This window comes from Chenopodium album, chromosome 3, assembly GCF_948465745.1.
Source record: "Chenopodium album chromosome 3, dcCheAlbu1.1, whole genome shotgun sequence".
In the NCBI taxonomy this organism is placed as follows: Eukaryota; Viridiplantae; Streptophyta; class Magnoliopsida; order Caryophyllales; family Amaranthaceae; genus Chenopodium; species Chenopodium album.
Window position 1 is genome coordinate 79,127,470 of NC_137836.1, and position 60,948 is coordinate 79,188,417.

Genomic DNA, 60,948 nt, shown 5'->3' on the forward strand with positions numbered 1-60,948 from the left:
CTGCTTAATATACTTCCTTCACCGAGTTCATTCCCCTTCATCGTTCCATACCTTTTGTTCGAGAACACAATGTCAGTAACCAAGTTCAATGCTATGATTTCCGGGCTATTCCAATTGGGTAGTTCATATGAATGGATCGTCACCAAGAAAGCAGGCCGGTCCTCAGAGCCAGACTTAGTAGCCATGGAAGAACGGGAAACAAAGGCAATGAACCAACCCCAACTGTTCCGAGGTGCTTCAGACAGTGGCCTGTCTGAACTGACCAAACTGAAAGAACATCAGGATGCTACCCCTAATCCTGCTAAGAAGAAAACGAACAAAATCTACAAGAAAGAGCTTACATTGGCCTTCTTACTACTTACTGCTGCTCTTAGGAGTCTGTTATCTGCACAAGGGGTGCATTTCTACTTCCTGTTATTCCAAGGCGTTACTTTCCTACTCGTGGGCTTAGATTTGATCGGCGAGCAAATGAGCTGAAACACATAACATACGCGTTCATCTAATTTTCGCGATCAAATGCATCTGCATAGATGCAAAAGCTACTGCTAACGAGTACAGCCATGATTCAGACGAATAAAATTCCTCTGAGAATCATATCTCCTATAGAAATTTTTTCGGTTTATTCGACATAGAATTTACTCTTTTGTTAATTTAATTTATCACTTATAGTGCTGTGAATTTGTTTTCTTGGAGGGGTTAAAAATTGGTGAGATAGATTTATGGGGGCATCAAAAACCCATATAAATTACCAAAATCATTATTCTTTTGCTTTTGGATCATAAAAAAGATACTCAAGTTTGTAATTTTATTTGTTCTTGGTTAGTTTGGTACCAAAATATTCTACATAAAAAAAAAATTGTATTTAAGAAATACTGTAGAATTTGATTATTTTTAAGTGATGCATAAATTATTCATATCATATCATGTTATAAAAATAAACTTGTATATTTTGCATTAAATCAAAGTGCCTAAATTTATGGATCCTTGGTTTTCTCTCTCTTCTAATCATGTGTTATGTGTTGTTACTAATTATTAGTGTTCTAATTATTGACTAATTAATCCATAGTTTATTATATGATGCGAAATGATTAGTCTACTGTGTCGGCAGGCTAGTGAGAATATGTTAGTGTTGTTACTTTTATGTCCGCATATTATATCATGATCTTGTTGCCTTAGGACCGCTTTCTGAATGAAAATGTCTTTTGAGTTGTGACATTAAACTCCTTTTAAAGTTTTAGTAAAGTACTCTTGCGAAATTAAGTATCTTGTATCATTTAAGGAAAAAATTGACAGAAATAATCTCGACTATTGCCTCTGTTGTATGTCATAATATCGTGCTTGACTATGATAGACTTCGATTATGAGATTTTCACTTGACCATCTATAACTAACAATATTCATTTTCTTTTGAGACCCTCTTTTTAAAGTGAGAATTCTCAAATCTCAATGTATACCCAACAATAAATAAGGGGTAAGGTGGTGGGAGGTCTATTTTTTAATTACCTAAATTTATCATGATTCATAATATACGTAGTATAAAAGTATTTTATTTTAGGACGGAAAAAAAAGCATTGTTTTACTAGAATTGCTATAAAAAAAATAATAAATAAATAAATAAATAAATAAATTAAAATATATATATATATATATATATATATATATATATATATATATATATATATATATATATATATAATCTCTTGTTATTTGAGATTATACCTCTAGTTGACGCATAATTAAGAATATTGTAAAAAGGTTGACCAAAAAATTGAATCAATTTTCCAGCTAATTTTGGAGAGCGACAATTAAACTTCTAATCCTTACCATTAGTAGTACTAAATCAAATTCTTTTTCAACTTTTGAAGTTCAGACTTTCAACAATTCAAAAAGTTGTAAAACCTAAAAAATGAGGAATACCATAATCTTTTATGACTCTAAAGTTGTCTTTATATTAAGAAAAAAACAAGGAAAAACTAACATATATAAGCTCTTATATTAGTTGTATACTGTATGTATTTAGTAGTTTGATTTGATTATAAAAGTCGTCTTTTTCTTCTTTGATAATTTGGTACATGAATGAAGTAGATCTTGTTACAATAATGTGTTATACTGTATTTATATATATGTACGTACATATCAATTTATCATATAGAAACAAGGTGACATAATTGACTATGGAACAAATATTTTGTTTTGGTGCAAATTATAAGAAATCAAATAATTTTTGGTATTTGCTTTTGAATAGTCTTTGAGATCATATCTAACTAACTAGTTTTATTTATTTTAATTATTGAATCAAATTACTCCATAAATCAAGCTGATTGACAACTACTACAACACTGCTTCTACAACTAAGCAATATTAATTCTTAATTTTTTTTTATTGTATTTATTTATTTATTTATTTTCAAAAAGAAGAAGTGATAGTAGTGAAGTCATTCTTTTTAAGTTGAAAATTAAATTGGAATATTAAATTTAAGGCATGGGGTGGGACATTGATGCCTTGATGGCAATACCCCAACTAGCGGCAATTCTTATGGTAATTGTTATCCATTGGATCTTTGGTTCATTTCCATAGCATATTCTTCTTCATACTCTACCAAATTTGTACAAGTGATGCCTACATATTGAGCAAGGTATCTTCAAATTATAATTTTGTGTCTTGTAAAATGCTTTTCCTCTCTTTGAAGTCTTTTACAACACTAAAACATCGGAAGCTGTGGGTGGGATAGAAAAGGCGATAGATATACCTGATTATGGGTCAGATCGCTACTAAATACTTTAGTCAATTTTAGTTAGTGCGACTGAGTTATGCGACATTTTTGGGCTAGCGCTACAAGCTTTTATTTTGAATAGAAAATCTAACCTAAGCCACTATAGACTAAATGAACCTTATTACGTAGTATATAAAAAAAAGGTTTATTAATGCAATTTTGCACACAGGCCCCTCTTAGAAGGCTTAATCAAATAGCAACATGAAAGAGGATCAGATATAGAAATTAAAGATGTTATATCTCATTTACACTATCATAGTATTAGTATCCAATATATCTATTCAAATTTAATATGTATGTAGTATATGTTAATCTTCTCTTATATATATTATGGATGTCATATGATTCCTAGTTAATAAATTAACTTTCAAATTTCCAAATAGTTAAATGCTAATGGAGGCTTCAATTACATGCATTGCCAAGTCATTTATGCATAATGCGGCAGTATCAGCAAAGTTGACTTATTTAATGCTAAGAGTCATTTTTAGCTTTGTGTGACTTGTAAAGTATGTACACCTAGTAATATATACGGAGTAATTAGGAGATAATTGTAATATACGTTACTATTTTATGATATTCTTATTTGGGAATCAGCATATTGGGTTTTAAATGAACCAATATTCTTGAATCTTTAAAAGATGCTCGATTGATCAAAACTTTTTTGTGAAGTTATTCAACTAACGAGTATGGAGAAAAAAAATACCTAGTTCATAATGTTAGCAAGCTTATAATTACGCTCAATTTTGACTTTTGAAATCCATGCAAGTTCAAATAGAGTGAAGTTCAACAACATTAATGTTAACACTACACAATAAAAGTTGTACTAGTATAACACTTTTTACTATGGTGTTGTTTGACTATTAGATAATGAGATGATGAGGTATAAAAAGAGCCTATATATGCTTGAAAAAAAAATCTTAAAAGATAGTTAATCAATCAAAACTCTTCGTCAACAACCGGATTTGAAATAATTTTATGAGAAAGTATTGTGTGAATTAGGTTCCACCGTGAGACAATATAACGTTTTATATGAATTTCTCATTATCTTGAATTCTAAAATTTAGATGTTAGTTTTTTGACATTTCATGTAGTTTTAGTTTTTTTTTTTTTTTTTTTTTTTTTTTTTTTTTTTTTTTTTTGTGAACGGGACATTTTACTGTAGTTTATTGATAGTTTTATGTAAATTATTACGGAGTAGAATATTTGTTTTTGAAATTCCATGCATAGAGCTAGAGGGTGGACTCATGGGGAAACAAATCCAATTAATACTCTAAACTCTATGAACAAGTATATACTCCTTTTTAGTTTTCAAGTACTCCCTAAGTAAAGTTTTAGTTTTCAAAAAAAAAAAAAAAAAAAAAGTAACGTTTTAAATGGCTTTAAAATATTTAATTTATTTAATCTAAATGTTGCTGTGTTACAATTTTTTTTTTATAGAAGGTACTTAGTATTTAATTTTCATGTGCCTGTCAAAAAAAAAAAAAAAAAAAAAAACCCAAAAAACCCACATGTGAAAATTAATTGTTCTCAGCATGTTGTGTAAAACTCTAATAAAGGAAAAGATTATGCAATGCAATGCAAAGCTACACTTAATGATCAAATTTGAACAAAAATGACATAATTCTTGACATATAATTATTCCAATATTCCACCAATATAACAACTAGCAATCAACTTGTTAAAAATTGACATGAATGAATAATTTCCATTATATTGCATGTACTTTGACGTGACTATCACATGTAGTTGCAGTTTCAAGATTCTACAGGTACACTATCTTGTCACATTCATATAAACTGATTTTAAGTTTTTAACTATTTGTATTTGTATATGATAATATTATCGTATCCAAAAATATATATGAATCACAAGAATAAATCTTGCTTCTACTCATTTCCAAGAATTAATGGGGGAAGTTATGAATCATGTGAAATTTAGATATACATAATAAATCAACTTACATTTCATTTGTACGTACAACAAATTGGAAAGCCTCGACATCTCACCTATTCAATCCACAGTTTAAATTAGTCCATTGGAGAAAAGAAAGGGTACATATATATATATACTATTTAATACCATGAAGAATAAATTGATTAATGTTTTAATTTGTTCTATCTCTTTACGTTATTCTTATTACTTGTAGTAAGGAGTACATACTATTTAATTTTGTTAAAATCAGAACAGATTAGAATAATTCAAACAAGATCTTATGAAATAGAGTATCATATTTTTGAGTTTACTATACATTCCATATTTGGAACTTGTAAAAATTATAATTAATTAGATGATTAAAAAGCACACAAGATCAATGAATTATTAATATTACTTTTTTTTTTTTTTTTGGGGGGGGGGGGGCAGGGTTAGTAATGAAAGCGCCCTATCGAATCGAAACTTCTCCTAAGGGCCTGTTCCGATTGACTGAACTCAGCTGAACTGAACTGAAATGAACTGAATTGAGCTGAACTGAACTGAATTTCAACGGAAGAGAACAGGCCCTAAGTCAACCCAACCCGGGCACGCAGGAAAAGGTCCCTTGAAAGTGGGGCCGAGAGAAGGGTAACAAAATTTCTATTCACAAAGATGTCTCTAGTGGAGATTGATCCCAGTCACCCCAGTCCCACACCAGGCCATCATCCCAATCCTACACCAGGCCATCATAATTGTGAGATAACAATCTTTCTACTAGACCATCGTAATTATGAGATACATAAGCAATTTTTCCACTAAGGGCCTGTTCTGATTGACTGAACTGAAGTGAACTGAACTGAATATTTTATGAGAGAAGAAAATTAAGAACTGAATTGAACTGAAATGAGCCGAGATAAAAATAATCTGAAGAGAACAGACCCTAAATATAAAAAAAATTAGTCGGTATTTTAATTAACACAATATTGTGTGTAGAAATACATAAAAATACAAATGGAGTATACTATATACACTACATATGTGATATGTACAACTACAACGTTGATTTTTCGATATTCGGAGATTTCATCAACACTTCTATCAAGCACTAAAGCCTTTGCTTGTGAAGCCTTTGCTTGTGAAGCCTTTTTACGCCAAAGAGTTTGTTTGTACTCACCTGCGTGCTGCTGACTTTTACGGAGTGTACGTTTGCATTTCTATTAGGAAATTTTGTGAAAAACTACCTATTATAATCTAGAATTTGCGAGAAACTACCTATTAAAAAAAATGTTGTAATTGACTACCTAAATTTTTTAAAATGTTGTAATTTACTACCTTTACGCCGGATTATGAAGGAGTTTGACCAAAGTTCTCCGGTGTTGACTTGGTCACGTGACCATCACGTGACACTTACCAAGGGTCACGCGACCAAGTCAACACCGGAGAACTTTGGTCAAACTCCTTCATAATCCGGCGTAAGGTAGTAAATTACAACATTTTTCGAAAATTAGGTAGTCAATTATAACATTTTTTTTAATAGGTAGTTTCTCGCAAATTCTGGAGTATAATAGGTAGTTTTTCACAAAATTTCCTTTCTATTACTAGTACTCGTATTAAGAACATGCAACAATTCCCTAAATTTCATTACTATCATAACTTTGATTAGTCAATTATGAACAACTTTTACCTTTTGTATCAATTAATTTATTACATACTAATAAAAGCGAAATAAAGAGAACACTTATCAATAGTGTATCAAAAATTTCCCCTCCAAAAAGACCTTAAAAAAATTCATTGTTACTTAACAAAAAAAAAAATATTTGTAAATAAATTATGACATTTGTTTTATATAAAATATAAGTCTCTAAAATATTAATGTGTCTATATGCTTTTATTTTTAATATACTCTATGTATAATTTTCAATACTCGAGTCATTATATTTATAAATTATTTTAATAATATTATTGTTGAAAATAATTAACAATCGTGCATTGCACAAAATTTAACCGAATTTGCATAAGATAAAATAAATTACCCAAAGTAAAAAAAAAAAAAAAATAGTTTTTACATAGTAAAGAGAACCGAGATATTGCAAATTGACTTTACCAAAAACCTTTATAAACATATAATAGTATCAATTTGTTCTAACAAACAGGCATTTGAAAATAAATCACATACAAAGATCGACAATTACCTACGAACAATCGATTAAGACTTTTGTTGTTAATGATAATATAATATCACACCGTCACGCGGCTCATACCATTAATAAAACCCCAAACGATGACCAAATTAAATTTTATAATTATGAAATAAGACGAGGTGCATAATTTAGCAATAATAATCTTCAAAAAATCAAAAAATAGTGGAAAAAGCTAGGAACAAGTAAGCACGTACACATGTGTTATGTGTTATATAAGATTCTTTTTACCGACACTACTTATAAATTGAAATTGAAATAGAAATTGAAAATGAAATATTATATGTCAATGAACAAAGTTGGAGGCTTAGGTTTTGTGGATTCTTTTCTCGTCTAACACTCATTGAGTATCCTTCCAAAATTCTCTTTCCCACATGGAAAGACAACCGCATTATTTGTCATCAAATACTTATTAAAAAAATTGCCAAGAAATGAGCACTTACTAACCACTATGTTGTATTTTAAATTGCGAGGTGTGTTTGGCATGCATTGTTATAACATATTATTAATTAAACTCCCTTTTACACCTTCCTTAATTATATGTTTTTATAAAGTAAGAAAAACAAAGTGACTTACTGAACTGAGCTGAACTGAATATTTTATGAGAAAAGAAAATTAGAAACTGAACTGAACTAAACTGAAATTAAGCTGAAGTGACGGACCCTTATATATTGGTATGAAATCTTAATTAGGTCAGGTCGAGTTATCTGATAAGATGTTCTAAAGAGGGAGGAGCGATAAAGGTACATTGTTCCTTAATTATATGTGTTAATTTGCTAAAGAGGAAGAAAAAGGTTTGAGGACTAGCTAGGGATAAAAGTTGCGTGATATAATTTTTTTGGATGTTATGTCGTATTAATTTTTGTCCATTTACGTACACTTAACATCAATCTCATATTAACGTACTGTATTTGTTTAGAATACGTTAGATCGAGTTACACTATATATTAATGTGACAATTAATTTGAGATGCACAACATACGTATGAACGATGTATATATCTACGATAATCTACCTAGTAGTTATAAATAATCAATAATTTGCGTGCCCTTTAACTTGATCAAGTATGTACATGTCTATTACCTTGTTACAAGTACACATTAAGAAGAAAAAAAAAAAAAAGGTTTTAACATAACAATAATTTGAGGAGAAATTTTAAAGTCTTAAAAGACCATCTTTTGCCGTAGTCTCAGACAATGATCACGTAGTTGCATGACTTGCATCATGCATGTACATAAGAGCATAGGAGATCTTTCATTCAGATCTCACCCACCAGCAATAATCAATCTCTCTTATGTATTGTATGTGCTATACACTTAATTAAAACCCTCATTATTCAAAATATAACTAACATGATGTTTCATAAATTCTTCCAAAATCTCATTATTATGTCTAACATAATATATAAATTAATTATAAATAATATCTATCCCTTGCAAACTTGCAATATATATGGCATAGAGAGTATCATTTCTATTAATTATTAATTAATTATATGCTTGTTTGGTTCACGTATAAATTGAATTCTAATCTTTTTAAATGTGCATCCTTAGCTTTTTCAATCACAATATAATATTTGATGAAATTGACTGTCATCCTATCTTCATTCATTATTCTATGGATGAATTCTAACGATTCTAATTAATTCCAACCTTGGATTAAAAAAAATAAAATAGGGTTAATTAAATGTCCAAGTCAAAGGGTATAAATCACCGGCATAGACGAGCACATGCATGATCATGGTCTTAAAAATGTCTTCTTTCTGTCATTAGAACTTATATTATAATTAATTAATAGGCATTGTCAAACATTAACTTAACAAACTTTATAGTCTAACTATGGATGGCCCTAACTAATAGCTTGTCTTTCAATTGTAGCCCGACCCATAATATATAATTAATAAGGTGATGAGGAAATTTGTTAATTATTATTATTCCTTATCCATCCAAATTAGAACTGTTACAATGGAATAGAAAAAAAAAAAATTAATAATAAAAAAAAATAATAAAAAAATAAAAGTAGAAAATTTTCTATGTTTTTAATTTACTTTTAGTCTTTTAATGTGTTATATACAACTTTAGATACATGCAAAATTTTGAGTTTTTTTGTTTTATATTATATCCTTGGTCATACTAGTAAGATAAACTTCTCATGTTGTTTATTATTCTGTATTTTAAATTGAGTTGATTGTCTCATGATAAACACAAAGTTAATACTACTAAAATTATACAATCAAGTAGTATATTCTTGCAAACATGAATCAAAATTATATGTTAAGTCAAGACTAATTTGAGTTTTGAGTTATAATTATTTAGGGTCATACACTCATACTACTCTATACTATAATTTTTAAACCAAGTAAATTATTCCATTTTTTTTAAAGGCCGATTTTTAATCGAAATGAAAAAAAATATTTTGAGAAAAAAAAAAAATAATCTCAAAAGAAAATGATGTATGAGTAATTAATATTTTGTTATCTCCAATCTCATGAAAACCCAACATGTCTAAAATGTACTTTTTATATAGCGACATAATTGTACAATTATGTGTTCCTATAGTAAGCCCATGCAATTTGTGTAAACATCCAATTGATTAAACACTCCATCTACTTTTCTTCTCAAATGTCGTTTTGTGACTGCTTATACTGTTACAATTGACTACCCTTCTGTTTTCTTTCACCTCTTCCTACTAACATTGCGTGATTACCGTTACTATACTAATTTAGGAACTTTATTGGTTGATTATGGTTGTGTTTATTAGTTGTATACTCATTTACTATATAGTAGAAGTATTCAATATAACTTTTTTAAGGTTGCTAGCCGTAAGATGATCCGGTTATATGCTTCTACAAGAGTGAATGGTCATCAATTAGTCATAGGCAGAGGTGAAAATAGTTCGAAAGATGGCATTAGGCCGGACTGACTCAAGGTGTGGTATGATATCGGCATGATGTAGACAGACTAGACACTAGACACCACATGAAAATTTATTGTGCGTGTTAGGCCTTGACCCACTATGTTTAGAAGAAGTACGATAAGACAAGACAAAACATGCTAAATGAGTGAAACTTGACTTAGGCACGCAAGCACGACATGGCTTGATTGGCATGGTGGTGCATGATTTTTTTTTTTGAAAATTTTAACATGGCATGACACGTAATTCATTGGCTAATCCTAAACCACGTGGACTCGGGCCCTTTAGCACGAGACCAAGCACATACATCCTATATCTTTAATTACTCATACTGTAGGTACTATTCAATAGATCGAATTATTCAAAAAACAAAGTACTATTTCAATACAAACATATGAAAGGGCAATTAAAACCAATACATTATATGTTTACATTTATACCATATTCATCTTTGTTTTGGCTTCTTGTAAACTAAGCATATCTCATCACAATCATTTTCAACAATATAATGTCAAAATCAGAAATTAAATTGTGATATAGCACAGTAATGAACTTGTAAGGAAGTGGCAAGATCAACGGTTCAGATGATTACAATTTGAATGAATTAAACAATCATGGATCATGGTTTAATTTAATTTAAACTATTATACCATGCATGTTCCTTAATATAAATATCACAATAATGTAATAGCCCCGAGACTTTTACCTTCTTAACAGTAGCTAAACTAACTAATTAGTTGCTTTGAGCCTTTGACTGCTTTTATGTAGCTTCTACAATCACGATTGTTGATAGAGTATACAACGTATTTCAAGATCTCAGCCATTAGAGCGTAATAGAGTATTAAACAAATTTCTACACGATTTCAACCATTAGCTTAAACTTTTCGTTAAGATGGTCCTTTAACATGCATGCAATTGTTTTATTAGCTACATACAACGTAACGAAGAATGTCCTTTCAGGAACATCTCTTTCAAAATCAAGTTTAGAAATGGCTTGGTAGTATATATGTGTCTTTTCTTTTAGATATCAATCTGTTTATAATCTATAAAATCCAAACCCAATCTATAATTTTGTTCACATCTTCTTTTAAGGACAATAAATTAAAGTCCATTTATCAAAATATGTTTCCACTACCAAATTCTTTCACTATTTCCATCTTTCTTCTTATACATTTATATAATTTATTCAAATACAAAGGTTTTTCTCAATGATTATGTTTGTCATCCACGTTCTTTCCTCAACAACATAAAGTGCCTTGCTATTCAACACAATTGTGAATGTCCTACCAAAATGTATTGCAATTTAGTTGTATTTTTATCTCTTTAATCTAACCTATGTACTAATCTTAGAATATTTCTTTATTTTTTACTTTTTTTTTATGACTTTGAATTCTAAAATCTACTTCGTATCTTTTATTGAGGGTTACCTTTTAGACCTGAAAATGCATACAAGTATTAAGAGTAGATAATAGGAAATGTAATACTCGGTATTACTTTTTTGGTTAATATGTAGAAGTAAGAGTATAATTTTGATTTAGGGAGGGAGAGAACTATGCAAAAAGATTCACGTTAATACTTCATATAACACAATGATTTTCTTTTTCTATTTTAGTGGCGAAACAATAATTTTTTTTTAATTATTTTTTTTTTTATTTTTTTTTTTTTGTTGTTGTTGTTTAGAGAGCTACAAGGACAGGTGATGAGAATCAATCCCATAAAATCAGAAAGGAAGCTTTAGCCACTTGAACTAGTCTTCACTCTCACAAGGGTATAATAGTCTTTACATATTATAAAAAAATAAAAATAGGAACAACATTTTGAATTCCAAAATAGGACAACGGGAACTATATTATGGGATAGAGGGAATGGTTCATGGAATTCAGTGCAAGAAGCCAATCAAGCCATGAGCAGAGACATAGAGCTCAATTTGGCAAATCTTGATAGGTTGAAGAGGGCCTATCTTAGGTACTTTTGGAGAGTCATATCTCACATAAGATTACAAAACAAAACTACAGTATTACTTTATAAGTAACAACATTTTTTTCTCAAATCAATTGATGAATTTAATCGTACATAGAAGACTGTCCTATAAAGGTTGATAAGAACTCTCAAAACAACTATAAAGGTTCACAAAAATTGTTTATAGGCAAAATTCTACTATACGAAGTATTTTTACTATAACGGTGACTTGTAATTACGTTTACGGATAAATTATGAGGCGTTCAAGGTTCAACTATACATGCATCTTTGCCAAAATACGCTAAATCAAAAGGGAAACCATGAAACCAGGAGAGAAAATATAAACTTACTCACTCATGAGTTGTATTGTTTCCTTCACTCGATGTATTAATACGATCAACCTCAAAGAAGCTCATCGATTATTCCTAGAATTACATCTATGAACTTGTGCGTGATGCAACATCAACAAATTATGAATCAACCTCCTGTATAGCTGTGATTACTTCATTGATAGAAGCAAAATTCCTGCGTTTCTTCATGAGCATTTTCCCAAAGTTGAGCGCCTTCCTCTCACAGTCAGCTCGTTTGGAAGCATCAGTAATTGATTCAAAGTCCTCAACATGCGCCACACCAACGATTCTCCTGTATAACGCAAAAATTGAAAGATGATCATTGAATGTTCATCCATCCAGATCACAAAAGAGTAAAGGTAATCCTGTCGTAAAGAAGCACTAACAGGCTAAAAAAAAACAATGGGTTAAACTCACCTGATCATTTTGGCAGAGCCAAATCCTAGAGAATCATGGAACAAATCTTGCATATATTTTGTTTGCACGAGTTTCTGAACATCAGGATTGTTATAAATATGTGGAAGATATGCCTCACCAGGTCCATCCTTGTTTTCATCCCAAAGAGCGATAAATTTTTGGTGAAATAGATTCCAAGTGTCACCAAGAGTTTTGAGGATCCATTTCTTGTAAGCCTATGAAACATATTGAAGATTAAAAAAAATATGAGCATATTGAAAGCCTGAAAAACAATTATCCAACAGAAATATGTTTTTTTTAAATGTAGTTGGATTTTCTGATTCCACAATGAAGCAAAATCAAAAGCATACCAAGGAATATATGAAAAAGTGCAATTTATTCTCAGTGAATTAAAGCATAACGCTTAGGCGTTGTACTTTTGAAATGGATCAAAGCTGTAAAATCTAATTGATATAAGCCAGAATACACACTAATTATATAAGATTAAAGTTAATTTGCCCGTGTGGACAATCTTCCCGCAAAAATCAGTAAAGTGAGCCAATCAATCCAAAGGGGTTGTCTTCCATCAAACAACAAACTTTACTCCCTGCTCAGTCAGACCAGGCCAAGGGGAAAATACCAAGTGTGTGAAGGGTGCCAAGCAATCTTGCAAGCTTCACGACGAAAGCAAGCAAAAAGGAAATAAAGATTGGGAATATAAAATTAAAATTAGTCATAAAGTAGCGTTCAGAAGGTTTACAAAACTAATGTCTTTTTAAAAAAAAAGGTTTACATACTAAAGCGTTTAGACTTTAGACAGAGGATTTAAGGAGATAACAGTGGAAAGGAGTGTGATGAATTCATTTTCAGCTTGCCACCTAATCTTTCCTTTTCACTTCTTTCCTTTTCCTCCATCATTGATCTCTAAATGATTCAATTCAGTATTAACAGTCTAGAAAAGCTATAATAATATTATGATGCTACACTTTAGTTAACCTAGATGTTTCTGCACATTTGTAAATTCCAACACAACTCAGTGAATCACAGTCAGAAAGAATATATCCAATATCCATCTATTGAAAGGATGACGATGAAGAAAATAAACTATGAAACATAATACTTGCAGATATGTTAGAAGTTTTCAGATAAATGAGAGTTCTAAACTCGGCATCTACCAAACAATGCTTTAAGCCTATGTATGTTAAAGATCCACTATTTCTCAGCTCAATATCTATTTCTCTCCAACACATTAGGAAAGGTAAAAATATGCTTGTTGTCAACTAAGAGATGCTCCAGAGGACTACAACTCTGCAAGGCTTATCTTATCATACTTCAGAATAGGCTACATTTCGTTATCTCCCCAATACCAGTTCCCACCACTGCAACTCAGACTTTGCAGTCTTTGCCAAAAGTATAATCCTTATATTGCCTGGCAAGCTAATGTAAAATTATCCTCAGAGTTTCAGTACGTTGATCCTCCAAGGATCATAGGCAATAATACATCCCAGAGCAACAAGTAGACAAGGAAAAACAATGAGTAGATAGATTGAGCTAACCTTTCGGTCATTCTCTTCATTTGCATGTCCATCTTGAGCAAAGAAGGCCAAAATAAGGTTTCCCAGATAAGCTCCTATGTCAAATCCCATCGGCCCATAGAAGGCAAATTCTGGATCAATCACCTGAGTTGAATCCTGAGTGACCATGACAGAACCAGTGTGGAGATCTCCGTGAATAAGAGCCTGTGCTCTTTCACAGAACCTGTAACAAGGAGCAATAATTAACTCACGCTTCTTCTAAAATGGATCATACCATAAAAGAACTTTTTTTAAAAAGCATTATTTAAAAAGCATTATTCTGTTCAGACAGAACATTTACTTGGATTTCAACTGAGCAACTTCAAGCTTCAAATCATTGTCATCACGAACAGCCTCGGCATCACGATCAAGGTGAGGAGAAGTCCAACGGTTATACTCAGATACCTTGTACGGATCAGAGAATACAACCTGCTCAGTAAGCCGGCACAACTCCACATTTCCACAGAACTCAGCAACTGCAAAAACCATTAATTATACTGAGGAAGGATGCATTTCGATAGACGTAAGACCAACAGAAGATAAATGTCAAAATATACACAATGATGGATGAGAATCATGAGATTTGATCTATCCTTGGAAACATGTACTAACTCAGAACTCAAATAGCATACAAAACCACAGTAGAATCTTCAATATCAACCTGGGTTACTCAAAATCTTCAATTCTTATCAAGCACCCTTGTCAGATCTTCAACACAGACGCTAAACACTTCAATTTGGATCAAATACACGAAATTTTTTCATAAATATAATGTAGTGACATTTGACACATACAATTACCCAACTCTGAGTAGCATAGAGTTTGACAATATTGTAGAGCAATTAATTGAAGTAAGAGTAAGAGGCAGCCATAAAGAAACAAATTTGACTTATAGTACTAGGTTTATACAGAAACAGGAGTGGTATAAGAAATCAATAAATTTTGTTCCAAATAAAATGAATCAGCAAATGGCATTGTCGAATGAAAACCACAAGGAACAATAAAACAGAACAGCAAAAAGAAAAGCATGTACCTCTTTTTTTATGCTCCGTAGTGGTAGTATAAAGAAGAGAGGTATAGAACAAAGTCCTTGACATATATTCTGCCATGTGTTCTGAAAGCAATGGATATTCAACTCCAGCAATCAAACCCTTTCTAAGGATGATGTGTGGAGGCTTCAAATAACGCATGCCAATCAAAGACATTGGACGATCAAAGTGATAAACCTCTGGAACATGAGCAGGACACAAGCGACCATGTTCTTTCAATGTCACCGCCTCAAAATAAGCACGTTCTTTTGTCATTGGCCATGATTCGCCAATGCAGCGTATGTAAGGAAGTGCCTACAACGCCACATATTAGTATTGGATTCCCTAGTTTATCACGAGAGATAAGATAATCACACAGCCAACAACAATACCACTATTCTAAAATAGCAATGTACAGAATCAACAAAAATAGTTGAGTTCATCGCGAGGGTACACAAATTCCATTCTCAGGATAAAATAAGTAATTCCTTAGTTTATTATGAGAGACGAGATAATCACACAGCCAACAACAGTACCCCTATCTAAAATAGCAATGTACATAATCAACAAAAATAGTTGAGTTCATCGCAATTGTACAAAAATTAGTCCAATTCTCGGGATAAAATGATCTTTCTACAGATTCACAGTGCTAATATCTTATTCATTGCCTGCTTATTTTGTTCACAATTTCTTATTTTAAAAGTAAATTTTTCAAGCATTAGGTTTAGCATAATACAACAAAACTCATTTTCTCCACCCATTATATTAGGAATGGAACACTAACAAATTCCCACATTTCTACTAAAAAGTAAAAATAAACACCCCCTTACTCCGAAAAATATACTTCGTCTAACATTCTCCTTAACCCTCATTAGAAAGATTTGCCACAATTACACCAAAATTTAGTGTATGATCCTATCACCTTTTCCGAACATTTTAAAATAGTATACATACACAACTATTTCCGAATTCCGAACAGAGAGTAAGTGTTTGATAAACCTTATTCAATTGTTCCAACAATGTATTGAGATAAATCACACCTTGCAATTACTTACTATTGTAATTGACTAATTTCACATTTCAACAACACATGATTTCACAACTTCTATCTATGCAATTAAATTCATGTAATCATCAAATGTCGTAAAATTACAGAACAATACTAAATAATCCTAACAAAAAACATTCACCCATTACAACAAACAATTATTCCAACAATAAAGTTCAAAACTTTATAATCTACAGTAAACAAAAGTAATAAAAATTAATCATTTTTACCTGTTTGATGACAACAGAACCAGAAGGGGAGACAACGATGTAGACAAAATTAAGGTTACCATCTCCAACTTCTTTGATCTGAAAGTTGTCGGAATCACCAAGTATTGAAGACAGAGAAGGGGTTGCTTTTATATACTCAACCAATGATGTTTCATTAAGTGGTCGGAACCCATCTACCGCCGACATATTTTCCGGCGCCGGAGAAGTATTAGAGGAGAGAGAGAACAGTTGACTAAAAAGACTGTTTTTTGTGTGTTTGTTTGACAAGAGTTTAAAAGAAGGGAAAATGAGGCATTAATGGTGTTGGAAGAGTTTATAGAAAGTGAGAATAAAGTGAGGTTATTTGGGGAAGTCTAGGATAGGAATACTTTTCAATAGTTGTAGAATAATTGAATCTAGTCTTGGTTATGGGATACGTGGAAGGTTTGTTAATAATCGAGTTGTTTAGATTTAGTTAATATTGGTTTATCTTAATTTATCTTATTTGACTGTTTTTAGAAAAACTTGAACTAATTTTAAGTTGTTAAATTTTAAACTTACATTTTATCTTATGACAAATAGGGCATTTGATGTTCCATATCAAGATTTGTTCTTGTCAATCCGATTCAATTCGCACTAGGATAATAGATGACATCTAACTAGACATTCTATTTAGGTTTAAAGTGAATTATGTTAAATTGGACCATCACTTGTATTAATTTATTACAAATATACAACATACATAGATCAATTTTTGGTCAAACTCGTACAATATTATAGATTTTTAGTTTTAATTGTTTAGGGCCTATTCAAATTTATTGAAGTGAAGTGAACCGAACTGATTGAAACTGAACAGAACTAAACTAAGCCGAAATGAATATTAGAAGGAAATTGAGGGCTGAACAGAACTGAACTGATTGAAGCTGAAATAAAGTGAAGTAAACTGAACTGAAATTAATCTGAAGTGAACAGACCCTTTAGTCAATTTATAGAGATAACAAAGCTATATTGTAGTTCAAAAACTTTTAATTATCGGATTAATTGAATGTTTCAAGTCGAGCCAATGTTGCTAAATTGAACCAACTCCACCTTGTAACCCAAAACATACATGATCCATCCCATTCCTAATCTTAAACCTCCTTAAACCCCACCAAAATTAAACCCCCAAAAATGGCAGCAACTTTTTCACCTTCTTCCTCAACCTGCAACTGCCACTTCCTCAACCCAGCACTTTTCAATGGCTCCTCTTCAAATTCTAGCCAATTCATCAACTACCCACTTCAATTCTTCCCTAAAGGTATCATCTTAACTCTCTCACTCTTCAATTGAATATCTGGGTAATTTGCTAACTTTGATTAATCAGGTCGGAAGTTTCCGTTGTTCAAAGAACACAAATTTGAAGCAAAAATGAAGGCAGTAAATGGGGCGAAAGCATTCAATACGACATCTTGGGATGAAAAACCCTCTGAAATACTGCCTGATGGTAAAAGGGTGTATTTGGATGAACAAGATATTGTCACATTTCTTGACCCTCCTAAAGAACTCATTCCTTTAGACCCTTCTTCTTACAATCCTGCTTCATATCTGTGGTAATTTCCTAAATTGTATCCTATATAATGTAATTGTATTTGCTAAATTTAATCCCTTTTTTGTTTGTTGTAATTGTGAATTTGTGAGGTATCATTTGCATTATTTGGTTGTTTTTCTTATTGACTGTTCAGTTTAAGTACATAGTTTGACAAGATTAATAATTTTGTTTGGATAATTTGTTATGATTGAAGTGCAGTAGTGTAGTGCAGTTGGGAATGACTAATTTTGTTTGAAAACTATGGTTTGATGATGGTTTTTAATAGGGGTACAGTGAGTCTTTTACGTTTTTAATGTCTCCTTATTACTAGGAAGAAGATTTCGGAAATCCCAGAAGAAAGACGGCATCGTTTACTATACCTCCTGAATCCTAGGTATAACTCGATTGCCTTGTTTCGGTCTCTAATGTTGTTGCCACTTTTTTTTTTGTTGGTCTCTAATTTGATTGTGTTTGTGGAAGCATTTTGAGGAGCTATACTTGAACACCTCTTGCATAGTTGCATTGTGATTATATCTTGCTTCATAGGTCGTTTCCCTTATGTCTTCTGCTCTTGTTGACAATTGTATGGAATAATGCAGGCTTATATTAGCTGCTTGGGAGGTTGCTGGAGGGCGCTACAATGATGCGAAGTTAGCTAAGATGAGCTCTTCTAATTTGTTGTCTGGTGAAAATGATGCATTGTCACTTGAATTCTGGAATTGCCGTAAAAGTGGAGGTTTCTGTCTGGATTTAGCTTTTTTTAATGTGCTGAGTGTTATCTTGATTCTTACTGTGACTTGGGAGAAATTTTTGACTGCTTTTCAAACAATAAATAATAGGTCCAATGCCTCTTGGATTAATCAAATATTTGCAGATGGTGAGTTCTCTAATCGGTCTACGCACTTTCTATCTCCCTTTCTTGTTTGGAGCTTTGTACATTGTTGAATTCTGATTCCAGAATTATGCATTGTTCTGTTATGCTAGGCATTATTTCGTAAAGATGGAAACATATATGGAAGACTTATTGGTAAGAATTTCTTACCTTGATTGTGGAAGATCATTCTCATTCTGCTTGCAAAATCTTCAGTATTACAAAGGAATAATTTGCTTTCTAAATGTTAGTGAAAGCAGTCCAACATAATTGGCTTGAGCTGCACTTTAATTGAGAATATTTTGAATCCCTAACTAAAAAAAAAATACACCGAAGTAATAATTTCTACCTGGCTTATTTCTATCGGCTCATTCCTTGTATTCTTTTTTATTTGCGGACTAGGGACATAGTTTGGGAAAATGGAATTAGCCACTTCCCCTGTTCTAGATTTCAATTACAGTTTTCTGATCAAACAGGACTAATATCTACTGTTTGACTTTTGTCTATATATCAGTAATTCCAACTCAATTACTTTCCTATAATACTTGAAGTAGGAAAGTCATAAAGCTATGACAATGAAAAAAATAAGATGTGCGAAACGGCTAAACCATGTTATATGGTTGTGGTATCTGCATTATCTACCTTAATTTAGGAAGAAGCTTTAAGATTTCTGTATTGACCAGTTTAAGAGGTTAAGACAAATTCTATTGCTATTAAACAACTATCCCAGACAATTTAGCCTCATCTAGGGATAAATGTTAACATAGATGAAGCCGGTATTTTTGTCACTAGCATTTATGCTGGACAAATCTTTTTGCATGCTACAACTGTCTACATATAGGTAAGTTTAAGATTCAATGATTGTAAAACTAGAGTAAGACTTGAGATGTGCTTCTTCAATCTTACATCATTGCCTTCGCACCAGGGCCCATATTTGCATCTACCACAACCGATTCATAATCTGATTGGTTTATTGTGCTCCTGTTTCCAGCCAATTCCTTAATTTTAAGTGAATAAGGCCCTGTAGTCAGCAATCATATGATTCTTAACCATTGCTAATGTACACTTTAGTTTTCCATTGCAGTCTGGTGAATGTGCTGTTTTTTAGATAATTTAAGTGCAAGTGCAAATGCAGGTGTGTCGCTACTGGCTCGAATGGCAACATCTTCCAGTCCACTGTATTTTACTGTAAAAGAAGTTAATGAAGTAATGCCTACTGAACAGCCATGTGATTTAGCTTATGAGTTTGGGGATGGATTGTTGAATCTCAATGATTATCCAGAAGGTTTCCCAATGCCAGGTGAGATTACAAATTCTCATGCAAACATGCATTGATATTCCACTAATTATGTAACTTCAATTTGGATGCTAGTGCTACGTTATTTTCTATTTGTGTGGCAATATCAACATACTTTTTATAGTTGGATATCTATTTGTTTGTATTGCATTTTCTATTCTACCGTCTCTCCATTCTTTCATTGCATAAGCTTTGCAAGTGACCTGCATGATTAGCATGAATTGATTCTTGTCACTCTAAGCAAACTTGCATTAACCTATTTTCTCTATTCTTCTTATATCTGGGATTCTGGGTCCAACTTTGTTTCCTAATGGTGGTGTTTCAAAAAAATTTGTAGTGTCACCGTGCCATATTGTGTAGTCTGTAGCAAAGCAATTGGTGATCATCAGATCATGTATTCATGTGTTTAACAGATATAATCTCGTTTACTGCTCAATGCATGATTTCTCTTCTTAGTATTTCATGTTGAATAATCAATCCTAAGTTTTAGCCTTTGAGGTTCTTTCTATTTGCAGCCAAACATCCATGGCCCTTCAATGATCAGGTTGTCATATATGTCCGTCATCTTGGACCTGGGGTTAAGGTTGGACAGGTATGGCAGGAGGGCCTAGCATTGGAACAAATACCCAAGAAGCTTTGTGGTGAAATCTTAATGGTGAAAGATTATTCTGTGTCTAATGGAGATGGTAGCTAGATGTCAGCAATTCTGGATACTCTGATGGCAAAAAACTGTTGCTGCTTCCAGATAAAATCCACCTGTAGAAACTGCAGCTTTTTATCCGTTTCTTCGTACCCTTGAGCATGCTGACCATCTCAGAGTTGTATGAAGGTTGTTGTGATGAATATGGGTTGAATGAAGAGTGTCAATATCAAGTTTATATTGTATTATACAAAGGAAACCTACTAACACAGTTACACCCTTGCAAAAGGCATCAATTTTGTTGCTTTTTGTGCCTTGCAAGTGTTGTAAGTTGTAACCCAATGTAGCATCCAACCTTCATGTATGGCTCTCTCCAGTGATTCATGCTTGATTGATATGCATTTCTGTCAGTTTCATATTATCGACAAACCTTCATGCTTACTATTTTTCGTTGCTTGGATCTTTCATTTTATTTTGGAAGCTTGATTGAGCCAGGTTGCATTTGAAGCATCAATCTTGTAAACTTTATTGGAAAAAACCCTTTGGGATAGACAAAAATTAAGGACTCTTCTTCCTTAACATCACAGCCCAAATTATGGGCATTCCACTACCTCTCAATGAGATGGATACCCCTTTTGGGGGGCTCATTACACATGGAAACTTCTCAGTTAAGTGAGGCAATTAACTCGCTCATAATCTCAAACTTGAAGTTAGGTGTTTGAGACACTCTTCACAAAAGAAACATAATCCTGTTCAACATTTGTCTTTTATGCAATTTGCAAAATGAAACAATTGATCATCTTTCTTAGTCTCTCGGTTGCATTAGAACCAAAGAAATTTGAAACATTCCGGTATCAAAAAAATTGTTGGATGGCTCAACCTAGTTTCTAAAATTGACCAAAATATGGAATATGTATATTAAAAAGAGTGGAATGCTATTATCTTCCGTAATGAAACCTTAGACATCTTTAGGATTTACTACCGAGCGCAATTTGCGTTCAATGAGTGGCACCAAAGAAGTCTCGTAAGTACCTTTTCCTCCAAGGGATCTCCCATTTCGAGATCTCATAATCATTCTTCTCATAGTCAACAATTTTTATCATCCATTCTTATATCATAGAAGACCCCTCCTAGCAATTTCTTCAAACTTATCACTAGAGATAGGAGTAGAGCATTCATCAATCATCTATGTTTAACCTCGGAACGCCAAAATAATTATAGCGGAATCTATTGCTCTTCATTAAGGTGTCCAACTAGCTCTTCAATGTGACACTCATTGAAATCGAAGGTGATAACCGATTAGTCATCAACTCAATAAAAGACATTTGGGAATTACCTTGGCAAATTGAACATGTTACCAAGACACTCGTTCTTTCCTTTCTCGGTTGCACAATTGGAGTATTCAGCACGTCTACAAAGAGATAAATCACGTAACAGATTGGATATCTAATGGAGAGATGAGATTTTTTTATTTTTATTTTTATTTTTATTTTTATTTTATTTTGAGTTAAGTATGGATCTTATGTTTGTAATTCTTCTATTTTGTTTTTATTCTTTTTTCTGATACATTAGGACTAACCCATGTAGGGAAGTATTCTTGATTTTTTTTTAAGAAAAAAAAAAAAAAAAAAAAAAACTCTAAATTATTAACAGGCATTAAGCAATTTTATGATTTTATTATTTACCATTTTACAAAAAAATGTTGTAAAAAAAAAAAAGGGACATATCCAAGCTTCATGAAAATCCAGCAAAATTTTTGGAGGGTTTAGGGCATCGTCTTCTTCAAACCCCCATTTTATTTTGTGAACTTCACCAACTTTGTCACTCTGCTAGAAATTACCAGTACCCATTTCTTCAAATCAATGTTGCAACCCCTGTAATTTTCATACTTCCGCCCGATTTTCTCTCTCTACTCAATCGCAAATTAGGGATTAGGGTTCTTCAGATCTTACAATTTGATATCATAAAATGAGTTTATTTTTGAGATTAAGGCAACAAATCCCAACTGGGTTAATTCCAAAACCCTACATTTCATCCCTAATTTCTTCAAAAACCCTTAATTCTACTTGGGTTTATCGCACTTATGCTCAACCTGCATTACAAGAAGAGGAATTTGAAGAAGTTGAAATTGATCCCAGAAAACTCCCAGCAGATTATGACCCATCAAAATTTGATCCAACATCCCACCGTAGCCCACCGAGTGATCGTGTTTTTAGGCTAGTTGATGAGGTTTCATCTCTCACATTGGTAGAAGCAGCTGAATTAGGGACAATTTTGATGAAAAAAATGGGAATGAAAGAAGATGAAGTTCCTGTTATTGGGGTGTTGAATCCTGGGGCTGCTGCTGGGTTAGCTCAAATGGCGGCGAGTTCGCCTGGTGGGGATGCTCAGGAGGAGAAGAAGGAAGAGAAGTCTGTGTTTGAATTGAAATTGGAATCATTCGAAGCGGCTTCGAAGATTAAGGTTATTAAGGAGATTAGGGCATTTACCGAATTTGGATTGAAGGAAGCTAAGGACTTAGTCGAGAAGACGCCGTCGATTTTTAAGAAGGGTGTGCCTAAGGAGGAAGCTGAGCAGATTATTGAGAAGATGAAAGCTGTTGGAGCTAAAGTGATCATGGAATGATGATGAATTAGTTGGTTGCAATGACAGAAGGTAGTCTTTTTGAATTAGATAATTTTTTCGACTTTGATCAAGTTAATGGAGGTACTTCTGTACTGCTATTTTTGTTTACTGCATCTTGGTTGTTTGAATGAAATCTATAAATTTGGCCAGGAAAAATTTGCCTAATGTACAATGTAGTTGTTTAATATTGAAGCCTGATGTTTTTGCCTTGTTCGGTATGTTATAAACAGAGGTTCTGCAAAGTTGTTGTTTCTTTGACAGCCTTTCAATAAGGATCAGGATTATAGTTTATTCAGCTTTCATAGTATGCTCAAGTTGCAATATATTTTGATTATGTAAATCATTCAAGTGATGATTGATGTTCATTGTGTCTACGAAAGCTCTTTGTCAGTGAGTTTTTCATTGTGTCCTTAGTGTCATGTATGTAGCCTGTGTGTGATGTTGAAAGTATTGTGAAAATATTGCTTAATACTGAGCTAAAACTGATGTTATAATATACTATGGAAGGATTAGAAAAGGATATAAGATCACCTTTGTTTGGCATCCATTTGTGCCACTGAAGAGAGCTTTGCTGTTCTAGAAGGGTGAAATATGAATGTTACAATTTAGTGATTCACAAACAGATGATTCGTTCGATTTGTCAAATATGTTGAACTTTTGACAGCCCCTTACGCACCAACATTTAATTTCTTGTCGTTAGCATGTAGGTATTCTATCTGGAGAGCATATCAAACTTCTTATAAAGTTGTTACTTCGTATGACTGAAACTGTAGCATATTAAGGACACCTACCTATTTATATCATAGCTCAGGAGCTCAGGACATGTTTTCTCTACTGGCAGGGACTACTTGACTAGTGCCCTTACAAGTTTTAATAAGCTGCAGATTGTGGGATATGTTTCTATGTTTTATCTCCTGCAATTGGGGTGTTGGAGTCCTCATGTTTGGGGGCATTCTAGAGCATAATACGTAGTACATGCCTTGTGCCTTAGACCTTTTCAATGGGACAGGACCCTAGTTATGACCCTATTCCGGCTCATATGTAACAGGGTCAGGCCCGGTTTATCTATTTCAGGGTTAGGATCTTTAAAGGGTCAGGTCAGGGCGGGGCAGAAGGGGGTCATATTTATTGGTGAAACGAAATGAAATTGTAACTTGTGGGTGTCTTTATCCTTTTTACTCATAAATCATAATGCACATCTGAAACCTGTAGCGCTATTATTTTCTTAATAAACTTCATTGATCCTCTTGTACTCACGTAGGAACTCAATTGGCATCTGTATAGAAGTTGAAGCCTTTCCCTCGCTGACATCTCAATGTTTCTGCCTCTTCTCCAATTTCTTTAAAGTACAGTGAAAAAGTACATCTTGTAGGTGTTTTTCTCCTATGGATTGCTCAAGTCTACAACTCTACATACAGCTTATTACTCTCTACTTACTCTTAGATAAACTAGTTGTGGCATTTTGATGTGTCTGCTTCTTGCAATTCTCCCCTTTCTCCCTCTATGATATTATATGATCCCGTTGGCAGGTTATTGTGTAAGTAACTCGACTAATAGCCACCTCAGTTATCTGTTTTGGTATATATGACTCTTGATTCCTGTATATTAGAACTGTCCTGTACTTTTGCTCCAAAGCAAATGATCACCCTTGTTCTTGGCCACCTTGATTGCCTGCATTCTGAGGCAGGTTTCCTATCTTTGCCATTGACCCTATGTTGCCCTGAATACTCATGATTACTACAAAGCATATACTACTATGTCATACCAGGTTTTTGCTTCAAAGCAAATGAATAGCAATCTTCTCTGCCGCCCCTGGCTGGTGTCCTCCTGAAGTCCTGATGTAGTGATACCAAAATATAAACAAATCACTGAATCAGTAAATTAATTTCCTGTGCTAAATGTATTTCAGCACAATTTGGTTAAGAAATATGGAGGTCCACACTTCATAATTAACCTCAATAAAAATGTACGTAATAATGTAGTATATGTATTTTAATAACCCTCTTTAAAATTTTCAGCTGTGAAATTCATGACTTAGGGCCTTTTCTCTTTAACTTAGGGCGAACTGAACTGAACTTATTAGAGCTGAGCTGAATTGAAGTGAACTTATTAGAGCTGAGCTGAATTGAAGTGAACTTATTAGAGTTGAACCGAACTGAAGTGAACTTATTAGAGCTGAACTGAAGTGAATTGAATATTTTATGAGAGAAAGAAATTAGAAGCTGAAGTGAACTGAATTTATTCGAGCAAAACTGAATTGAACTCATTAGAACTGAAAATAATCTGATGAGAACAGACCCTTAATTTCAGTTTAGCTCAGCTCAGCTCAAATCAGTCAGTTCCTAATTTTCTTCTCTTATAAACAATTCAGTCAGCTCATTTCAGCTCTAATCAATTCAGTTTAGTTAAGTAAATTAGAATAGACCCTTATTGTTGATAACATTTTTGAAAATAATTTGCATACCAGTCATATAAAGCGTTCATTTGCCTAGGCATTTCAGAAACCGCGTAACCTAAGAAAATTGATTCTTTTTTTTTTTTTTTTTTTTTTTGACAAAGGATACAAACAAATTACATAATAATATTAAAGCTAATAAAGTTAGTCGCCGCTTCTCCAGCTATCAGGTGAGCTCTTTGAACACGCTGCCAATCCGCCTTGTGTATACTACAGAACTGAAAGGATGAGCCTAAAGAAAATTGATTCTTGAGGCTCAATTAGTTCTCTCTTATGATGCTCTTATACCAAAAGCTAAACAATATAATCATAAAAATATACCGTACTTCGTAATACCATACAAAGAAGTCAACATAATACAAAGGTTTTTTTTTTTTTTACTTGCAAGTTTGCAACACACTTTCAAGAAGTAATTAGTGAAGATTAATTGATGAACAACTTTTAAACGCTATAGAATAGTTAAAATCTTTACTCAATTCATCCTCTTATCCGTGTAAAAGTTTTTTTTGGATAATTTTGTCCATTTATCTTCTCTACTACGAAGTATAAGTATCTAACGTAAAACGCGTACCAAAAGGTTTTATTACAAATATTTTGAAACTAATGGAGTACTACATAGTACACATGACTTTGGTTGATAACAATACATGCCATTTCTAATTTAAGAATGCTCTAAGAATATATCAACACAAATTACTACTCGTAACGATTTCGGTTGAACTCAAGTATTGTTATATTGTCAAAGCAACTTCTTTATATTGCTCGTATTGATAAATTAAGTATCGAAGTTGGTATCCAAGATTAGCAATCAATTATTTACTACGAGTATATTGTTACCCTATTACTCTTTCCAAATGAATAAAACGATTCTCTCTAAATACGAGTACTCCGTGATTTTGTACTCCGTATCAACGAAACTCATAATCTCATCTACATTAATTCCGTTTGAGAAAATCTCTTCTCCTTACAAGACTACAACAAAGTAACGATAATAAGCTAAGATGCGCACATTTTGGAGTGATCCCGGAAAATACAGGGATATGTCAAGGGCTCGAAAAAATCATCATCATCAATTCATCACATCCAAAATCTAGTTTTCAACAAAACCATTGTTCAACCTTCTTAACCAGTAATCCTCAATTTCTGCAAAAATGATACTGCAAACTCAATCTCTTTCTTCCCACATTATCCCTTCAAATTATCTCCCAACCCAGAAACTCAAATCATCTTCAAAACCCCTCAATTTTCTCTCTCCTAAATCTCGCAAATCCCCCCTAAAATGCTCCTCCATTTCAGTAGCTTCAGACCCATCATCATCATCATCAACAACAACCACCCAAATCAAACCTTACCCAGCTGAAGTTTCAAGGACTATAATGGAGTTATCTTCATCTGGGACTCTTTCTACTTTGACCCATGATGGTTGGCCTCTTGGTATTGGTGTTCGTTTAACAGTTGATTCTGATGGTACCCCTATTTTGTGCACTAATCTCTCTAATCGACATTTTTCTATTGATAAAAGGTCTACTCTTCATGTTCAGGTTTGTGTTTAATTCTTCAGATTCTGGTGTTTTTTTTGTTCTTGTTCAATTTTGAATTGTGGGTTTGCAGCATGAGATGATTATTAGCTGAATTTAGATTGGTTGGTTCATGATTTTGTTTCTATTTATCCAAATGTGTATCTGATTAGGAAAAGTGATAGTTCTGTAAATTAATTGGTTTTATGGAATTTGATATTAGTACTCAGAATTACATGATCAACAACCTGAATCGAGGCGGGTTTTGTTGTTTTTGTTAAGAGATTTCATGGTTTAATGGTAGTTAGTTGAAGGTGATAAGTTTTTTAATAGGATAAATAGAAGATTGGAATCACCGAGAGGTTTGCTGTGTTGGTGGAATTTGGAGTTTAGGACTGCAATTTGATGTGTACTGCTGATTGACTTGCAAATGATGGAATCCAAAAGTTAATATTGGTGCCGGGACTTTATGCAGTGTGGTTATTTGTTACTGTATTAGTTGATTTGGTAATCAGAGGATGAGTGGATGATGAGTTCTCGTATGTATGCAGCTACCGCAATGTGGATTGAGGACACCACAGTGTACTATACAAGGTAGCTTGGATAAACCTGATGACAAAACGACAGTGAAGGTAAATTATAATGTTTGCCAAACCTCTTCCGTTTCGCTGTTAAATTGAAGGAGAGACACCTATAACTTGCTATGTTTGATCCTGCAGAAGCTTCATTCAGTGTGGAAAAAGCGATTTGGGGAAGAGATTAATGAAGACCTATTGTATGTTGTCTCTGTGGACCGCATACTGCAGCTAGAAGATTTTCAGGAGGTGTGGTGGGTCATATTATTGTTGGTTGTACCTTTGTATCTTAATTTCCTTGGGACTGTAAACACTGTATAGTAAGCGCCAAGAGGAGTTTGATATGGAGAATTTCATGTCATCATATGTGAATTTTTAAGATGCATAACCTTTGCTCATTATATTTGCAGGATGGTGTTTGGGTTACATCTTCTGATTATAAAAATGCATACCCAGATCCTCTAAGAGATATTGCAGAAAAGGTTGTGACTGAGATCAATGCAAACAACATGGAAGATGTGCTTCGCTTTTGCAGCATTTATGCAGATTTGCAATTCCAGGTATCTTCCTATTCCGTAAGCTGGATCCTTGAGAGAATCACATAATTTGCATTGCAACATTTGTTTTCATGTGAAGTGAACCCTCTCTTCCCAAATTGTGAAAGAAGCGGAATGGTGGCCCTAGGAAAATACAAAACTTGTCTTTGATGTGCAACTATTCAATTCCGAAGAACTTTTATACTGTGTAACTCACCCAAACAAGTAGCTTGTTCGGTGACTAACCATAGTGATTTAAAAAATCCCTTGTCGAAGTCAAATTTTAACATATCAAGAAGCTTATTTCTTGTCAAAGGGGTGAGATGACAATCATGACATACAAGAGTTACCTGTTCATGTGTCAAGGTTCTTACTTCTCAGTGGAGAGTGTTTTTCCTCTGACCATTTCATTTACTTGCACATAGTTCCCAAGCCATTTCATGCTATGGCCTCTGTTGACTTGTTTATGCGATTTACTTGGTATGTCAACAAATTCCAAGCTAGTCTTTATTAGGCCATCCTAGTATCTCTTAAGTTATTACCACAAAAAATAACTCATTTCCATTTAAATATCTTCTCTCCCATTCTATAGTTATGTTTTAACTTGGCCCTGACATTCTTTAAGAGGTGAGAAGTTTACAAGTGAAATGAAGTACACCATTTGAACTCATAATTGGTTTACATATCTTTAGTTGGTTGCTTGGGCACATGGATGCTAGATTTTTGCGATTATATCTGTATAATTACAAGGAGAATGGTTCTTTTGCCTTTGCATGAAAATTCAATTTGTTTCTATTTATTGTTTAATAGTCTTTTGAATTATGCTTTAAAAGTACTTGAGTTTTGCTGCCTATAACAAAAGTATCCCAACAACAAAAGCTTGTGTATAATTTGTAACTTTGTATACCGTGCTTGAGTTCTACTAAGTCCCAAGTATCTTGCATGAGGTCTTGAAAGGTGGCTGCTGTCCACTATCCTCAATCTTTAATCGTATGCGTCCAATGAGGCTTCTACATTGGATGCATAAGTGGAGGTATAAGATGTAGCTGTGTCCAATACATTCATAGATAGGTTGTTGTCATTAGACTATTGATAAAAAGTCCGCAATAAGCTATTCCCTTTTCAAGAGTTTATTGATCTCATGGTCTGTGTGCAACTGCTGTTTCCTTAGGTTTTGATTTGTCTTAAGAGGAGTGAGGACTGAGATTCGCTTTTGTTGGTTTAAAATGACGATGTAACAGGAATCTTATCATTTTTGACCTTTGGTACTGTGTAGTGTGTACACTGTGCAGTATGAATAGTGACGGAGCAGAGGTAAAAGGTATGGGATACACAATTGTCTTTCGGAATAGTATATCTGCAATTCTGTGTAGAGCCTTGTGATCGGTCTTGAATCTTCATATATCCTAGTTCTGATAGGAAATGAGGACATGGAATCTGTGTGTGATTGGGGAGATGCCTATCTTACAATCTTTTTCATGCTTAAATCTAAATTACCTTGGCCAACTAAAGAAGATTTCTCCACCCAATTTTAACTGTGCCTAGTGGTGTTTTATATGCTTTGATGACAGCTTTTATGCTTGTGCTCATGTAAATCTCAACTCAACCTGATTTCTATCGTTCGGTCTCTCTAGCTGTCTGTTATGTCAAGGTGTGTGTCAAGTGTTTGTGCAAAATGATAGCGGGATAGGATATATCTGTATGACAGTATCAGCTGAATTTTTCTGTAGATGATTTTGGTGTACAAAAATTTGTGTTTATCATTGTAGTTCTTAATAACTTCTCTTGGAACGATGGAGTGAACATGATTAGTGGGGTAGAAGTACCTTTGTTGTTACTCAGTAATGGATTTAAGTTTTGTGTCGTGTGGTTTGATTATAATTCCTTTTCTGCAGGTATCAGAGGCAAAAATGGTGTGGGTTGATAGGTTGGGTTTCGACATGCGTCTGTATTCACCTCCAAGTGGAATGTATGAGATTCGGATTCCATTCCCTAGGGAAGTGACTGATGAGAAGGGTGTGAAATCAACATTCAATGGGATGTCTCAAATTGCTTGGGAAGTAGAAAAAAATTACTATCCCCTAGATTTTAAGAGAGTTAAACAAGTAAAGAAGATTGTGGTGGCAGGATCATAGAAGATGATGGATTTCATTGCTTATACTTGTCTCTTCTTCCCAGAGGCATATGTCTCTTTGACAGGCCATTTTTTGAGGTGGAAATGTGGAATGCTAACCACTTCTGCAATTTGTTCCGGGTGCATTGTTGTCTTTGTTGGCCATTTAGATTACGGGCAAAACTAAAAGTTGGACATTATTAATAGCAGAGAGTATATTTCATATGCGGTTTGGTAGTTATAGATTGTAATTGTATCATCTATTGTTGAATCATATTAATCCTGAATTTAAATTGGCAGCCAAATTTTGCATTTTGTGTATAGGTAAGAAGTTTTTATTGGCATTGCGCGTTTTCTAAATTGTATATATTCATGGAAAAATTACGTGTGCGGTACACTACATAAATGAACCAGGTGAATTAATGAAAGAAAGTAAAAGTTGGCAAAAACAGAGAGAAATTTTTTTTTAATAGAACAAGAAAGCTAAATTAAGTAAAAATAATTTTTTCTTATAAGTTTATGCACAATAGAACCTTACAAGATAAGAAAAACTAAATTAATTAAAAATTTAATGGTGGATGATTCATGAAATATATCAAACTAAATTATTGTTTAGGATGAGTTCCTCAAATTGTTGTCATACATGTAATTAAGCAAATGTGTTGTTTGTTAGCCAAGTGTAGTGTTAGAAAAGTAATTTGTAACTAATTACCTAAATTGGTGTAATTTGTTTACAAATTTTAATATCGGTTGATTATGCAAATAAATCCTATTTTATTATTTACGTAGAATTTGTGGATAATATTGAATTTGTTTTTATCATAACTAGTAATTGGATTGATTATTTTAGAAATGAAAAAAAATTGATATTGTGTTATTTTTATTTTTTTATTATATGAATTTTTTTTTTAAAAAATAATATCTAATTTTTCTAATATATATATACTGAGAAAATGAATCATTTTTGCAAATTTAGGAATAATTTTTAAGCTAAAAAAAGTTGAAGTAGCGATTTTAGACGTCATGTTGCACGTGATTACTAACTCATTTAGTCTTTTGCACGTGAGCCTATTAACATCAACGAAAGTGAAGCAAAGACGGGTGCATAAGTGAGTAAGGGTAATAAGAGTATTGTGTATTGCTTGAGAAAGAGGGGATTTACAAGTTTGCTTGGATGGTTTACAAATGAGGGGGCTCTCTATTTATAAGGCTCCCAAGTACAGGACTAGAGTGTTCCATTCTAGAGATTTCCTAATACGAAGAGTTTTTCGCAAATCTAGCCTGCGGATATGTACAAGAGTTCCTAGAAGTTTTTAGAACCTTTCAGACCGTTCTAGAACCTTGTTGTACATTCTTAACGTATTCAGACCCTATATTGGAAATCTGACTTCACCCTAATGTTTCTTGACCCAAAAATCGATGAACCCCTGAATTTTCAGTTAACACGGCTGATAAATCTATTTTATTTCTCACCCTTATTAACTTGTATTTTCCCCTTAAGATTGAGTTTTTTTTTTAAGGGTTTTGAATTAGATTGAAGATCAAGAAAGTATATATTTTTCGATTGAAATACCGGACTAATTTTCTTTGCTTTAGACTCGAAGGCCTGTTCTGTTCAGCTTAAATTCAGTTCAACTCTAATCCATTCAGTTCACTTTCTAATTTTTTTTTTCTCATAAACAATTCATTTCAGCTTTATTCAATTCAGTTAAGTTCAGCCCCAAATAGTTCAGGAAATTAGAACAGACTCTTCCTATTCAAACTATTCGATCCCTCAAACTCGAGGTAATCCGGCCAATGGGACAACCGGACAAGCGAACATTAACACATGTTACGTATCATCCGGATGGATATGGGGCACTATGCAACCCGAGCCATTCCAAAACGTGGTGCACCCTTTTTACACCTCTCCCTCGTTATCTCTCTTTCTCTCCTTCCCTAAAACCCAAAACTAGCCAAAACCCAGACTTTTATCCACAATTAAAAAAACCTTCAAAGAACTCAAACTCTATTTCAATGGCGGAAAATCATACCCATTAACAGAAAAATCAAATCTTAATCTCAACTAATCTCTTTCATTTACTGTAAATTCCTCAAACAAATTACAAGTAACAAATGGGGATCCTCACACTCCCATTAGTAATCTCAGTCCTTAAACCCCATAACTATAAACCCCAGAATTTCTCTTTCATTCTTCACCCAACTCGCCATTTTTGCTTTAAACCCCATAATCGTCGCTTTTTTGCGTCGTCAAGTTCCGCCGCTTCCACTTTGCGGCACAATTTTTCCGACAATGGTGACCCCAGTTCAGCTCCTTGTACTGCCTCTGTGCCCACTTTCCAACAAGCTATTCAGCGTCTTCAGGTTTATATCAACTTCTCTACCCTTTGACTTTTGGATCAAAATTTTGTATCTTTGACCTTTACACTTTGTTTGATAGGAAGAAATGGAAGGAAAAGAAGAGAAGAGAAATGGAGGGGGACAAAATCTCTTGTTTGGGTAAAAGATTGGGGGAAGGAAGGGGAAGGAGAGGGAGGGATCAATTTTCCCTCTCTCTTTAATAACCATAATCTCTCCAATTGGAGAGATTTGGAGGGAAAATGGAGCTCACCTCCCCCTCCCTTTCTTTTCCCTTCCCTTCCTCCATTTTCCCTCCCCTTCTTTTCCTTCCTTCGTTGCTATCCAAACAAAGCATTAATTCTTGCCATTTTGTATTTTTCTAACTTTTATGACTTAGTTCTTGCTAGATTTATTGCAATGTATGATATTCAATTTATGAATTTTATGATATTATGTTTAAAAGAGTATGAAAGTAAAAAAGAAGCTTATTTGAAAATGGAGGGGGAGTAATTTACTAGTATGCAAGTAATGGTTTTTGGTACCCAAGAGATGACATTGAATTCGATATGTGATACATATGCATTTTACTTAATCAAACAATTGAAAGTGAGAATTGAAAAATAACTATGCTGTTTTTTTCTCTTATCCAAATTATAGCTGAACAATGTCAACTGCTTCAGTTCTAGCTGTTATCTAGAGACAGTATTGTGTCCCATTCTATTGAGTATTTCATCTACTTGAATAACTGCAGTAGTTTAACATTTAAGTCTTCTTCTAAGCATTATCGTACCAAAAGTCTTAATACACCTCATCCCATGGGTTTGACATCAAAATTAGCATTTGTGCTTTTATCTTTTGGGGTTAAGTAGTTATATAAAACAAATAATGATGTGATCATAGGGTGTATAACTGTATGTTGCTCCCTCCTGATTGGACATTGAATTCCATTCATATATGACCGGTAATCGTCTCATATCTTTTTCTTTTTTGGGTTATCTGCAGGAGTATTGGGCCTCTGTAGGGTGTGCAGTTATGCAATGCAGCAACACTGAGGTGATCTTAATTTGTTGTACAAAAGCAGATTCCTTCTGCGGCTTGCACCTTCTTTGTTTAATACTTATTGTTTGGGTGTCCCACTTGATATGGATTCACGATAGATGTAACTTGTTCTCCCTGTGATGAATTTTATAAAGTTTGATAGACATGCTACTTTCAAATTGTATATAGAAATAAAGTAATAAACAATTATACATTCTATGATACTTTTATTTTTAAAGGTTTGTAGCTTATGAAAGCTATATTTTATTTGGGCAAGTCAGTGCAGCATTTGTATACTTAATTCACCACCATCAACATGCGGTTTACATTCCAGATTATGTTGCTAGTAGCTTTACCTTTGATGTTCAGGTGCTGCACGAGGATGGACTCCATAAATGGCTTTCGAGCTGGCTGTGTCCGCTTACTTCATATAGTTGTTTATGATCTACTTTTAGTGGATGATATTTTGATCCTCAACATATCCCGTGAGTGTAATTTGGGCTTCTTGTGATGCCGTCTCTTACTAGATTGAATAATGGCTAGTTTGTAATTAAAAATTGAGAATATTATATTGATTCAAGCTAGCAATGCCCTAAATATGAAGGATTTGGCCAAGTTCTTTGGGTGTGGATTGCTCTCTCGTTCTTGCATTTTATTCTTCATCTAGTGGACAAGCTTTTATAAGTTATGTATGTCATTTGTTTGTGTGGTTGCACTTGTGCATGTTATGGATTAGGAAATTTCAACAGAATTCTAGTTCATCTATATGCAGACATGGTAGTTTATAGCTAGTCCTATTTAAAACTTACCTGCGCTGTTATTTGTGAACCTTGATTGCTGTTTGCTTAAATGAGAGCAAGATTAATTGTAAATTGCTGGTGTAAGGTTTCCTCTTTTCCTTTGCTTAATGATGTTGCACTGTTTCTATAATGCCTTTGAGATACATCTTTGAGATTCTTGTATTTCTCAGGTCGGAGCTGGGACGATGAATCCCCTGACATATCTGAGGGTCCTTGGTCCAGAGCCATGGAATGTTGCGTAAGTTAAACTCCAAGAATTTTAATAACTATGTTTCTATTTTTTCTGGTTTTATTTCGGGCTTAGGTAGTACGAAGTGTGCTATCATTTTCTATTTTCTACTTATGTTTTTAGTTCCTTTTCCTTCCATCATTCCGGGATATACAATTTGCATCTTAAACAAGCTTTATGCTAGAAGGTGAATATGTTCTTCTCTTTGCTGAATGAATACGTAACTCATGCTACTACAGTAGAAGTCGTATGTGTTTTGCACGCCTTACAGCTGAAGTAGTTTTGGTTGTCTTAATGGCTTAATGCATCTACTATGTTTGATAGAATCTGTAAATTAGATTCTTTACTAGCTGAAACCCCAAAGGTCAAGGTTCTTGGTTTACGGTTGGAGTTTGAATATATTATTCACAAGCGACAAAGTCCACCGAGGATCATATACTTGAAATCATTTAATTTATGTTAGGATTATGTTTATATTTCTTTTTCTTAGTTTATGTGCTTAGGTGTTAGGGATACCTGTCCATCTTCTCAATTTACCTGTTCCCTCTATCTAGGGGGTAGGGGAGGGGGCAGGTGGCTAAGCATTGAGGACATAAATGAGGGTTTGTGGGTCATTGGGCTGTAGGTGAGGAGGTTAAGAGTTTTTTTTAAGTATTTTGTCTATTGGCAGTAAAAGAATTACAAATGTGAACATGTAGCATTGTCAATAACTCAATATGATTGGCAAAACTTATGTGACCTATATTACATTATTACCTGATTTGAGCTCAAAATGGGCTATCTAACACAAAATTAACCCGACCTGAACCAAAATAAAATATAGCTGTATTTAATATGTATCCCATATTAGCTAAATGGTAATATACAATATAGTCACTCAACCTAAATTGACCACACCAAAACTTGGTGTGAAGTGGGAATAGATAAGGAGTCAACTCTTAAACTAAGTCTTGGTGCAGTTTTGCTTAAATTCACATTTGTTGGAGCTTATAGCATAATTGGGGTTAGAAAGCTTGGGTAAAGGCTGTTGCAGTTGAACCTTACTCTTGTTGGAAGTTGACTATGGACTAGATACACTCATACACTTGTTATAGGGTACCTGCTGATTATACGTCCTGGAAGAAATCTCTTAAGAATCTGAGTGCTTGCCCTACTTCGGTATTGTGGTAGAAAGGAATAGCATATCTTCTGATCATGACTTTCTTGGAATAGGGTTGAATTCTTTGCTTCATTTTGGTGCAATTCTATCCATAATAAGACATATGATAGTTTTAATTAATATATTTCATTCAGAACTGCTCACCTATTGTTGTAACGTCTTTCTAGCGAATAAAAAAAATAAAACTTCTACTCTTATGTAGAGAAAATTATGAAATGAATGGTTGCAATAGTTGATTGGATATATGTTTGCGGTGGTGACCTTCTGTACTGAATGTCGGTGTCAATAAATTGAAGAGGGTGAATTTTTTCTGACTTATCAGTTGCTGATGACATAACTTTTTTCACAATTAACATCTTGTAAGGATTGTATTAAGATAAGTTTATGACCTAAAGAGGCTTATCTTGCATTTATCATGGCATCCAGCCTTTAACTCTGGGGTTGTAGTTGTTTCTGTTTTTCTATTGAATATCACTGTTATGTAGGTTGCTCTAACATTGACACAAATTTCCTTTGGAAAGTTATGTAGAGCCTAGCATCCGGCCTGATGATAGTCGCTATGGGGAGAATCCAAACCGTCTTCAACGCCACACCCAATTTCAGGTAGAGCTGTTATTTTTAATGTATCCAAACCAGAAAAAAAAAAAAAAAACTGAAGTTTGAAAATACTCTGTTGCTTCCTCTGGTTATCAAGTATACTCTTATTTGGATTCTGATCTCAGGTTATATTGAAACCGGATCCTGGAAATTCTCAAGATCTCTTCATTCGGAGCCTATCTGCTTTAGGTAGCAATTTTCTTTTGTATCTCTTTCTGTACTTGATTGTTATCTACTGAACTAACATCATGCACGTGTGAGGTAAGCTAGAGCTCGTAAAAGGTCCTTAAGTCATCTTTTATAGTATTTTTGTATAAGAACCAGGCTGAGATGATGGTGTCCTCTGTGGCTCCATTATACAATTTCATCAAAAGATTAACAACAAAAAAAAATTGTTCTACTTCATTCTTATTAAAAACTATTTCATCCTTATATCCTTGCCACATATACGAATGAGATTGAACACTTGAACCTAAATCAACCTAGATAAACCCAAGATGATTATCAAAGGCACAAAGGAAGTGTGACACTTACCTTCTGATTGTTGATATATAGTGAACATGAACATAGGACATATGATGTTAAGGTTTTTTGTTGTTGCTGTTTTGGTGCTCATTTAGATTTCCATTGTTCCATCTCAGTTTTAGTAATTCTTGTGCATCATTTCAGGTGTTAATATTTTGTTGGTGCATATTTCAGGTGTTAATGTCAATGATCATGATATACGTTTTGTGGAGGACAACTGGGAAAGTCCGGTAATTTTTTCCTTTCACTGGTGGACCTAGCCCTGCCCTTACTTTGGAGATAATCTTGTCATATTTTAATGGCTTAACTCTTGTACTTGCTAGGTGAATTGTGAAGTTCTCAAGTCTGCATTGATGTCTCTTATGCATACTCACTGTTTATTTGTTTGATACTGCTTGTTTTCAGGTCCTTGGTGCATGGGGATTGGGTTGGGAAGTTTGGATGGATGGGATGGAAATCACTCAATTCACATACTTCCAGCAGGTTATAATTCTTCCTTATTTCCTTATGAGAAGGATTTTCTGTGCATATTTTTTGAAATGAATATGCATATTTATGAACATAATGTGATGTGTACATTTATTGAATTCAATCTGCAACTATTTATTTCATCAAATTTATGTACATACAGAATGTTCATTTGTGTTTCATATTAAAAATCAGAAGTATTTTCAGTTCAAAAAAAATATATACACATTCCCTACTAAATAATGCTCATTCAACTGAAAAAAGTTGCACTCCTATCCTTCTCTTTGAGGAACATCTCATTATCTCATTAATATACATACACTCTCTCTTTTCCTCAATGCTCTACTCACGTTCCGTTTTGAGGTGGTTCATAATGTTCTACTCACTTCTACTTTGTTCTATCTTTATCAAACACCTTATACCATATTATCCCCTTTTCCCACAATTTTTACACGTTTCCCTCTACTTGATCCACCACGACCTTTTTACTACATCTCTCGTACTTAATCCTCCTTTTCCTTACACCCACTCCCCTTTTTCAAGCTTGTTTATTTAATGAACTTGTTTCATAATGAACTTTTGATTTGGATATGGCTATTTAAAGCTTGTTTTTACAGACTGATCATGAAGTCTTGTCCTCAATATCTAGTTTATTCTTGCAACAGTCAACAGAAATACAAATTAGTTATTTGAAACCAAATGTCATTTCAATATTAATGGTCTTAAAGAAAGGCTTCTTTCAATCATGTTGTCTTTACCATTTCAATATCAAATTAGTTTATACTTTCTGTGTATCTGGAGTACTTGTCCTCTACCATATGATAGTGTTCGCTCTCAATTGTCTTTTAATAAAAAGATGGCTACCTCCATATTTTGATATCAGTTTGTCATATGTTGTTTGTCTCAATTTTGTTCAGGCTGGAGGTCTTCCATTGTTGCCAGTATCTGTTGAAATCACTTATGGCCTAGAGCGAATTCTCATGCTGCTACAGGTCTGTGTTTCTAGGTGTATACTTCCACATTCCCAGTCTATATGTTTCTGCTGAAAATTTTCCATCACTGTTTGCAGGAAGTTGATCATTTCAAGAAAATACAGTATGCAGACGGGATCACATATGGAGAATTGTTTTCAGAGAACGAGTAAGTAATTCACCCCAGTTAACTTTTATTTGTAAAATTGCTAAAAGATCCCATGCCTCATGTCCAGTCTTATCTGTCTTCAAAGTCACATGGTGTTGCTTAGTATAGTTCACTTACTAATCTTTCCTATTCCATTCTATTTATCACATAAATCAGTGTTTCTATTTTAAAATACCAATGCGATATAATTTGTTAGTTTTACTTACCAATTCATGTAATAGAAATTCATTATATGTATGCATATCCTTGAAAGGAAATCATTAAGGAATGGAGGGAGCGGTATATGTAGGTTTTTGAGCTGTGAAACTTGTGCTTTATTATCATCAAGGTTTTTCATAACAAACTGTATTCTTATTGTTATCAAGTATTATTTAACTCCTTTAATAAATGGTTGCTATTATGATTACTGTTGTGTTTATAGGTGTTGATATAACATTAGCACCACCACCATTCATAGGGGACACTGTCGTTGGTAGGGACTATAGTGGCTATGATGTATTTAGCTTTGTCAACAGTAAAACCTTGCCTCCTTCTATAATTACTCTACCAATTTTGTTAATTATGTGATAATTCATCACATTTGTGCACCTTCACTTTCATAAATTCCGTTGATAGATTCTAACCTTCACTACCATAGTAGTCTTCTAAGTTATGTAATCAATTGGTGTTTTTTTTTTTTTTTTTTTTTTTTTTTTTTTTTTTTTTTTTTTTGTATTCCTCTTCTATCTTATATAGTTATATATTTGATCTATTCTGTTTATTTTTGCTTGAATGGGATGTTTACTTTTAGGAAGGAGATGAGTGCTTATTATCTTGAGCATGCCACTGTCGACCATATTCAGAAACATTTTGATTTTTTTGAGAAGGAAGCTCGCCATCTACTTGAATTGGGCCTTCCTATCCCTGCGTATGTTCCATAACCTCTACTATGTATAAATATTTTGTAATTCTGGACAAAGAATATGGTCAGCAAAATTAACATGCCTATAAATGTGCTAGGTATGATCAGCTTCTGAAGACATCTCATGCTTTCAATATCTTAGATTCTAGGGGCTTTGTAGGTGTAACTGAACGTGCTCGTTACTTTGGTCGAATGCGTAGGTGAGTAAACTTCTGTTATTATTTCCTAGCCGTGCTTTACTTGTACCCGATCATGTTCAGTGGTCAAGTATCTTTCATGTCTAATACAGTATATTTTATTCAAACATTGTGCTCCTTTTTCCAAAGGTGTTAGTATAATACTTTTATCTTATACCAAAATAATAATGAAGTAATAACAGTGGGGAAATGTAACTTAGGTCTCCTATCTTTATTCGTCCCAAAATCTAGTGTTTCTGCAAGTTTTTTGTTTTAGCTTTTATCTCCCTTTCTTTTCTTTAAAGAGTAATGAATGAAAGCCTTTGAAATCGCCTGCTAACTGGTATTGATATTTCCCATCACATGATTATAGTTTATAGTAGTCAGTAATGAAGTGTTTTCCACTTTCTGTATGAAAGTCAAATTAGAGACCTGTCTTCCAATTACTCTAAGGCTATGATCATCTTAAGCTGAAGATCCTCTTTTTTCATGCACTTGTCTCCAGTCATTAATTTTAAGACTAGTGCTTTTAGTATGAAGGCTGCATGCTACTGCCCTCACCCCTCCTTATCTTCGTTTCTTGTTTACTGCGTTATTGTTTTAGTGGTGAACTGAAGAATAATATCTAACTGCCATTAAGGGTTGTCAGTATATTATATTTCTAATAGCTATCATATAATATTGATATTGTTTCGGTGGTGTACTCACACTAATTTCATCTTTATTATTGGCAATGCATCAGTTTAGCTCGTGAATGTGCTCAGCTGTGGCTGAAGACACGAGAGTCTCTTGGTCATCCTCTAGGCATTTCTGCTGAGCTTGGCCCTATAACTTGTCCGAGTGAGGTCATCCAGTCTGCAGTAGAAAAGGTAGATAGCCAAATATGTATTACTGATCATGTCAATGCACATGGGGAAAGTGGAAAATTCTGGTTCTTGTTCACTGCAATTCTTCTTTTTCTTGGCCTTATTTGGTAGCCAAATATGTATTACTGATCATGTCAATGCACAAGGGGAAAGTGATCATCTGCTCGTAGCTGGCATAAATTGCATGCAGTGATGCACCATTTAAATTATCGTGTCAAGTTCTTATGTATTGCAACTTTGCAAGTATGTCATGTTTATATATGTTTTGTTATATATTTCACTTGTGCAACATTACTACTGTGTTTGTAGAATGTAAATCACTCTATTGTGCATAGCAAAATGTCGGATCTATAAATCTGGATTATTATTTATTAATGTGATTTTCTCGTCTTTGTAGAAGCATGAACTGTTTGTTTGTTATCTGTCTGCATTTGAGTAGGCTGGATGCTTTTCTCTCTTTTAATATAGTGTGAGTTTGTTGAGAGGACTTGGGTATCTTCCATGATTAGTCTTCTCATTCTTTTAATTTTTTACTGGGTTTGTTGACTGGATATTTCTTGCTGTACAGCAATTAGCCTGGTTAGGTAAGCTTTATTTATGGACTGTGGAATATGATTAGCCTGGTTGTGATTCTGTCTGCTGGGATGGTTTTTGATTATCTTTCTAGTAGCTTTAAATCTTTTATGGACGTATTGCCGTTGGTGGCCCTTTCTCTTAACTACATTATTAATTTTTCAGTACAGAAGAAATAGTAATACTTTCCCTGTTCTCATTTCTGATCCATGCTAACTTTGTCACTCAATTTTAGATCTCTGAGTGGCCCTTGTCTTCTATCTTTTTAACTAATGAATAATTTTTTAAGGTTTAAAACAAAGAAATCTTTGGGATGGAAAAGAGTAATTGGAATGGTATGATGCATGTAAAATTTTTGGGGCATTCTGAAGGGATCATGTAAAAGGCTGTTCAACATTGATTGTTTCAAGTGGAAAAGGAACATGTGATTTTCTTTTTAGTTACCTTTGTAAAGAAGATTATGGGAAATACTAATTAGTAATATGCATTTATTGAAAGAAAGGATATTATTAGATAATTTTTTTCCCCTTGTTTAGTGCTTCTCATCAAAGCTGCTCTTGTCACATTCACTCTTGTCTGTGCCAGCTCATAGATAAATTTTGGGAGCTGGAGTTCAGATATCGTATGGAACTATGGAAGAATAACATGGCTTACTTTTAAAATTAGTGGAATGGGGTACATCTATTGTTATGCCTCTATGATCCACATATAATGGAAAAAGACTTCAAATTATTCTTTAGATAATCAGCCTATTATATACTTGTAGTTGTAGACTTGTAGCTGTAGAGAGGTTAAGCACTTAGGTTAAGTATTACTCCAGTAATTTTTAGTTTTTACAATTGCTGAAGTAGAATTTTTTTTTTACCACTTGGATATTTGAGGAGAACTTTTTTGTTTTACTTTACAAATCTAATACGTAGTTAGTTGAAGTTTCATTTATAATATTTTTAAGAAAATTGATAAACATAGCCCTTAGAGTTATGTTTAAGAAGCTAAAAAGGGAAATATTGAGAAAAAAGTAACATTAATTACACCGATTTGCGAGTGATTTTGTCATGAATTTCCTACTTGATTCCATTTTAGGAAGTATATTAAATGCTTATATATAGCCCTAAGGGATACATATATCATTACCCTATTTTTAAATACATGTATCAAGGTTACCTAGTTAAAATAAAGTAATTCAATTTAGATTATGAATTGAACTACTATTATGTACTCCCTCCATCCTTTTATTAGAGACCTATTTCTAATATTTATTACTCACGTAATAAAGAGAAATTGGTCTCTAATAAAAGGACAGAGGCAGTATTAACCTTTAGAAAATATTTTGTGCTTTATACGTAATAAAAATATAATCGTGTTAGATCTTGTTAGATTCGTCTCGATGTGTGTTTTCAAAATATCATCCTTTTATAATTTTTAATTATCGGTAATTAAAGATATTAATGGTTAAATATGTGCATTGGAAAACGTGACTAAAGAAACGTGTCAGCTAAAAAGAAACGGAGGAAGTATAACTCAATGATATTATTTTAGTATGTATTTGATCAAATTAATATTATTTTTTCTAGGCTGAAATTTGAAGAGGAAAACAATTGACTTTTTTTTTTACGAAATTATATATGCATCTATGATTTGCCGGGGTATTATTTTTACTTTATTGGTTAGGCCACTCCTTTGAAAATTTTCTGGTTGCGCCACTGCTGGTAATATATGTTGAAGTTGCTGTCATCTTAGAAGTGTCTTGTCTCTTGTCTTCCATCAGATGAATCACGATGTCTGGAATTTCTATAATGATTCCATCATACTATTGTAGATTCAATGTAGCAAGCTTTTGCATTGCCTCTAGCAATGTGGGTGATAGTTGCTGTTCTGACTATTCATGCTCTGTGTTATTTACTGGTCTAGTTTTTTGTGAAATATTTAATTTGAATCCGATGTTATGACATAGACATCAATGCAAACTAAGGTGAATTGCTTCAAATTTCATTTTCCTAATTTCTAAATCAAATTCAAAATTCAAAATTCTAATTTTTAAATAGGTGTCTGTAGAGCCAAGGATGTTTGCCCTTGAAATTGGAACAGAAGAGTTGCCGTCACAAGATGTATCATATGCAACTCAGCAGGTTGGTTCATGCTCACTCTTTGATATACTCTCTGAACATCTATTATTACAGAAGAGCTGCCTGGCAACAAGGCACAAGATTGACAAGAATATTTAAATATGAAATCTGCCTGAATGTTAATTTTGTTAATCCTACCCTTACATTACCAAAAATTGAGAAATAAGACACTGATGTTGCAACCTAACATGCGAATTTGCCAGCATGCGATATCTTTTCTGGTCTTCATGCATGTGGGTGTATACATAGCGCTCTAATATTCTAAACTGATTTTTGTGTTGGGAGTTTGGGACTATTAACACATTTGTTGTGGTCCTAACCTATGGCTCAGTGCCTCTATATTGTAGGGTAAGGCTTTGTGATTTTAATGATGTGTTGTTGTCTCCAGTTGAAAGATCTTATTGTTCAATTGCTGGAAAAGCAAAGATTGGGCCATCATGAAGTGCAAGCATTTGGTACACCTCGAAGATTGGTGGTATGGCTCTAAAAACTACTTTAGTTATTTTTATTTTTTAATTTTTTAAATCTTATCTTCAAAATATCAACTATACGTCTCTGCCTGTTTTAAGCTACGCAAATTTGAGAGGTTAATAAGTTTAATATTGATGCGTGGAATCTGATTATTGGAACTCCTCTATAAATGCATAGTTAGATTATAGAGACAGCTTTAAAGAAACATTTAAAGCCCTAATATAAGAGTTTGATTGATTTTTCCTGGCTACTTTCTAGCTGGGTGATAAATGGAGGATGGTGTTGGCAAATCTATCTTGAAGTTACCTCGAAGAAATTAATTCCTTAATGATAAGGGGATGGGACAACCTGAATATTATATTAGATCAAGGGAATTCTGCACAAAAGATACTTTGATTTCTTTAGTTGATTAAGGTTTGTATGATTTGGAATCCTAAATGACTTTAGGAAAAGTGAATGGCAAGATTCCTAGATGATCACAACACTAAGAATTATGCAATCTTATCAGAAATAAAAATCTTTGAACCGATGCAGATTTGTTGATTTGGTTTTAAGATCCTGTGTCCAATCTCTAGCATACTACATACGTGCAGTTTTCTTGTTTAGCTTCTCCTATTTTTATCCACCAAAAATTGATGTCAGAACTCAGAAGTGTAGTAGCTAAAGCTAACCCCCTCTCTCACCTCCCCACAAAAAATAAATAATAAAGATTGAGAACAAAAGGTATTGAATCACCAATTCACCATGACTTGTTTCTGCAGGTTTGCATTGATGGCTTGTGTGCCAGGCAAGCTGAAAATGAGGTTGAGGTTCGAGGACCCCCAGCTTCTAAGGCATTTGATAGCCAAGGGAATCCAACAAAGGTATCCATATTGGCCATATCTAACAGTCCTTTAGTCGTAGTCTTTGAGTTTGGTTGATTATATTTTATCAACTAAAGCTGTGAGCTGGTAGTCTAGTTTATATACTTAACTTCTTGCTAGGGGAACCTACATTTACTGGCTGAACAAAATCTCAATTGACAAGTTGAATATCAATTTGGCTCAGGTATTTATAACCTTAAACTAACAATCCCTATTCTAATTTGTTAATTGTTATAGCTAAACATACTTTATGTACACCATACACATACAGAGTCAAGCATATAAATTAAGCTCTCAAATTCAGAGTTTGTTCAACTTCATTGTTTAATTACTTGATGTACTCTATTTAAAGCATGCTTCTTCATCGGCTCAATGAATAAAAGTTACATATGATGCACTAAATTATGCCTTTAGTATGATACTCTGTTAACTGCTCTTCATACTTGACTTTGAACTTTATATAGAACGTGGAGCCGATACTGTTGTGACATATGATTCATTTTCTTTTATCTTTCTTTTATGTATTGATTAAATTCTTGCACTCGTTTAATGCTTGGGTTACTTGTTTGCAGGCTGTTGAGGGTTTCTGTCGTAGATATAATACTTCTCTGGACTCCATATACAAAAAAGTAGATGGTAATTTTGGTCTTTAGATTGTTGATATGTATATATGGATCTTTTTTTTTTTTTTTTTTTTTTTTTTTTTTTTTTTTTTTTTTTTTTTAATTTCTAATAGATATTTGCATGTTTAGCTTGTTTAATGAATAAATGATATAATGTAGATAGTTCCATTTCATTCCCCAACTGTTTTCTGGAAGAGCTGTTCTATATCTGTACATTGCTAAATGAGACGAGGGCATGTTGTTATGATCTATGACATCTTCCTCCCTTCTCAAAGAAATGAAATGAAAGTATTGCAGTCCTAACTCGTCCCATATAAAACTGTGACCATTCAAGTATTCAACACCTTTCATGCACAGCGATAATATATTCTGATGCAACTTCTATAAATGGCTCTTTTTGAAGCTTCTTGCATAATGGTCCTGATCATATGTTCTTCTAACTTCAGGTAAGACTCAGTATATATACGCTTGTGTCACGGAGCCCTCCAGATTTGCTTTGGAGGTTTGACTTTAGCTTCCTGACTGATCTTTTTCTTTCAATTTCTTTGTACGAAGTATATTATTTCTTAAGTACAGCGGTCTGCTCGGAAAACTAATCTGACTATTCTGGTCACTAGGTTTTAGCTGAAGGTCTCCCCGGAACCATTGCCAAATTATCGTTCCCCAAATCTATGCGTTGGAATTCTCAGGTTTTTGTTTCCCAGGGTACTCTTAAACCATTTTGTAGTGTCATTTTTTATTACCTGGCAATGTTTTTGTGTAACTCTTGGCTGTCACAGTACGCAAAATTATCAAGAAATATGTTGTGCTGACAGCTATAATTTATTTGGAATTCAACTGACTCCTAGGTGCTGAAGCATTAGGAGTTGTAGTTAAATGTTATTTAGAAACAAAAAAAGTCAATTGAGATCTAGAGAGAAAAGTTGATGTTATGAGAGAGGATAACAGAAAGTGTAAAAATGTTAGGGAATGTAGGGAGTATGTATATATGAACTTTCGGGAAAAAAAATTACCCCATGGTTTGCTAATTCAATATTTCTGTTTCCAAAAGAATTAGTGGTTTTGGTTGCTGACTAAATGCTGTGAATATTTCTGAAACATAATTATGGTCTCCTTAATCTGTTTATGTATTTGTAAATATGTGTCAGTTTACTATGAAGTGTATGGACTATGGACCCTAGAACTTTGGGAATATAGGATTTTCCATGGTTTGAGAATCTAAAATTTCACTTAATGAAGCTTACCAGTCTTATTTATTAGTGTTGAGCTAAGTACTATTGGTCTGTATTTATTTATAAAAAGTAGCCGTGAATGTAGTATATGGTTTTGAACCTGCTTAGGAATCCACTTCAGCTCTTTATAGTATCTTGCTACTGTAACATTGTATTTATTGATGAGGCATCAAGCGATTAAGTCGGTGCTGTAGCAGTCTGGTCTGATGTGGATGGGGTAAAAACAGTTGCCCTATGGCTCCAACCATATTGGACCTCTTCTCTTTTACTGCTTTTACCTATGAAAATCTATTGTTACTTATCTAAACTTAGATGTCCTGATCGGAAATTACTTTTGTTGATAAAATTGATTATTATAGAATAAAACTAAAATTCTCTGATCTACACTCATTTATTAGTATACAATAGATTTTCACATCTAATACTTTTTTTCTTTTATTTGTATACATTATATATTCACATCCAAAAAACCCTTACTTCCCAGTCAAAGGTTAAGAGTCTCTGGTGGTGCAAAGAATTGGCTTTTGAAAAACATTACGTTTTTTCCTTGCTATGGACTGGCAATGCTATTAATGCTGTGACCAAACATATGTTTGATTGTGATGTCTTTTCCATTGATATATCATGTATTCTCAACTATATTGATACATGCTGAAATTATCATATTTTAATAATTACAAAAATATATAAACTACGTATATATGGCTGTGAGCTGAGCAGATTTTTCTTTATATGCTTTTAGGTTTTGTTCAGCAGGCCTATTCGTTGGATTATGGCTCTTCATGGTGATGTCATCATTCCATTTACATTTGCTGGAGTTTCCAGGTAATTAAAGTAATTTTTGCTATAATGTTGCCTTTGCCTATTTTCTGCAGATGGTGCAGCATTGCTCATCTAGATGTTTACTTCTGTCCCTTTTTGGCCCTCCATACGCATATGATCCTTTTTAGACTTGTAATTGTACCCTTCAAAGGAGCTATAATTTGTAATTCATGATTTTTTTAGAGAAAAGTTAGTCTGTTAAACAAGGGTTTTTTGCAGTGAATAGGGCTCTATAAAGCTTTCTCTTATTTCCTTTTCTGATGGGTATTGGGGGTCTTTTATTTTTCCTAATGTTATGCCTTCTCATTTTCAGTTCATTAATTCATCATAAATTCAACTTGATTTCTAAGTAAGTATGAGACGGCGGCAATGGGAGGGAGAATTAGTTTGTTGGCACATTTTTTCCTAACCTGACTATTTGTTTGTTCCAAATTCTCATAAGTGCTACCTAATTCATTAGTGAGATTTAGAACAGGTTTGCAATTTGCTACCTAATATGTTTAATTGGGCCAAGAATTACTAAACTCACTAGTATAGTTTGCCTTTTTCGTTTTGCATTTCGCATGGGGTGGGATGGTGATTTTTTATTGGGGGGGGGGGGGGGGGGAAGGGAGTTGGGGAAGTAGGTAACACTTGCTCTGACCTCTGTTATTAGAATTTTTCCCTTGAGCAGTTATTTGTCATAGGTTTTAGCTGATTAACACCTAAAGTATTGTGTATGATCAAATATATTTGTTACCGTTGGTGCTGCAATGTCCTGTGTTAGCTGGTATTGGCAATCTCATCATTTGTAGGAACAAGAGCTTCACATTGCGGTTATTTCTCAAGTGAAACATCATATTATCATCTGCATTTTGTTATGATTGTCATCTTTACATAAGGTGATACACATGCTTAGCATTTTGTTATGATTGTCATCTTTAAATGCATACTCCTACTCCTCTTTGGCATGTCCTGAAAATTTTACTGTATAATTCTGACTCTTGTTTATTAGCAATCCGCCTCATGCTTACACATTAGCTGTGACATGCAAACTCTCTGGAAATTACTATAGTTTGCTTCAAAATTCTTGCTGTTGTTATTTGATCATTGTTAAATACTGTGATGTTTGATTCTGTTTTGAAAATTTTCTTTGCAGTGGAAATTTATCTTATGGTCTTCGTAATACACCTTTTGCAACTGTCAAGGTATGTACATGAATGTGGACATGTATGAGTTTGCAATTTTGAAAAAGTTACTATTTTTCTTCTCTTACAGTTACAATAGCCAAACCCTTGCGTGGTTAATATGGTGTGAAAAGAAATGAGTGTGTTTAGAATCTGACTCTGTTCTGTTTAGGTCTTGGACAATTTACTCTGCAAGTCTTTTTTTATCATCTTGTTTGTTGTCCTTCTTCAAACTTTATTTTCACACAGGCAATGTATTTTGACTTGATATGCTTTCAGGTGGAAAGTGCAGAGTCCTACACTGTTGTTATGAAGAATGCTGGCATATCTGTTGATATCGAGGTATTATGTATAGATATGACATTTTGTTCCTCAAGAGTGTAGGTTTTCAAAAAGGGGTGCTGGCTATTTTTGTTCAAGGATTAATTACTTTTGGTTACAGGAGCGTAAAAATGTGATAGTGGAGCATTCAACTGCTTTGGCTGATACTGTAAATGGACAAGTAATTATGCCTAATGGTTTATTGGACGAGGTACTTGATCCCTAATGCATTTTATAAGCATTGTCAATGCTTAGTCACATTATCTGTATGATCAATTATTAGATAGATGATTCTTCTTGGTTTGTCACATGTAGGTTGTAAATTTGATTGAAGCACCTACTCCATTACTGGGAAAGTTTGATGATTCATTCCTAATGCTTCCAAAAGATCTACTAACAATGGTATGCTAGTTAGTCGTGAGGATGTCAATTTCTTTTTGTATATTTTGCATTAACATATCGTCATATCCTCACATCCAATGTTAATTTACCTACATCCCAAATGTTTGATACTTAAATTTTTTTAATGAATTTGAAGGATATATGGCTCTTAGGTCTCAAGTCATGGGCCCTTACGGACGAGTGAAACTATGAATTAATTTTTCCAAGGATACCCACACCTGTGAACGTAAAGCTACTTTTACACCTTTAAACTAAAGGCACATTGCCATGATGAATCAGTTCCAAAAAGATAACCATTTATCAATTTTAAAAGGAAAATTTGTCGGATGGGACATGTATGTTCACTATTTTGTCTAGAAGGACCTTATATGTTTAAAGTGGTCTAAAAGGACCTTATAAGTTTATTTTGTTTTTTGGGGGGACCTTGAGGTCGGAATCCGGCTATAATTGAATTTTTTTTTTCCGACGTTGACCTCTCACGTGACCTTAAAAAATAGCCCCCTTTTTTTCTTCCATGATTTTCCTCCAATTCCTCCTTCTCTCTCTTCTAATCCCCAAATGACACAAATCAAAATAAGGGAATTCGAGGGAAATCTTGGAAAAAAAAGAAAAAGGGATCATTTTTTAAGGTCACATGAGAGGTCAACATCGGAGAAAAAAGTCAATTATTGCGGGAATCCGACCTCAAGGTCCCCCAAACAACAAAATCAACTTATAAGGTCCTTTTAGACCACTTTAAACATATAATGTCCTTCCAGACAAAATAGTGAACATATAAGTCCTTTCTAGATAAATTTTCCATTTTAAAACAATAGCTCTACTAGGGCAGCCTGAAGCTGGCTGTCAAGATTTGATATAGTTATAAACTAGCATCTGTTTTTATTATCATAATAGCTTTGATCTTGCTCTTGAAACCAAACTATTTTGGAATCTCTTAAAGAATGGAGGTGAAACATGCCTTATCAGCTTCTGCCTTCCAATGATGCAGGTTATGCAGAAGCATCAGAAATACTTTGGAATTGCTGACAAGAGTGGTAGGTTGTTGCCATATTTTATTGCGGTGAGACTCATATTTGTGTATCTGCTCTTTCTTTTGTTATGTGTTGCTGCATGTGATGGAATCCTGTGATTACTAGTTTTGTTGGGTTGGTTTCAGGTGGCAAATGGGGATATTAATGTGAATGTTGTGAGGAAAGGGAATGAGGCAGTGATCAGGTTTATAAGCTCCCTTGGATTTGTGCATACTAGATTTATCTGCTTTACTGTCAGTGTTCTCTCTATAGACCTTGTTGTTTGCTACTGTTTGTACAGCATTTTAGATGGTTTTCATCTTCTTATTCATCCTCCTAGAATATCCTATTCAGTTGTTTTCTTTTTGTCTTGTAGTCCTGCATTGCTGGTTTTCTACCTCTCTAGATGTTTTTGCTCTTTGCTTGAGGAGTAGAAAAAATTGTTTTATTTTTGGTGCTGTAATGTAACAAAATTAGTGCAAGTTGGAAATATGAGCTTGAGAAAGAAAAGAAGATGTTGTGGAGCATTTGTTTTTGTTAATGTTTGTTAGCAATTTCTTGGGGTTGGGGTTTTTTTTTTTTAATGAAGAATATCTTTGGAATAAGGTGACTAATTTCCTTAGGTGCTGATGGGTGTGAATAGCAAAAGTTTTTGGGCAACTTTTTGTTGTAGTGATTAAAGAATATGGACCTTTTTAAATCAAATTATTATTTCTCTACTGTATTACTTGAGTAATGTTTTCTTTTATCTGAAAATGTATATTTCCCACAGAGCACGTTATGAAGATGCAAAATTCTTCTACGAGACAGATTCCAGAAAGAAGTTATCGGAGTTTAGAGGTCAACTTAATGGCATTCTTTTCCAAGTAAGTTCATGTATTTTCCTTTTTTTTTTTTTTTTTTTTTAATATCATCTTTTATCTGGGTTCTTGAGCTCTAACCCCTGAAATGCTTTAGATTTGTATACAACCAAATCTAAATAGATTGAGTAAACATCTTTTCACCTTGCCACTGGCATTAGAAAATCCCATTTTGGACTAAACTTTGATTTTGATGTTCCACAAAACTAAGCTCATTTGCAAAAATTCTCAAAAAGGTGGTCTTGCAAATTAACTCCGCCTTTAATTTTCTGAGGAAGAATTTGCAGGACCATCTTATACTTTAGGAGCTTTGCAAAGAACCAACATATAATGTTTAAATCCGTAACTATCTTACCAAAGCTTGCTATTTCCCTTAAAAATTAACTTGATCAGAGCCACCCTTGTTAAAGCGCACTTCAAATGTGAGCATATTTTTGAGTTGCCAAAAACACTGTTGTTCCACTGTCCTGAGAAACAGTGGTTTGATGACTATTAATTTTCCCTTGTCTTTGAGTTTTTCATTTTGTTGCACTGGTTCTCACTTTGATTTTGCCTATCCAGGAAAAGCTTGGAACCATGCTGGATAAAATGATGCGTGTAGAGATTATTGTTACCAAATTAGCCTCATCCATGGGTTTTCAATCGGAGCAACTACTGAATATACAGGAAGCTGCATCCCTTGCTATGTCAGATCTTTCTACTGCTGTTGTGACTGAGTTTACTTCTTTGGCAGGAATAATGGCTCGCCATTATGCTTACAGAGATGGATACTCTGAGCAGGTCTAACCTTTGACCTGCATCACTAAAATTTTCTAGTAGAATATGTAACTGGTTTGGGCCACTAATTTGTGATCTCCTTGAATTGGGGTATCTGTTTGTTGTTGTGCCATCTGTCTGCTGCGAGTGCTGCCTGTCTACACATTATCAATTTTGTTACTCAACATCCTCCCCTCCCCTAAATCCTTTTTTACCTAATTTTTAATGATCTAAATTATGTGACAGATTGCTGAGGCTTTATACGAGATTACACTCCCTAAGCATTCAGGAGATATATTGCCGAAAACGGATGCTGGAAATGTTCTAGCAATAGCCGACAGGTTTTTAGCAAGTTAATTTGAGTTTAAAATGTTAAGACTTTTATGGCACTTTAGTTTGAGGGCATCTGTATTCTGTTGCTTTCATATTGCAGACTGGACAGCCTTGTTGGTTTATTTGGGGCGGGCTGTCAGCCTAGTTCCACAAATGATCCATTTGGTCTACGGAGAATTTCATATGGCCTGGTAAGAGATCTGTTAGTTCTTTGTTTTCCTTGAAGAGTGAAACAGTCGCACCAAATTCAAGGTATCTCTTTCCCCAACTTCTGTTTTGGCAGGTGCAATTATTGGTGGAAAATAATAAAGATTTAAACTTTCGACATTCTCTGGAGCTTGCTGCTGAGGTCCAACCTGTTAAAGTTGATAGCGGCACAATAGATGATGTAAGAGCTAATCATTTATGATCGAATTCTCTCTAGTGTCTAGGTGTTGACTATTTGGAGCTCTGTTTGTACACTCATGCATATGTGAAGGCTTTTTCTGTTCAAATGATGTTTAAAATTGACAGGGTAGGCCACTAATATGTTTTCAATCTCATAGGCGATTCTTCTGAAAAGATCTTGTTTTATCTTCTCAATTTTATTGTAGTTTCATTCGTTAGTTGCCAGTTGCATCCTGTTCTCTCTATTAGTTTGAAAAATTGTTAGAGAAAGCATGTGCATTAAGCTATCATTCATTTTTGCAGGTACAACAATTTGTAACACGGAGACTGGAGCAATATCTAGTGAGTATGCTGTGCCTATTTTAATCAAAGCACAACTTTCCTAGTCTCTCTTTATGATTTTTCAGCATAAATTGGCTTTATAATTATATTGCCTTCTTTCTAAAGCAATATAACATCTTATTTGCAACCTCCATGGGAATGTTGAAAAGTTATAAGCATGATGACTGCAACATGATTCTTCCTCCCAAAAGAAAAACATGCCTTTTCCAACCATCAAGTCTACGTAACATCTGGAAGATAATAGGTTCCTAGAAAGTCTCTCTGACTCTGGATTACTTTCAAGGTAGCTCACATATATGAATTACCTATTCAAAATTTCACACCACACCAAGCCACATTATCCCCAAGCTTATTTAGATCAAGGTTAAAACCAGCTAGGCCATATTTAGTGCTTGTTTGGTTTGACATTGGATACTTGCATACTTCCTTGGAAATTTGTCACAGTATCCCCAAGCTTATTCCAATCAAGATTAATACCAGCTATAGGCCACATTTAGCGCTTGTTTGGTTTGATAATGGATAGTTGGATACTTCCTAGGAATATTTAGTGCATGAGAAATTATTTTTCTAGAAATCGTTAAAAGTAGTTTGGTTAGATGTTGGGAGTTTCTACTTCCCATGGGAAACTCTACTATAGAACTTCCTTAGAAGATACACACTCCCACTTCCATATTAGTGTCAACCAAGAAATAGCTCGTATATCATTCTCTAGGAAATTTAAACTCATTTGTTGTGGCTTCATGTAATCTAGAGTAAGTACGATTTACTCGAAAACAAGTGGGATTCATAGTGTGGTATGTCTGCTTGCCAAATCATTTCTGTCTTTCTGATAGTCAGTTTCAAGGTAGGGAATGACAATTGCATTAGATTTTGGGAGGAAGTTTGGAGAGAGGATTAACAATTTTCGGTGTTTTAATCGATAATATAATCAGTCCACTGTACATGAAGCTCCTATTTGCATTCCACAGTCTAGCAATTATTAGGATCTCCATTTATGGAAGAATCCTTATGATAGAGACATAGTTGTACTCACTGTAATTTTCAAGGATAGGATTCTGAAAGTGGTTGGGGGATAGATCAGGCATCATTGTATCAAGTCTTATTATGTTGTTATGCCTTTTTTCACCACATAAATACCCCCTTTTCCCTGTTCATAGATTGATTTGGAAGGCCAACACTCCTCGTAAGGTGAGAGCACTTGTTTGGACCTTGGCTAGTTGGCTTTGTGGAGAATCAATTCTAAAGATATTCTCAAAGAAGACCAAGAATGACTATTCGCCAGATATGTGTATGTTGTGTTGTGTCAATAGTCAGTCTGCTCATACGTCTCGTTCTTTGTGAGATGCAAGTGGTATTTGGAGGAGGCTTTTTGCTTTGCATGGTGAATACCTAGTTATCACACACACTGTTTCGGACATGCTGCAAGTCTAGTTTGTGGGTTTTGGAATGGCAAAAGAAAAGAATTTGTGGCAAAATGCTTTTAAGGTGGTTATGTGCCTATGTGGTGTTAATGGTCAAAATAGAATGCGCAGATTTTAAGAGGAACCTCTTTAAGTGCTAATATTTTGTGGGATAACATAAGCTATATAGCTTCCTTGTGGATTAGGGCTATGAAAATGTTCGACGTTGCTCAGTAGGGGAAATACATAATACAAATTTCAGAAGTTGCTCAGCAGGGAAATCTGTAATTTAATTTTTCTGCTGTTACAAAGACAAGTTGTCCTCCATCCTTGTACTTTCTGCTTGTTGCTGATTTGTAAAAGATTTTTCTTCATTATAAATAAATAGAAATAAAATTAACAATGAAATGATGTTAAAAAGTTGGGATGTCTCTTGAAAAAATCAGTATGTCCAACTTCGTTAATGTATTTGGAATCTTGAATGGTCATTCATAAATCTATAACTGAAATGCAATTGCTCTTGTCCATGTTGGGTGGAATATGGTGGCAGGTTGACAGGGGAATAAATTCAGAAGTTGTCCGGTCAGTTCTTATAGAGCGTGCAAATTGGCCATGTCTGGCAGCAAAATCAGCAGTAAAGGTGTGTTAGTTCTTTCTGAGATATAATCATTTTGATGTCTGAATAGTATGTTGCAAAATGCTATCCTTGTGCTCAGTGCCTCAGTGGTATGAGGGACCAAACTAGTCTATTGAATCAGCAATTGTTTGATTATTCTCTTTGTCCTTCATTTTACTTCTATATTTCAAGTATGACCTTCATATCTGATTAATTTTGAAGTGAAGTGGATTTTTGCATGCATGAGTAAGTCTGAATAAATTGTGACCTCGGGGTCTTAGAGCCTGTAGGATTCTTAGGCCCGCATATTCCACCCACCCCCCCCCCCCCCCAAAAAAAAAAAAAAAAAAAAAAAAAAACACATTGCCCAATTGCATATATTTTTCTTGAGTGATCAAATTTCCTTCTGATTGCAGTATAAATTGAAGGTCTAAAGAAATTCATAACTTCGTTAGGATTTAATACAGTTGATCTAAAAGAAAAGTTACAAGTCTCAAGATAATATCTGTGCTAATCAGTCTAATATAGTCTAATAGTACATAATGAACCAGGCAACCAGCCTAAAGGGAGAGGTAGTCCTTAATATTATCTTGAAGAAGTTAAGACTTATAAATACTTTATATATAGAGATCAGTGAGAGTGTTCAACCACTCAAAAGTCTGGGATTGTAAAAAAAATCATTGATGATCATATTGCATCTACAATTCTGTATACAATCAACAATCATTTTCCAGTTAATAAGTTATAGTATTTCATTTTCTTCCTTTAATCTTCATGTTCCTTCTTTAATTTCTGTTAGACTATACAAGCTGTTTGTAGATTTTCTTTTTGCTAAATGTTGCCATGATCTTTACCTTCCCGATTGCATGTACCTTGATCTTCTATCCCAGTGGGATAGATTATGGGTGGTTGTGGGTAATTTGGTATAATCTCTTCAATTATAAATTGCTGCCTTGTTCTAAGATAAAAGCCTTGTTTCAGATGGAAGCCTTGTTCAAAGAAGATCTCCTTCCAAAGGTTGTTGAAGCATATTCCCGGCCAACAAGAATTGTCCGAGGAAAGGACTTAAATGACAACACAGAGGTGTGCTTCTTAAACTAGCAGTCATCCCATGCAACAGAGAGAATTTTCTGTGATAATTAACTTTTTTTTTTTTTGGACGCATGATATTAACTTTTAATTGTATGTAACTTTATGTATTCTCTTTCTATGCGGGGAAAGTTGGGGATGAAAACTTGCTGTTTGTTGAAGTTGAATGAACATGTTTTGTGCATCACCATCTGACATAAAATGCAACTAAAATCATTAGGAGAATCGTCTGAAAGGACCTTATTGATAACTTACTAGGTGTAATCAGAATCACATATGTGGTGCTATGGTCTGGTAAAAGTGATTGGCTGATGGTTATATCATGTCTTTTCTTGTTATTGAGTTCATCATATCTATATATTGTTGAATCCATGCGATCGTTTTTTTTTTTTTTTAAATTTTGTTAGATGGACCACCTCAACCTTGAGTTGGTTCATCGAGCCTATGGGAAACAAACTGCTGTTTATAAACATGAATACTTGACAAGTTAAAACTGCACTTTTTAAAATAAATATAAAATTATATCAGTGTATATCTTAGTCTCACTATAAAAAAATATGACAAGAATTTGTAGCTTGGTATTTATGTAATCTGTATTTGAGTAATAATAATAGTTTCCTTCTTGCTAAGAAATTGTTTATTGTGATGAAATTCAAGGTGAACGAAGCTGTTTTTGAGACGAAGGAAGAGAGAGCTTTGTGGACTGCTTTCTTGTCAGTGAACAAACAAATTTATCATGGTATTCCAGTTTATATTTTCCCTTAGCATTTTTTTTTCATTCGATTACTTGATCATGATCATAAAATTTTTGATAATGCGATATACGTCATTCATATTTTATACCGTCATATATATTTTATACATAAGTTTCATAGTCTAGACCCTTGTGATGTCAACACACACATACCCTCTTTCAGTTTTTGAGATGCACATGATCCTCCTAGATTTAATCCAGCAACGTAAAATAACCCTAATCTCAAAAGACCCCAAAGTTCATGTTGTTTAGTAAAAATGCTTACAAGTTTATGTTTGATTCCTTTTGCCTTGAATAGGTATTGAAATCGACGAATTTGTAAATGCATCCTCGGAATTAGTACAGCCACTTGCTGATTTCTTCGATAATGTATTCGTAATGGTGGTATGTACCTATTTTCATGTGATGAACGACGAACATCTATGCATGTAAACTTGAAAGATTTACATCAGCGTATAAATATCATTTGCAGGAAGAAGAACAGGTCAGGAATAATAGGCTCGCTCTTCTTAAAAAGATTGCAGACCTTCCAAGGGGAATTGCAGACCTCTCATCTTTGCCAGGATTTTGAGTAATTCAAACGTTTTTGAAATTTTTTTAGCACAGAACTATAGACCGAGGTAATAGGCCTTGATAATGTACATCATCTTTCTTTTTCTAGATTTTTCTATTCATGAAACAACTCTTATTTAGAGTAATTCAAACGTTTTTGAAATTTTTTACTGGTTGATTGATACAGGGTGGAGTACAACTGTAGAAGGATGTATGTGATGCTCAACTTGATGAAATAAGATCCATTTGCTTCGACTATGTGACTCTTAGTAGCATGACAATATGCTTAAAGATGTTAAAAACTAACCCAACCCGACTAAACCCGATCTAGTCCAAATGTGACCCAATTCAGCAGTCCATTCTACCACAAATTCTCAACAGACTTTTAATTATCTATTTACCTTTCTTTTCATTTTTTAAAAAATGTAAGTATTATATTAATATAAATCTTGACGAACCAAACAGATTAAATTAAAACAGGTCATTGTCAAGTGAATAAAGGGTGTGTTACCTTCATCATGAAATTATGTAAACATAGCTTATAACCCGTTTACATCCACATATATCATAATGGGTGAATATCACTCAAGATAATTAAAAATTTAAAGTTCTTATTCTTATGAACCACGATAAAGTTCAAGTACATACTACATTCTTAACAAATTCAAGAATCAAACGATATGTTATTCAATATAAACTCAAAATTTTCTGAGTAATGTGGTAATGGCATTTGTATGGGATTCTCTGGTTGAAAGCTCATATCGTGTTCTTCAACGTGTAGTAGCTCTGGTTGAAACCTCATATCGTGTTCTTCAACGTGTAGTAGCTCTGGTTGAAAGCTCATATCGTGTTCGAGCTCTGGTTGAAAGCTCATATCATGTTCTTCAACGTGTAGTAGCTCTGGTTGAAAGCTCATATCGTGTTCTTCAACGTGTAGTAGCTCTGGTTGAAAGCTCATATCCGTGTTAAACGAATTGAACAACGGGTCATCAGTAGGCTGAGGGTGATGTAAGACGTCTTCATCGAGTTCTAGATGTCGAAGAATATCCTCTTTTGTATAATTACGTTTGTTAGGGGAAACAGGAACATGTACCACTTGATTGTCCTCTTCTTGAGCATGTACCACTTGATGATTATGCACCTCTTGAACATGTACAACTTGATTATGCTCCTCTTGATAATGTACCACTACTTGATTGTGCTCCTCTTGAGCAACCGGGATTATTGGAGCTTCATCAACCGCGACATCTCTTCCAAGTTTATAAACTTTGCATAGCACCCAGCCATCCAACTGCAAACAAATAACCAATAACTTGAATAAATCCATCTAAAACAGAAACATATATACATAAAACAACACAAATATATCATATAACCTAAATATCTAAATTCATAGTGTGATTGCTTACCATATTTTTTGGCTTGGACCCTTCGGAATGTGATGTTGTGTTGGAATGAGCAGCATTATGATCATTTGTTTTACGTCTTTTGGGTTTAGGCTCGGAGGTATTGGCTAGCCGAAATTCGTGCATAAGCCATGGTGTTTTAATTCCCTTAGGTTCGTTTTTATTAATTGGAGGGGGTTCGATTTTAATAAAGAAGGCTAAAGCCTTCTTATGACCAATTATTACTCCTTGTTTGTTCCTTATTGTTGCATCCACTCCGGTAGCCTTCCAATAACCATTGCCAGCGGATCTTCTTGGTCGACTTCCGTTTTCGTACAATCTTTCTAATCTTGTGAAAAATACCAAGTGTTCTCACTTTCCGGTTCATAATACACTGCATCCAGAATCAAGAAATTAATTATTATATACATTTAACACCCACATAATTTTAATTAATCACCATAAGATACAATGTAATATAATTAATTATCATTAAACAAAACACAAGTATAAATTTGACGCACCATAATAGTAAACACAATCAAGAATGAAAAGCATGCATACTAATGCTTACGACTTAGGAGTCCATATCATCAAATAATATGAAATAATTCTAGAGATACTAAACCATTAAATAAAATAAAATAATATCATAATTTTAATTTTAATTTTAATTTTAGCTAATCTTTGATTACATGAACATATAATTATCTTGGCCAAAAATTATATAGGTGTATGCATATTAATAAAATAAAATTATCTTCTAATTAATTCATGATTTCTTGATATGCAATAATTGGACAATACAATCATATGAAGGTATACAATCAACATGCATGCACGTACTATCAACATAAAATACATCTTCGTAAAATCGATTTAACTAGTTTAAGTTCAAACATTAATAACATTCACAAATCACAATGCATACTATCAACAATTAATTAATTTCAGACGAATAAATTAAAAGGAAAACAAATAAGATCAAGACCGGAAAATTAAAAATCATGGTAAAACTTACGTGTAAGATCTTGAGGAGCGAGCACACCATACAATACAGTCTCATGCATCTTGTTTGGTGGCAAAGCTTCGCCATTAATCTTGGGAACTAGGTAATGAGCAATCAATTCTTCATCTTTTGGGTCAAACCGAAAATCTGGAGGAATCATATTCCAGAAATTTACCGTTTCATTGCTCCAACTAGCCATTATTGTTTAATTTGAGCTTATGATACTTAGCTTGAAGAAGCTAGGGTTTTTTGTTGAAAGAAAAGTGAAGAGAATTTAATCTGATTTTGTTGAAAGAAAACAAGTATGGACGTACAGTATATATATACTTATTACAACTTATTATGCAAGTTAGGGCAATTTTGCATTTGGATAAGGATACTTTCCATAAATAAAACATGGATTAGGGTTATAGATTTAGGTGGATTTTCTGGTTATTGTTAGCTAATAAAAAGATAGAATTATAGTTGTCCCTTTCAAAAAAAAAAAAAAAAAAAAAAGAATTATAGTTGTGTTTATAAAATAAAATAAATGACCTAATACAAGATATAATTAGTAAGAAATATTTAATATAATTACCACTAAATTAAATTATGAGAGTGTATTTTTAAATTGTATTTCTTGGATAAAAAAAAATGAATTATAGTTCAAATAAAAAAAAAATAGTTTGAGCTTATATATGATAGTTGAAGAAGGTCTATTTGTTGAAAGAAAAGTGAACAGAATTTAATCTGATTTTGTTGAAAGAAAAGATGTATGGACTCACTGTATGTATACACTTAAATTATTACAACTTATTATGCAAGATAAGCTAGGGCAAATTTGCCTTTTGATAAGGGTACTTTCCATGAATAAAAGATGGATTAGGATTATAGACTTAGGTGGATAATTTTCTGTTATGACATTATATTGAAGCGGTTATAGTTAGCTAAAAAGATAGAATTATATACTCCTTTTCAAAAAATAAATAAATAAATAAATAAAACATAGAATTATAATTGCGTTAAAAAATAAAATAAATGCCCTAATACAAGACATAATCAGTAAGAAATATTTAATTGACC

The 60,948-nt window shown here is 33.6% G+C and overlaps 5 protein-coding genes and 1 pseudogene across 9 annotated transcripts in view; 5 read left to right on the forward strand and 1 right to left on the reverse strand.

Annotated features, from left to right (window-relative positions):
* LOC145624370 (putative xyloglucan glycosyltransferase 5) overlaps nt 1-981 on the forward strand; it is a 3,757-nt gene extending 2,776 nt beyond the window's left edge. Inside the window, exon 5 of the mRNA XM_081677387.1 lies at nt 1-981. This exon is cut by the window's left edge and continues 171 nt beyond it. Coding sequence (XP_081533513.1) covers nt 1-477 — 477 coding nt within the window. The 3' untranslated portion in view covers nt 478-981.
* A 10,966-nt stretch (nt 982-11,947) lies between these two features.
* LOC145618336 (methylthioribose kinase-like) lies at nt 11,948-16,724 on the reverse strand. Its single transcript, XM_081673114.1, has 6 exons — nt 16,381-16,724; nt 15,108-15,417; nt 14,376-14,550; nt 14,057-14,258; nt 12,522-12,736; nt 11,948-12,396 (listed from the first exon to the last, which is right to left on the reverse strand). Exons 1-6 carry the CDS (start codon nt 16,564-16,566, stop codon nt 12,225-12,227), a joined length of 1,260 nt encoding a protein of 419 aa, XP_081529240.1. The 5' UTR covers nt 16,567-16,724; the 3' UTR covers nt 11,948-12,224.
* Nucleotides 16,725-17,453: 729 nt separating this feature from the next.
* Nucleotides 17,454-21,168, forward strand: LOC145618344 (uncharacterized). Of its 2 annotated transcripts, XM_081673123.1 has the most exons (8): nt 17,455-17,656; nt 17,723-17,948; nt 18,258-18,320; nt 18,526-18,662; nt 18,766-18,803; nt 18,911-18,953; nt 19,933-20,097; nt 20,610-21,167. In XM_081673123.1, the coding sequence occupies exons 1-8, from the start codon at nt 17,530-17,532 to the stop codon at nt 20,786-20,788; spliced, it is 978 nt and encodes a 325-aa protein (XP_081529249.1). In that variant the 5' UTR covers nt 17,455-17,529; the 3' UTR covers nt 20,789-21,167. The 2 variants fall into 2 exon arrangements, with proteins under 2 accessions (XP_081529255.1, XP_081529249.1); XM_081673129.1 differs by lacking the exon at nt 18,258-18,320 and having other exon boundaries at nt 17,454-17,656; nt 20,610-21,168.
* A 1,255-nt stretch (nt 21,169-22,423) lies between these two features.
* Nucleotides 22,424-24,638, forward strand: LOC145618360 (uncharacterized; annotated as a pseudogene). Its single transcript, XR_014107905.1, has 2 exons — nt 22,424-23,389; nt 24,621-24,638. The product of XR_014107905.1 is annotated as an uncharacterized LOC145618360 (transcript).
* Nucleotides 24,639-26,757: 2,119 nt separating this feature from the next.
* LOC145624371 (glutamyl-tRNA reductase-binding protein, chloroplastic-like) lies at nt 26,758-30,870 on the forward strand. The gene is made up of 5 exons (XM_081677389.1): nt 26,758-27,355; nt 27,883-27,963; nt 28,051-28,155; nt 28,317-28,466; nt 30,338-30,870. The coding sequence occupies exons 1-5, from the start codon at nt 26,966-26,968 to the stop codon at nt 30,575-30,577; spliced, it is 966 nt and encodes a 321-aa protein (XP_081533515.1). The 5' UTR covers nt 26,758-26,965; the 3' UTR covers nt 30,578-30,870.
* A 1,570-nt stretch (nt 30,871-32,440) lies between these two features.
* LOC145624372 (glycine--tRNA ligase, chloroplastic/mitochondrial 2-like) lies at nt 32,441-57,988 on the forward strand. Of its 3 annotated transcripts, XM_081677391.1 has the most exons (37): nt 32,441-32,919; nt 33,898-33,948; nt 34,904-34,971; nt 36,643-36,724; nt 36,844-36,907; nt 37,418-37,473; nt 37,649-37,726; nt 38,629-38,703; nt 38,781-38,851; nt 39,642-39,758; nt 39,851-39,952; nt 40,671-40,797; nt 43,413-43,496; nt 43,882-43,968; nt 44,726-44,827; nt 45,400-45,463; nt 45,897-45,952; nt 46,068-46,139; nt 47,425-47,507; nt 48,643-48,691; nt 48,950-49,012; nt 49,113-49,202; nt 49,307-49,393; nt 50,382-50,453; nt 50,550-50,608; nt 51,176-51,269; nt 51,825-52,043; nt 52,266-52,360; nt 52,453-52,543; nt 52,636-52,740; nt 53,043-53,081; nt 55,032-55,121; nt 56,079-56,180; nt 56,844-56,925; nt 57,239-57,324; nt 57,413-57,560; nt 57,680-57,988. In XM_081677391.1, the coding sequence occupies exons 1-36, from the start codon at nt 32,671-32,673 to the stop codon at nt 57,509-57,511; spliced, it is 3,210 nt and encodes a 1,069-aa protein (XP_081533517.1). In that variant the 5' UTR covers nt 32,441-32,670; the 3' UTR covers nt 57,512-57,560; nt 57,680-57,988. The 3 variants fall into 3 exon arrangements, with proteins under 3 accessions (XP_081533517.1, XP_081533516.1, XP_081533518.1); XM_081677390.1 differs by lacking the exon at nt 57,680-57,988 and having other exon boundaries at nt 57,413-57,631; XM_081677392.1 differs by lacking the exons at nt 55,032-55,121; nt 57,680-57,988 and having other exon boundaries at nt 57,413-57,631.
* Nucleotides 57,989-60,948: the final 2,960 nt, after the last annotated feature.

What these genes read in the sequence shown, in the direction of transcription:
- LOC145618336 (XM_081673114.1), bottom strand. Translation starts at nt 16,566, where the DNA reads ATGTCGGCGGTAGATGGGTTCCGACCACTTAATGAAACATCATTGGTT. An exon ending in ATGAAGAGAATGACCGAAAG is followed by an intron (nt 12,737 to 14,056) that starts GTTAGCTCAATC and finishes TATGTTTCATAG; the next exon opens with GCTTACAAGAAATGGATCCT. An exon ending in GGCTCTGCCAAAATGATCAG is followed by an intron (nt 12,397 to 12,521) that starts GTGAGTTTAACC and finishes TGCGTTATACAG; the next exon opens with GAGAATCGTTGGTGTGGCGC.
- LOC145618344 (XM_081673123.1), top strand. Translation starts at nt 17,530, where the DNA reads ATGGCAGCAACTTTTTCACCTTCTTCCTCAACCTGCAACTGCCACTTC. An exon ending in CTATACCTCCTGAATCCTAG is followed by an intron (nt 18,321 to 18,525) that starts GTATAACTCGAT and finishes GGAATAATGCAG; the next exon opens with GCTTATATTAGCTGCTTGGG. An exon ending in TAATCAAATATTTGCAGATG is followed by an intron (nt 18,804 to 18,910) that starts GTGAGTTCTCTA and finishes CTGTTATGCTAG; the next exon opens with GCATTATTTCGTAAAGATGG.
- LOC145624371 (XM_081677389.1), top strand. Translation starts at nt 26,966, where the DNA reads ATGATACTGCAAACTCAATCTCTTTCTTCCCACATTATCCCTTCAAAT. An exon ending in GGTCTACTCTTCATGTTCAG is followed by an intron (nt 27,356 to 27,882) that starts GTTTGTGTTTAA and finishes GTATGTATGCAG; the next exon opens with CTACCGCAATGTGGATTGAG. An exon ending in ATGCAGATTTGCAATTCCAG is followed by an intron (nt 28,467 to 30,337) that starts GTATCTTCCTAT and finishes CCTTTTCTGCAG; the next exon opens with GTATCAGAGGCAAAAATGGT.
- LOC145624372 (XM_081677391.1), top strand. Translation starts at nt 32,671, where the DNA reads ATGGGGATCCTCACACTCCCATTAGTAATCTCAGTCCTTAAACCCCAT. An exon ending in CTATGCGTTGGAATTCTCAG is followed by an intron (nt 46,140 to 47,424) that starts GTTTTTGTTTCC and finishes ATATGCTTTTAG; the next exon opens with GTTTTGTTCAGCAGGCCTAT. An exon ending in ACATTTGCTGGAGTTTCCAG is followed by an intron (nt 47,508 to 48,642) that starts GTAATTAAAGTA and finishes TTTTCTTTGCAG; the next exon opens with TGGAAATTTATCTTATGGTC.